General features: G+C 38.2%; 2 protein-coding genes across 2 annotated transcripts; one reads left to right on the top strand and one right to left on the bottom strand.

Moving 5' to 3' along the window:
• Positions 1-9,865: 9,865 nt before the first annotated feature.
• On the top strand, positions 9,866-12,209 carry LOC129767507 (leucine-rich repeat-containing protein 49-like). The gene is made up of 2 exons (XM_055768487.1): positions 9,866-10,114; positions 10,190-12,209. Exons 1-2 carry the CDS (start codon positions 10,101-10,103, stop codon positions 11,583-11,585), a joined length of 1,410 nt encoding a protein of 469 aa, XP_055624462.1. The 5' UTR covers positions 9,866-10,100; the 3' UTR covers positions 11,586-12,209.
• Positions 12,210-36,997: 24,788 nt separating this feature from the next.
• On the bottom strand, positions 36,998-64,266 carry LOC129769563 (phospholipid scramblase 1-like). Its single transcript, XM_055771913.1, has 3 exons — positions 64,103-64,266; positions 37,323-38,060; positions 36,998-37,261 (listed from the first exon to the last, which is right to left on the bottom strand). Exons 1-3 carry the CDS (start codon positions 64,139-64,141, stop codon positions 37,169-37,171), a joined length of 870 nt encoding a protein of 289 aa, XP_055627888.1. The 5' UTR covers positions 64,142-64,266; the 3' UTR covers positions 36,998-37,168.
• Positions 64,267-72,089: the final 7,823 nt, after the last annotated feature.

The raw sequence follows: 72,089 nt of genomic DNA, 5'->3' as shown, positions 1-72,089 counted from the left end.
CATTCTTTTTCAAACCGTAAATCAGTGTGGTTGTAGTGTGGCATCGTTTCACATCACAATATACCTAATAGCGGTTATAGAAATTCGGCCGCCGGAGTGCTCGAGTTGGCTTGCAAAGCTGCTCACGACAATAAGAAAACCCGCCTACAGAACAGAGCACATTCGGTTCGGTGGCAACAACTAGTTTCAGCGAGTGGCAAACGCAATCGCAAAACGGCAGCAGGTAGAAGAAGGAAAAAGTTTGTTTATACAGACTGCTTTGGTGGCAAAACCAAACCAGCTAAAATTACATCCTCACGCGGACTCATGTATGATTTTCGGTTTTTGTTTCCCTTTTCCACTTCTGATCAGTATTCATTGCCATAGGGTGGCTTAAATATTGTAGAATAACATGTAGAAGGTGTTCTCATTAACAGCAATCGGAAATTCAAAATGTAACTATACAATTCAACCTATACAATCCATCCATACTACCCCCACTGTCCATATTACCCGCGGTTCCCCTACACATGAAACTATACGCAATAAATTCGAATAACTAAACTAAAGATAACTAAACCATAGTGTATATCCAATAAGAATTTTTTCATTTCATCCATGTGAAAAACACGAACAGATTATAAAAACGAACATTACAATTTACTGTGGTATGAAACTGTAACATTCACTCCTTCTTCTTTTTCGGTTGTATTTAAGAAGCTTGAAGATTTGCAAATAAGGTCATCAATATCAATCGTTTCGCGCAAATCCAGTAACAGGTAAAACCCCTCCGTTGATGAATGCCTTCAGTGCGTGATGGATCACGAACGAATAAAGTGTATGTGTAGCGCACTGTAGCGCAACGTCCCGTCACCGTTCCGTCAACTATTCTCTTGGACTTATTTTGCCGACGTCAAAGTTGCCGTTGCTAGTGTATGTGAATGCGGCCATACGATTTCCATGGGAGAATTTTTGACATTTCATTCGTTTACGTTGAGTTCACGGTGACGGAACGTTGTATGTGTAGCACACTTAAAAATGTTCGGGAATGTTTGTCGACAGTCAGGAAGCTTGGATCGTGGAAAATCGAAGAGCGGAAACCGCAGGGACGACAAAACAGAGGCCAGCGCTTTCAAACGGAATCCAAATCCGAGATGTCGCAAACAGGGGAGTGTTGTCTTCAAAGGGACATCGAGCTAAAAACGAGTCATACTGTCGACTCATAAGAAGGTATTGACTTCAAAAAATATGGAACAAGACAGTCAAAACATGATCCCGAAGCTGTACATGAAGAATCCTACGCCAAAAAATACCGCAAACAGCTTCTTCGGCTTGATATCCATACAGCAAATAGAAGAGAGAAGGTGACATACATTTTCAATCATAGGAAACTGTCGAACTACGATATTTTCAATGCAATTGAGCCGCCAGTCAGGAAATTTACGTAAGCGAATGTCTGGAGCAACATGTAACAACAAAGACAAAAATCCTCCCAACACGCTAGAGCAACGCCTAATCGAGAAATATTGGGTCATCGTCAAGCGAAACTTTAAGAAGACTCAAAAAAATTGTTGGAAGTGAGAAGCAGTTTAATGTAAACTGGTGTTCTGTGGTGAACAAGAATCTGATGGCAGGAGCTGAACGAAAGACCCATCAATTCGGATTCGGTCAGCTAAAGCTTAGCTGAATATTTTTCTGCATTTAATACTAATTAAAATTCGAAAAGGAAAATAGCTGGATTTTTGGAACATTTTATGTATTTTACCAGTTTACACGCATTTTTCTTTGGTCGAATTCTGATTGTAGCACTCTTTAGGGCTATACCCATAAGGGAAGGTGTAATACTTATCAAACTTTTCATTTATTATATTTCTCGGTCGATTAAATTGTGACGAAACGGAAAACAATCATTCATCTGGTGATTTACCATACCAATGTGAATAACAATGATGGGAAAACCAGAGTGCATAAAATACAACGACATATCATTGATCCGGTCCAAATTGTTACGGATGTCTAGCAAACGGAAGGCTTCGACTTTATCAGGAAACCAAAGATACGCTGATAGATAAAGATTGCAAGTGCATTGGGTGTGTGTAATATCTTTGACTCTGTCTCTTGAAATCCGCGAGAAATGACAATCATCCGAATGCTTATCAGACCAGTCGTTATTATATTTGAGGTAAGTATTGTTTATGAATGAGAAATACGTGTAGATCCATTCCATTGACGAAGGCGATAGCGTAACAACATTAATATTATCGGTAATTAAAAGTACACTGATTGCCAGATCAATTTTTCTCTGTATTTCTCGCAATGTGATTTGCAATACGATTTTGTATTTTATCAAATGAAACCATCTCAATAGTTTGCATTTGTCAAACGCTCGATTTCTCAACACGAAATGCTTGTATCAAATACAGTGGTACTAACTAGTTCAAGATCGACACAACTGAAAACAGCTGGTTAACAACGAACGAAAATCCCATTCAATAAAGATCAGTCTACTGGTGCTAATCGACGCTCAGCTGCTTCGTTGATAACTAATGAATCGGTTTTAAAATGTTTAATATCTTCTGCTTCGACATGTTGGGGCAAGTTTGTATTTTTGTTTCAACGTTGAGTATTGGCGAGAGCTGTTGAGAACCGGGATTATTATTATTTGATAATTTTGTCAAGAATTTATATTATTTCTGAATAAAATGACACTGGTTGTAAATTCAATAGTTTACCAGCCACAGTTTACCAGGATGGATAACTCCTTGCATGATATCACGCGCCCTGTGGATGCTTTTATTTCGGCGACACAGTGAGTTTTTTTCATCATGTTTTTTTTTTTTGAATGTACACAGTAAGATGGCCAGGCAAGCTGGCGCGCTAATCAAATTATATGGTATGTATTAAAAGTCATGCATTGGAATCAAGAGGCTCACGAGTTCGTTCTTGCTACTGAACTAATTTATCCAGGTTATTTTAAACGATGACCAGATCCTAATAGTTTTGTTCAAAATGTATTTTATTAGGATATAATCTTTATCATACAAAAAATACTGAATAAATAATTTAGCGGAAGAAATTTTGGAATACATGCGACTCATCGCAATCACTCTTACTTGATTGAATAATACTAAAACCGAATGTACATTTAGGAAACGAGGATAGTAACATGCGGTATAAACCATAGAACATGACTATTTATTAGGGTGCCAATGAAAATGGTCATCTCTAATTTCAAAAAGTTACCTCTAAAAAAATTTTCACCACCTCGAAAAAACACCCTATGCCAAATATTAGCTCAATCGGACTTAAGGGAGAGTGGCGCAAAGCGGTCAAAGTTTGAGTTTTTTGAAAATCAAAAAAAATCGAAAGCCGAATCGTTTTTTGAAATTAGGATTTTCGAAAGAATAATTTTGATGCCAAGTGTTTTAAAATGCATGAAACGTCGTAATCTAGTGTCATCTCGAAATATTTTTTTTTTTTAAATCGACACTCTGGGACTTAGTTTTTTTTTCGGAATGCGAAACGAAACGTATGATTTTGGGTACCAATAAAAATATTGTTGAAATGTTGATTTGTCCGATAATATACTATTTGCAAAATATTAGTTCATTCGAACTTCATTTATTAGTGTCGCAGACGTTCAAATTTGAGTTTTTTTGAAAAACGAAAAATCACCGAAAATCGGGGTTTTCAAAAAAAAAATGTTGGTGCCAAATGTTCTAAAATTTCATTACTCGTCGAGATTTACTGTTATCTCGAAAAAAAAATTGTAAAAAAATTTTTTTTTGGCGCTTGGTCGTTTTTCCGTCTAATAAATGAAGTTCGAATGAGCTAATATTTTGCATAGGGTATACTATCGTGCAAATCAACATTTCGCAACAAGTTCCGAATGAATCATATGTTTCGTCTCGTACTCCGAAAAAAAAGGAAAAAGTCTCAGAGTGTCGATTTTCTTTGGGTGATTTTTCGATTTTCAAAAAACTCAAACTTTGACCGCTTTGCGCCACTCTCCCTTAAGTCAGATTGAGCTGATATTTGGTATAAGGTGTTTTTTCGAGGTGGTAAACATTTTGTATAGGGTAACTTTTTGAAATTTTAGGGTCGATTTTTCCCATACATTCATTGGCACCCTACTATCTATGCTAGTTGATACACAAACATATAACGTGGATCTGTCCTGAATGTAGACTCGATAGCAGGGGATAGGGGTAGGAGAATGGTTTTAGATTACTATAGAGAAGGTAATATATCTCTAGAGTTCTAACGCCGAGGTAACATTGGCTCGGAGTACACATTAAAATTTGATTGTACGATAACTGACGAAGAGAAACAAACAATTTTGTTCGATAAAAGCTGACGAATTCGAACGGGGGGGAAGCAATGAAATCACACCAATATCTACAATTCAATGTGGTTGCTTACTTTCACTATTGCATACAATTCGTACGACCACATTTCCGCATCCAATGTCATCTCCGCCTAAGAGTCCAAAAACATTTCGGGAATATCTATACATATAAAAATTGATTTCTGTCTATCTGTCTGTCAGTCTGATTCTTTTGGACTCGGAAATTACTGGACCGATCGACATGAAAATTGGTATGTAGGGGTTTTTGGGGCCGGGGAAGGTTTCTATGATAGTTCGAGACTCCTCCCCCTCTCTAAGGGGAGCTGCCATACAAATGACAAATGAAATATAAATTTCTGCATTACTCGAGAATTAATCAAGCGAACGAAACCAAATTTGGCATGTGGGAGTTTTAGAATGCAACAAATGTTTCTATGGCATTGATTGATCAACTAATCTAGTCTTTAAAATTATTTTTTACTGTAAAAGTTCAGTACTTCTACCAAAACTCGACATTATAATATCAGATTATTTTCAGACACAATTCTCGTGCAAGATTTTTCATCCACTTGCAAATAACATGTTTTTCCGTTACATGGAATAAATGTTTGATACAAAAAATATGATAAAATGAAGATAGCCCTTAATCGGACAATTCCTTCCTCGAGTTTTGCTCTTATCAACCCATTCGACGATCCATTTTCATTTATATAGATATAAGAAGCTATAGTAGTACGTTTTATCACATTGAAACCCATTTCCACTTTCGAACGAAGATTAATTTCGTTACCGCAACCATCAAATGGACTAACAAACATGTCAATATGTAATTGTAGAACACATGCGAATTGAATTTTTCGAATTTTCCACTTTTCATTCAGAGTTTTCCGAAAATTTTCAATTGTCATGTTCGGAATACGATTGGTTGAAATATGTGCATTATTTTTATGGGACCTCCTCTCCTTTCCAGAGGAGGAAGGGGTGTCATACCATTATACAAACATTTCTCGTACCCAAAAACCCTCACATCTCAAATTTCGTTTCATTTGCTCGATTAATTCTCGAGTAATGCAGAAATTTGTGTTTCATTTGTATGGCAGCTCCGAGAGGGGGTGGAGTATCTAACCACCATAGAATCATTTATTGCACCCATAAACCTCCACATGCCAAATTTAGTTTCATTTGTTTGATTAATTCTCGAGTAATGCAGAAATTTGTGTTTCATTTGTATGGCAGGGATGGATCTCGAACTATCATAAGAACCTTCCCCGACCCCAAAAACCCCGGCATACAGATTTTCATGTCGATCGGCTCAGTAGTTTCAGAGTCCATAAGAATCAGACAGACAGACAGCCAGAAATTCATTTTTATATTAGGCTGTCAAAAAAGTCCTGCGGTATTTCCGCGAGGTGTCGTTGTAAGCGCGTAGTTCTAGTTGTATTCATTGTATCGAGTCATACACAAACATATAACAAACATTGTTGGAAAGCTATTTTTGCGCGCTATAATATAGTTCTTGACAGTGTTTTGTTTGGTTAAGTCGTTCGTGAGTTATAGTGTCGCAAATATGGAGCAAAATAAACAGAAAATCCGACATATTTTACAGTACTACTATGACAAAGGCAAAAATGCATCTCAAGCTGCCAATAAAATTTGTGCAGTTTATGGACCCGATACAGTTTCCATTTCCACCGCACAACGATGGTTTCTACGTTTTCGTTCTGGTGTAGAGGTCGTCGAAGATGCGCCACGCTCCGGAAGGCCTGTCGTCGAAAATTGCGACAAAATCGCTGAATTAGCCGAGAAAGACCTGCATAGTAGCAGCCGTAGCATCGGCCAAGAGCTGGGGATAAGTCATCAAACCGTTATTAACCATTTGAAGAAGCTTGGATTCACAAAGAAGCTCGATGTATGGGTGCCACACACGTTGACGCAAAAAAACATCTTTGACCGTATCGACGCATGTGAATCGCTGCTGAATCGCAACAGAATCGACCCGTTTCTGAAGCGGATGGTGACTGGCGATGAAAAGTGGGTCACTTACGACAACGTGAAGCGCAAACGGTCGTGGTCGAAGCCCGCTGAAGCGGCTCAGACGGTGGCCAAGCCCTCATTAACGGCCAGGAAGGTTCTGCTGTGTGTTTGGTGGGATTGTCAAGGAATAATCTATTATGAGCTGCTTCCCTATGGCCAAACGCTCAATTCGGACCTGTACTGCCAACAACTGGACCGCTTGAAGGTAGCACTCATGAAGAACAGGCCATCTTTGATAAACAAAGGCCGCATTGTCTTCCATCAGGACAACGCCAGGCCACATACTTCTTTGGTGACGCGCCAGAAGCTCCGGGTGCTCGGATGGGAGGTTCTTTTGCATCCACCGTATAGTCCGGACCATGCACCAAGTGACTACCATCTGTTTTTGTCCATGGCGAACGAGCTAGGTAGTCAGAAGTTAGCCACAAAAGAGGCCTGTGAAAATTGGCTATCCGAGTTTTTTGCCAATAAGGAAGCGAGCTTCTATCGGATCGGGTCATACTATACGGCTATTTAAAGACGACAATCTGTGCTACAAGTGTCGTTTTGACAGCGTTGTGATTGTCCTTTTTAGTCTCAAGTTATTGCGCGTCAAAGATGGAGTCCACCAAGCAAGAAAATCGCCATATTTAACGTTTTTACTACCTGCGAGGTAAAACTGCAACGAAGGCGGCCGAAAAAAATCGTGTAGTTTATGGATACTGTAACGATTCGCACAGCACAGCGTTGGTTTGATCGATTTCGTTCTGGTGTAGTGGCTGTCGAAAATACGCCCCGTACTGGTAGGCCAATCGTCGTGGAAACCGATAAAATCGTTGAAATCATTCCAGTAGACCGGCATGTGAGCACTCGCTCGATTGGCCAGGAACTGGGTATAGACCATAAAACCGTTTGGAACCATTTGCAGAAGATTGGATTCCAAAAAAAAGCTGGATGTATGGGTGCCACACGAGTTGACGCAAAAAAATCTTTTAGACCGAATCAACATCTGCGATGCACTGCTGAAACGGAACGAACTCGACCCATTTTTGAAGAAGATGGTGACTGGTGATGAAAAGTGGATCACGTACGACAACCTAAAGTGATAAAGTCGTGGTCGAAGCGCGGTGAGCCGGCCTAAACCATCGCCAAGCCCGGATTGCCGGCCAGGAAGGTTTTGCTGTGTGTTTGGTGGGATTGGAAGGGAATCATCCACTATGAGCTGCTCAGCTATGGCCAGACTCTCAACTCGGTTCTCTACTGTGAGCAGCTTGACCGTTTGAAGCAGGCGATTGACCAAAAGGGGCCAGAAATGATCAGTAGGAATGGTGTTGTTTTCCACCAGGACAACGCTCGGCCTCACACATCTTTGATGACCCGCTAGAAGCTACGGGAGCTCGGATGGGATGTCCTATTGCACCCACCGTATAGTCCGGACCTGGCTCCAAGTGATTATCATCTCTTCCGGTCCATGCAAACGCTCTTGGTGATACGAAGTTGGCCTCAAAAGAGGCTTGCGAAAACTGGCTGTCTGAGTTTTTTGAAAATAGGGGGGAGGGGATAATGAAGTTGCCTTCTGAATGGCAACAAGTTTGCGAACAAAACGGCGCATATTTGACTTAAATTGGATAATTTAGAGTATGTTAAATAAAGCGTCAAATTTCGATCAGAAATACGACATTTCTTTTTCCCTATATATAGATTAGTTTTTGTGGAAGAAAATTTGCATACTGTATGTGTCCAGCATCTTTGGAAAAAATGCGAATGTGTCGAGAAAGCCGGACACTTGAAGGGGAAGATGGACACCTGGGGTGGGAATGATGGACACTAACTGAAAAGTTATATTCTGCAATTCATGTTGATGTACTCAATAAGTGAAGAACTTCGAATAGGCCTTATAAATGATTGAACAAAAAGGCTCGACTAAAATCACTTGCCTTGTATTTTTTTTTTTCATTTTTTCAAGTCTTAAATAGTTTCCGGCTTCCGGAATGATAGATCCAGATTACGTTTCAAAAACCGCTAAGCCAGCCATCTGAGTTGGTTTATTTCAACCACCTGAGCCATCTGAGATGGTGCATTGAACGAATGCTTCAGTCCGTTTTTTCGCCAGTTCGAAAGCCAATTTTCTGACTTGCGTCATGGACTTCCCATAGAATCCAGGTCGAGGAGATGTCGCATTAGCTCTTGTTCCCACTGCTGACTGAAAACTGTGGAAAGTGGTGCAAGTGCTGAGGTGAAAAATTTGAATTTTTGAGGTGCCGTATGAGTATTGTTCTTGGAATGTAGGAATTCAACACAGCCGTGTTCACGGAAGACCATTCCTTAACAGCTTTTCCAGCTTCTTCCATTCGATGATTCGTCCATAACTTCCGGTTGCTCTTGCAAACACAGTTGGCGGCCATCTGTTAAGATAAAGAAGAAGGAGATAATCAATTTGTTTTCAAAACAAAATGTTCGTCTTTCTCTTCGATGGAGTGTCCATCCTACCCGACGTGATGAGTATTTTTTTCATCAATATTTCTAGAGTAAAAAGAAGAAAAGAAAAACAAAAATTAAATAGAAAACTCACTGTTGATTCGACAAACTGAAAGAAAAGTGATGGTAAACATTCACATAAGGGAAAATTATTCGATCATAGTGAGAACAATTTAAACAGAGGTTGAATAATGTTTTTCTTAAAGATATCGTTGCTACATCAACTGGCGATGTAGTTGTTACTACCCACCACAGGCACTGTTCCAGACAAGGATAATACCGACGAGGCAAGGAAGAAATATTTTATTTTTTTTTATTTTGCACTGTAGTTTTAGCTAATTAGACTTAAGTTAATGATTATGTAGTTATAATATATTCAAATAGTTTTAAAATGTATTGATTGATCTCTTTATCCTCTTGAGCCTAATTAAATAAATAAAGGAAAAAAATAATGTTTTGTTAACAATAGAAAATTATTTAATGAAATGTATTTGTAAAGATCCCATGACTCATAATTTTGTTCATTCGATTTCTCTTAGGTATACAATGGCCATACGAAAGATGGTTAATTAACATGTTAACCGATGATCACCCACCTCGGAAAGTCGTGAATTTCACAATTTCGGTGTATATCGCACCTCTCCAGCGTCGAACATCATCCATTTTCGTTATGTTGCCGAGTGCACCAAAAACCCTATCCGTTCCATCCGGTTCTTACCCCCATACGACGATCCAAAACACCCACTCCGCACGACATGATGCTCAACAATCGAAGCTGCTCGCGAATAGCCTATCGCCGCATGATGCATGCCTTCGAGGGCAACGTCATCGATGTTTCCAGGCCTAGTTCAATGTCCATCTGTGCTCATCTCGGGCGCGCGGTTGCAATCCCAAGCATCATCCTCCCCAACACACAAAAACGCCGAAGCATCTCAGAGAATAAGCCCTCGCCCGGAGAGTGAGAAAGCAACGAGCATCCATCGTGTCCTGGTTCGAGCAAAACATTGCTCTGTTTTCCATTGATAACAGTTCTATAAAACATTAGAAGCGCCGCAGCAGCCAGTCAGTATAATCGCGAATCTTCAGCCGGTCTGAAAGAGTTCGTTAATTGGATCGAAATTCGTGCCTCGCTAAAAGTTAATAATTTCGGGGGCAAAAAAAATCTAAACATCTGATCAGCGCGTGTCATGTTATCCCGGGCTCTGGATTAGTCAGTAGGTGTTAATACATTTGTTCGTGGTGAAGAATTTAAGGGCAAACCAAATTTTGTTATTCTTTTAAAATGAACCGTAAAATGTAAGTTTGTTTTTGTTCATAAGGTGCCGAATTCCTGAAGACACTAATGAATTATTATTGTTTCGTGCGTTGCAGTGTTCTTGCTGGTGTTGGTCTTGTTAACTTGTTAGTCGCATGCGGAGGAGTGAATTACAACTGCACGTTAAATCCGGAGGGATTCTGTGTTTTCCAAGGAATTCGAATTGGCAGTGCCGATGAAGCAAATGCAGTGGATTTCTCGGCTCCGGGCTATGATATGAAAAAGATTAAATTCAGAGAATCTACCGTGATAGTACTACCGGACAAATTCTATTCAACGTTCCCGCAGATGCAGGAGCTACGCGTCTGGTGGCAGGGTCTTCACAGTATTTACATTCCATCGAATCTACTTCATTTGGACGCCGAAAAAAACCGCATCAACACAATCAGCTTCAATATGAGCGCGGTTCCGTTGCTCAAAAAACTCGAGCTGGGTCACAATAGGCTGAAAACTATCGAGAATATTTCGCACTTTGAAAATCTAGAAATTCTGGACCTGTCCCACAACGATCTGCGATCGATTGATCTGTGTCTTTTTCAACGAATGAGAAAACTTCGCACTTTAGACCTGTCTGTGAATAACATGGCGATCCTGAAAAATTCTATGGAGGAAAAATTGGAATCTTTAACAGTATTATATTTGAACGACAATCGCCTTTCGTATCTGGATATCAACGTGTTGAAGCTTTTCCCAAACCTGGAGACACTGCATCTTTTCAACAATGGACTTATGTATATGGAATTTGAAAACATGCGTTCGATGTTCCATAAGATCAATATCGTACATATCTACGGGAATGATTGGAACTGTGAGAACCTTGCCGAGATGATACTTTACTTCAACAAAACCAACATCAAGGACTACAAACTGTACAATGCACTGAAGTGCAAAGAGCGCGTGATAAACGGAATCTGTTGCTCCGAGGGGAAGGCCCTCACCATTCTCAAGAAATCCAACCTCTACTTCTCCAGTTACGTTAACGAGCTGAACCTTCACTCGCAGCACATTATGCAGGAGATGAAGCAGTCCAAGCGGGAAATCCAGAAATTAATCGAACACGAAAACATGACGCAAGCTTCGCTGCGTGCATTCAGCGATGATATGAGTGCCATCCGAAGTCGGATCGAGAACATCACCCTACAAGGGATGGACAACCCGACGCCGACGTCTCGACAGAGGAAACATGAGAAGGTGGACAAACTGGTGCAGGAGATCTACAAGATAAAACAGGATTATCAGAGCCTCACCCGTGAGAACCAGATCTTCAAACAGCAGATTGAAGGCTACGAGAAGATGAAATCCGAAATGGATTCTATACGGGCGTATTCGGAGGAAATGAAGATTTTCATAAAGCAGCTCAAAGAAGAAAATTCTCTGCTCAAGGGTGAACTGTATCAACTGCATCATGACTTCAACGAGCTCAAAATTAGTAAAAGCGAAAAAGAAGTGTGACCATAGGGTTCAGGTCTCCAAACTAGTTGGAGGTTTTGGACTTTCCTTTGAACTGATTTCAACGTTTCAGTAACCGTGTTGAGAACTGCACGTTACAAAACGAATCGGTTCGTGTGTTTATTTCTTGGGTTAGATTTCAGTTAGATTGCTTTATTAGAAAGACAATTTCTGTCGGGCCCATAGATTGGGCAGAATTGTTTTAGTGTATCATTATTTGCTGGACAAAATATGGTTTATATCTGTTGAATTTTAGATAGTGACAAAGTCGACCTTCGTCACTGTAAGGGCGTTATACTGTAGCTCTAGTAAACATCGTCTGGGACGATAGGTTTTTTTGGTTCGGACTAAAGTGTTGAATACAGCTGAAAGCTGCTCTCCCAAGGGAACAAAATTTATCTCAAGAGAAAACAATGTCAGGAAGATTGATGCGACAAGATATGGCGGATGCCGCGTCCGGTTAGGTAGGCAAATGCACATTGCCAGGCATGTCAAAGACATAGACGAAAGATGAAAAGAAAACTGTAGAACAGCAGCTAGATGGCAGTCCAAAGAGTTTAATTGTAGCACCCAGTGTTCGATTTATTTGTAACTGGAAGTATACTTTACGTCATTGACGAAACGGGACTACAGTTGTTTGATTTTCAACCCAATCACAGTGCCTCTGATAGATGGTAGGTATGTCCGCCAGAGTATGTAAACACCGACGACTTATCATTTGCACGTGAATATCGCATGAAAGCTGATAACAGGGCAATGAGTTTGCATGATTGAAAATATTGAATGCAAATGAGATTTATTAATAATTCAGCGTTGGCGGAAGTTGTGCAATAACTGTCTGTTTTGGTAAGATTTTTGTTTCTGTTATACATGATTATACCTTATTTTATATATCACTCCCCATTCTGAGTCACAGTATAGGCTTAGCACTGACAGCGCTGGTGTCCACATCATTTCGAACCGTTGGAAGCTGATCCTGTGCTAACCGTGTCATTCCTTCTTTCCAGTGTGGAGCCGGCGACAACAAATCGTTTCACGATTTTGTGCCGTACATTCCAGCCTAACTTCAATTAAATTGTAACCAATGTAACACAACGCCTGGTTCGCTATTTATAATTCTTTCAGTTGTAAGCAGTACTTCATGGAATTCAACGACTTTAGAAAGGTGCTCATAATACAGAATTCCTTTTCAATCCCACACAGAGCAGATTCGTGCGAAGCGAAAAGAAATTCTTCTGGTTTCTTCGGGGCAAGACCAGCTAACACTGTTGTAAATGTTCCATTTATAATCCGTTACGATTTCCCTAAGAAGGAGTGTTTTCGTTGAGTTTGGGAAGCAAGTCGCAGATGGATCCATTAAATTTGCTGCGAATACACAAAACCAATTGCGAAGCAGTATTTTTTTATGATCAGCTCAAACTAGAAATTTTATTTTATTTAGATAAATTTTCAACAATTTTTATTTTAAGTATGCTTACAATGTTGATTACTTCTCAGTTCTCGTATTCATATCAATTTTTTGACGTAGAACTTTGACGAACGTCTTTCAGGAAGGGTGCCAAATCAGAAACAGGTCCCGTTTTTATGAAATAAAGTTAACGTTAAGAACTATTTTCACTGTGAACGAATTCTCATGTTTTGCATACCAATCGAATCGGAAATTTTCTAAGATTTGTTTGATATGCAATACATTACAATTCGCCAATCTCTAAATGGTTTAAATTCATGAAAACTGGAAGAACTTCCTTTTTCCCATATATTTGTTCTGCTGATTTGTGTGCTAACCCTACCCGTATTTCGAATGCCTATAACTCGAACATTTCTTAACAGATCGGAAAGATGTTTGCATCAATTGATAGGAAATATTTCTACGCGTCTATCACAATCAATAAAATGTTATTTTTCATGAGATGAACAATTGAATAACTCTAAAATGTCAAACGTTTTCTAAACACCCTAACTGCCAAGTTTTGATTGGTCCGATTTACGGTTTCCCCAACACAGACTTCAAAATCGATGTACCTATGGGAATCCGCTTTGCAAATATACATGCAAGTGGGGGGTATTTTTGTTCACACCGAGCTGTGTTTCCCTAACACGGACTTCAAAATCAATGTGCCTGGGGAAATCCGCTTTGTCAAAACATGTAAGTCGGGGGTATTTTTTGACGTAGAACTACGTCTTTCATTAATGGCAGAAAACAGGTAACGTTTTTATGAAATAAAGTTAACGTTAATAACTATTTTTGTCACGAACGAAATTTTGGTGATTTACATACCAAACGAATCGGGAATTCCCTAAGATTTGTTTGATATGCTATACATTACAAACCCATAGTTTGTATACGGTTTAATTTGATGGAAATTGAAAGCATTTCCATTTTCTCATACATTTGTTCGGTCCATTTGTGTGCTTTCCCGAACAGAGCTGTTAATAACGAGCAACTTATCGACGAGCAACGAAGGGGAAATCGTTATATGTAAAGTCTCCGTGAACAAAGGAAAAGAAGAAGAACGAAGTGGAATATTTGCCTAGAGTATAAACAGTGGATCTCGCTGAGGCAAATAGAGGCGAATGAACTGAAAAGTTTACACCCTCTCAAAAACAAAAACCAACCAACCAATCGCTGAGGCAAACTTTCATTCTTCGTGAGGAAATCGACTGAACAACATCGTTGCTGGGCGAGCTGGACGGCGAGGGATCGAATGCATTTCTCCAACCAATGGGGGTGGACGAATAATATGATGGATAAAGTAAAATTTTCCAAGGGCCTTTTTGGAGGTTAGAGACGAATGAACTGAAGCAGTTTGCAAGGAAGGCAAACTATCAGTCAAAATAGTGCATCTTCGCTACGCTGGAACCCCATTTGTATCTGCCCCCGTGTGCATTGGCCCTGTAACGGTGCAACAATCGCCCAATTTATTATGCTATGATTAACGATTGTTTGGTGTTGCGAATTATGCTGTCGTAATGATAAATATAAACAAGGAGGGAAGATAGCGGGAGGAAAATATTTACGCTAGGGTTTTAGTAATGAATCTCTGCTGAGGCAAACATTCAGCCTTTTTCCAAGCAGTTAACATTCACCAAATTGTTTTTTGGGTAATACCAAGTTATTCAATAAGTTATATTAAGTTATTAATTTATTTGGGCTCGCGTGCCAGTCGCAAAATTGCTTTCAACTAGGATTGTATTTGCGCTAATCTTGATCATAATGAAGCAGTGCTACTCTTTTCGAGGTTATGAAAACTAACAGATAGAGTTTATTTCGTTCATTTAGTCACCAAGAAAGTAAATGTCGTTTTGGAATTTTGTATGTGATTTGGTTTCGCTTGCCAGTGGCAAAACTTTCTCAACTGTGGAGGCGATCTGGCGTAGTGGTACCATCCATGCCTCTCACGCTCAAGGTCACGAGTTCAATTCTCACTCCCGACATTCTTCCAAAAATGGAAGTAAAAGTGACGAACCAGCCAAATGAGTTGAAAGTCACTATAATACAGATAAAAAAAAAAAACTTTCTCAACTAAGGATGACAGCTTATCTCGAACATACATTGTTCTGCGAGCACAAGAATGAATCATCAAACAATTATCGTCAAATGATTCTACAATAAAAAAAACATTTCAGGGCGATCAAACTGGTAGCATGGTTATTTCAAAACTTTCGCAGCATTATAAAATAATATCTGCAGTTGTAAACAAGCGACTTGAATTAAACCACAGCGTAAAGGGTGTGTCACATCAAATTGCATCACGGAAAAAACGCTGTAGAAATTCGCCCAGTAGACCGATCCTTTTGAAAATTTTAGACAGTAAAATAAAATTTATTAAACTATTAAACAACTTTTGGCATTTTCTTTTTATTCATACTTCGAGCCCAGGCCCGTATGCTCGCACCTTCCTCTTTACCCCGTCCATAAGGTTCTGTACAACGTCAGGTTGTAGTTTTTTTTGAACAGAAATCCATTTTCTCTTGAAGTCCGCCTCCGATTTGACAACTTTTGGGTTCTTCCGGAGGGCCTGCTTCATAATCGCCCAATATTTCTCTATTGGGCGAAGCTCCGGCGCGTTGGGCGGGTTCATTTCCTTTGGCACGAAGGTGACCCCGTTGGCTTCGTTCCACTCCAACACGTCCTTTGAATAGTGGCACGAAGCGAGATCCGGCCAGAAGATGGTCGGGCCCTCGTGCTGCTTCAATAGTGGTAGTAAGCGCTTCTGTAGGCTCTCCTTAAGGTAAACCTGCCCGTTTACCGTGCCGGTCACCACGAAGGGGGCGCTCCGCTTTCCGCAAGAGCAGATCGCTTGCCACACCATGTACTTTTTGGCAAACTTGGATAGTTTCTGCTTGCGAATCTCCTCCGGAACGCTGAATTTGTCCTCTGCGGAGAAGAACAACAGGCCCGGCAGCTGACGAAAGTCCGCTTTGACGTAGGTTTCGTCGTCCATTACCAGGCAATGCGGCTTCGTCAGCATTTCGGTGTACAGCTTCCGAGCTCGCGTCTTCCCCACCATGTTTTGCCTTTCGTCGCGGTTAGGAGCCTTCTGAACCTTGTATGTGCCCAGGCCCTTCCGCTGCTTGGTCCGCTGGACAAATGAAATTGACAATTTCAGCTTATTGGCGACATCCCGGACCGAACTTCTCGGATCACGTCTAAACTGCTTAACTACGCGCTTGTGATCTTTTTCACTGACGGAGCATCCATTTTTGCCGTTCTTCACCTTCCGGTCGATGGTTAGGTTCTCGAAGTATCGTTTTAGTACTCTGCTGACCGTGGATTGGACGATTACCAGCATCTTACCGATGTTCCGATGTGACAACTCCGGATTCACGAAATGAGTGCACAGGATTAATTCACGACGCTCTTTTTCGTTCGACGACATTTTTCCAAATTTACGAAAAATTGACAGTGAAGCATGGCCAACGTGATCTATACACTCTTATCTGATTATAAGCGAATGCTGAAGATATAATTCCTAAAAATTAAATTTCTACAGCGTTTTTTCCGTGATGCAATTTGATGTGACACACCCTTTAGTTCTACGTCAATAATGCGGTCGTGTCTTGAACGCAACCTCCTATAATTTTGCTTATTTTCTCTTCACTTCACGCTTCTATTATCTTGTTTTGCTCCACATAACCCTTTCACTAAAAAATACAGTCTCACTCGTGGTGCACTTCATAGAACACTAGAGTGCTCAGCAGAGTGGTGGGATTACTCGATGCGTCATCCATTGAAGTGTTTGCACGACATTTCCACACACACACACACACACACACATCAAAGCCGCTGTGCAAGCGTACCCGGACATATTCAAAGCAACGATGCAGAAATGCCTCGATGATGGATATTTTCCAGATATCTGGAAGAGACAGAGACTGGTATTGCTACCAAAACCAGGGAAACCATCAGGGAATGCATCTTCGTACCGGCCCATCTGCCTTCTCGACACACTCGGGAAACTGCTGGAGAAAATCATTCTCAACAGGCTGTTAAAGTGCACAGAAAATGAATATACGGACTATCGAAGATGCAGTTCGGGTTCCGGAAAAAAATATCCACAATTGATGCTATTCAGTCAGTCATCGAGACAGCCGGCAAAGCACTGAGGCAAAAAAGGCGCGGAAATCGATTTTGCGCGGTAATTACTATCGATGTGAAAAACGCATTCAACAGTGCCAGCTGGGAAGCTATCGCGGTAGCGTTACATAGAATGCTAGTCCCGGATTACGTGTGTAAAATTCTTAAAAGCTACTTCCAGAACCGAGTCCTGATTTATGATACAGCGACAGGACAGAAGTCGTATAACATAACAGCGGGGGTTCCACAGGGCTCCATTCTGGGCCCAACGCTATGGAACGCAATGTATGATGGTGTACTGTTATTGAAGCTTCCCAGGGGCGTGAAAATCACTGGTTTTGCAGATGATATTTCATTGACGGCGATCGGAGAATCTCGAGAGGAAGTCCAAATGTTGGCTACAGAGGCAATCAAAACTGTCGAAGACTGGATGAGCAACTCCAAACTACAGATAGCACACCAGAAAACTGAGATGGTGCTGATCAGTAACTGCAAAGTTTTGGAGCAATCGAAAATTACCGTTGGTGAACACAGTATCCTGTCCAAACGAGAACTGAAATATCTGGGTGTTATTATAGATGATCGACTAAACTTCAAGAGTCACGTGAAATATGCATGTGAGAAAGCAGCGAAGGTCGCGACTGGAATGGCTGGAATTATGCCAAATAACGCGGGACCATGTAGTAGCAAGAGGCGCCTTCTGGCTAGTGTATCCAATTCGATACTACGTTACGGTGGTCCGGTCTGGGTCGCAGCGCTCGAAGTTAAACAAAATCGGACACTGCTAATCAGAACCTTTAGAATTATGGCGATGAGAGTAGCGAGTGCATACCGAACGATATCTGCAGAAGCAGTATTCGTCATAGCGGGAATGATCCCCATCGACATCATCCTCGCTGAAGACAACGTACGCTATATGCAAAAAACAACGAACGCGCAGAGCAACAGAGAATTGCAGAAAAGAGCAAGATTAGATTCAATACGAAAGTGGCAACAGGTATGGAACAACACGTCTAACGGTCGATGGACCCACCAGCTAATTCCAAGTATCACAAATTGGATTGGGCGAGAGCATGGAGAAGTAAATTTTTATTTGACGCAATTTCTGTCAGGTCATGGATGTTTTAGGCGGTACTTGAACAGGTTCGGACATGCGAACTCACCGTTCTGTCCTGAGTGTGGTCAAGTAGACGAAACAGCGGAACACGTGGTCTTCGAATGTCCTCGATTTGTCCAGCAGAGAAGAGAATTGATCGTTGCGTGTGGGCCCAATTTGAATGCCGATAACATCGTACACGAAATGTGTAAAAGCGAGAACTCGTGGAATGCAGTGAATAGTGTCATAGTCGCAATAATGACGGAACTCCAACGAAGATGGAGAGTAGACCAAAGAATGAGCGCAAGAAACACAGAGCAGTGAGTGCATAAGCACAGCCACCTCCCGAAGTAATACCAAACGGTGGTTCCGGGAGGGAAATGGCATGAAGAAGGAGGTGGTTTTTGGTGAGTAGGAATCTCACACTATCCAGTCAACACGGCGACTGGGTGTCTATGCAAGATTTCCACCTTCTACAAAAAAAAAAAACACACACACACACACACACTTTCACTACACTTCACTTCACTCCGCTTAATCTATTTGTGCCTATTATCGTTGCCACGGACATTTGCATGTAAAAATTACCTCCGTGAAGTGAAAGTGCTCATTCCCGTTTATAAGAGAAATGTCAATTGCATGAGTTTGTATTTGACGTTATGTTGGTAAAATAATCCAATGTAAGAGGTAACATTCAATTTAATTGAACGATCATACCTCGATGATCCAGTATTTCGATGTCCACCATCCGGGGTCATCACACGATTCATTTGTTTGGAGCGTTAGTTTGGCGGATCAAATGCTGATTCAAAGATGAAGCGGAATTAGTTGCTCGTAAATAATGTAGTTTTTAAACATATGGGGATGCAATAATTTTTTCCTCTCTCTATAAAAAAGTTAATTCTTAACAAAAACCAAAGCCTGACTGTTTTGATTAAAATTCGGCATCTGGCATTGTTTTGTTTTCAGCTCTATTTCACTCGCTTGAATACATTTTGTCGAATAATAATGCTTTTCACAACTCATGGAAAACCCAAATTTATCCACTTCTGTTCAATATGAGCATTTTAAATTTCCAGCAACTCCCATATGGGAATCTAAATTTACTCCTTTCATCTTTCTGTATTTTGTGTAATTTGAAATAGACGAATTTCATGCCAACTCGACTGGCCGTTGGCAGCACCATCTCAGATAGTAGTGAAACGTTGTGGGTGTAAAGACATGGTTCATTTAAGCAACTTTGCATACTTGAAATATTCGAAAAATAATTAGACAACTTTTTGGAAAAGCCAAATTTTTTTCATTAAATTTTTAACTTTAACTTTTTTCCTTTTTTTCTAAATTTATAACTTAAAAACTATGATACTTGAAAATTTCATGTCAAAGGATGAAAAATCATTTTAATTTTCACAAAAAAACCAAAAAATTTTTGGAAAAAAATTTTGCTGAAAAAAAAGTCATTTCAAAAATTGAAATTCCTTTTCTCAAAAACGTATTTTTTTTAAATTCCCAAAAATATATATATGAATAGCCCTTAAAATTTCCAACAAGTCGTCCATACATCGGAAGATGGGTACTTTTACAGGAAAAAAAAAATTCTAACGACAACTTTTTTATATTTTCTTTGAAAAAAATACAACTAATCCTAACTTTGTTTAAAGTCAAGATAGCGATATAGTGTATTCGACAATGTTTTGGATCTTAGAAAAATGTGAACTTTTGTCGAAGACGTTAAGTTTCTATCTATTACGGTTTTTGGAATATAAGTCCTGAAAAAACTAATGTTTTGCTCGTAACATTTTTGTGTGTAAATTCTCACGTTTGACATGTTCTTGTCATGTTTCCAAATGGAGGAAAGTTAGCAGAGCATTTAAAATGCGATAATTTATACAAAAAATGTTACGAATTGAAATAAAAAAATTGGAAAAAAAATTCGTTGAAAAAAAAAATTTTTTAATTTAAATTCATTTTTCTCGAAAACATATGCTTTTAAAATTCTGATTTCTTTCTATATAGCCCTTAAAATTTCCAACAAATTTTCCAAAAACTGTAACAGATAGAAAGTTGACGTCTTCGACAAAAGTTAACATTTTCCTAAGATCCAAAACATTGATACACTATATCGCTATCTTGACTTTGAACAAAATTAGGATTAGTTGTATTTTTTCCAAAGAAAACATGAAAAAGTTGTTGTTCGAAAAACTTTTTCCCTGTAAAAGTGCCCATCTTCCAATGTAAGGACGACTTGTTTGGAAATTATAAGGTCTATTCATATACATACATATATATATATATATATATATATATATATATATATATATATATATATATATATATATATATATAAATATATATATACATAATAATTATATACGTTATAATTTTTTGTAAAGAATTAAGAAAAAAAATTGGCTTTTTGCAAAAAGTAGTCTAATTGCTTTTCGAATATTTCAAGTATGCAAAGTTGCTTAAATGACCCATGTCCTTACACCCGCAACGTTTCACTACTATCTGAGATGTTGCTTCCAACGGCCAGTCGAGTTGGCATGAAATGCGTCTATAAGGGATTTAATTATTCGAACAGAAACTGGTTAGCAGCGACGCGCAAAAACTGGTATCTTTGTAATCCAATGTAATCCTGGACACCGAATTCATGTGTGATTCGAAGTATATTTCATATACAAGTCGGACTCGATTATATACGGACTCGATTATATGTCATTTGATTATATACCATTTTGGACTCGATTATATACAGTTTGGAAAAAATAAATTTTTTTTCATTTCAAATATGACTTATTTTAAGAAGAAATGTAACCTTTCAACGTTAAGGTGTAATTTAAGTGGCTATTATATGTACAATGGATTTAGATGTTCCACTACTATATTCTGTTTTCTCATCTTTCAAATGAAAGCAACAGAATCGTCTTCCGTAGTGTACTTTTTAATGTAGAGCCAGTTTGAGGCAACAGAGTCCGAAACAAAAAAAAAGTTCTGTAACTCTGTCATTGTTCAAATTCGAACATATACGCAGAAGAATTTTTTTCATCAAATATGATCGTCTATCACTTCCTGAGAGAATCTGGATAGATATATTTTTTCCCATATATCCATTGGCACTCTACTGTGCTTCCTAGCGGTAATATTATGAACTAAGCTTCGGTCGTCCCGTTTTGATCGCAGATTTTCTAAATAGTATTCCTGAGGAATTATCAATTTCATCAACATTTGATTATTTTTTCACCACTGTGTACCCTATCAATAAAATTGTGAATTAAACTATTGTCATCCCGATATGAGCTGGGATCATTGGATCAAGTTTGGATAAGATACAATGTTTCTAAAAACATTCCTGAGAAGTTATGACTTTTTCCATTTTGTTTTTTGTGACCACTGTGCGCTGTGTAAACCATGATCGTCAGAAATCCTAAGATCAATTTTGCTGAAGGCACCATGCTTCTAGAAAGATCTCCGAATGCATCTGTGCGGCGGCTTGAACTAGTCGTCTCAAGCACGCGTTATTATTATGAGTAACAAGAAAGTCGAAAAAGAATGTATTGTTGATGTTATTGATGTGCATCAAAGTCTTCCGGTTCGGCTCGGCTCGGATGACCAATATCTCAAAGGTATTTTCGACCACACGACGAGTACGACTCAATTGATAGTTGAAAATTGCTCCTCACATTTAATGGTGCTTGGGGGTAGGGTTTCATAACATTTTCTGTTATCATCATTAGAGGGACTGTTTGCACAATGTGGTGGTACGTCTGTGCTCGCGATTGTGCAACCTTTTGTACAACCTTCAATATCGCCTCCATACGGTACATAAGGACCATAAGAACCAATGCTGAGGTTTCAGAACTACACTCATACCTCGCTATACGGCCGCTCTCTATACGGCATTTCGCTATAACGGCCCTCTTCAATTAAGGCTTGTTTTCGATTTACGGTCTAAAATGTTTCGCCATAACGGCAAAAAAAAACTATTTTCGACGTCGATATACAACTGATTCTTTATACAGCTTTTCGCTTTGCGGCCAAGTTTCGTGGAACGTATCTAGGCCATAAAACGAGGTATGGGTGTACTCGGAATCGGAATTGGTCGAAGTCTTTATTTCAAGTGGCTTTATTCTCTTCTCAATAATACATTGGCAAAATTAGGACAAGTTAATCGGTTTTTGGGATGCTCAAAAAGAAATTTAAAAAATCTTGAATCGCTTCAACTTTATGTTGATGGTGTAGAATATTGAGTATAATGCATAACATTATTACAAGACTATTCCTAATTGATTTTAGTCCTATTTGTCACCGGGTTCAACGGAGAAAGATTCACGTTTTTAAATTCATACGTGCAAAAGCATAATACAAATGTTTAACACGCATACACACTTATGAAAAAATTTTATTCCTGGAAGGATTGTAAATTATAACCGCGCTAGAGAAACTAATCGGTGATGATCTTTTTCATTTTAGTTTCGGGGATTTTTTTTATAATGTATAAGCTGAACAATATCGAAAAGGAAAAAAAACGCAGAAAGTTTCTTGATATCCTTTTCATATAATCTTATTAAGGTAAATGATTTTGGTTTGTCCAGTCGAAAATATGATTATGGTTTGCCCACTTTTTTGAATGCTCTAATTCAGCGCTCCTGTGTCAAATAAGGTATTCAAATGTTTCAAAACATATAAAAAAATTGTCTTTTTCATGATCCACATTAGTTTCATGGTATATTTTTAAGGAATCACATGTTTTAAAATGCGCCCCTCATTCGAGACAACTTTTAATCGATCACCAGATAATTATTTGGCACATATTCAGACCTTTTCTGGATTATAACACTTACAAATATTGTAAACATCATACTTGCACAACGTTTCCATCAGATCTACATAGCTAAACCATGAAATTAACGCATTTTGATGAACTCAATTTTGATCATGAGTTGTCCAATTCAATAATGTTATTTTGTCCACATGATTAGCTTAGCTTAGCTTAGCGCGCTGCAGTTTGTTTATTGTGTCCTTCACGCATAGCAGAAATAAAGTTTCTCTGCGTTGAGTGTGTTGAGGTGAACACTTTTAAAATATCCAATAAAAGGCAATATTCTGAAGAAAGCCTAAATTATGAATGGATCAATATGATGACAGTAAACTCAAGCAATGATAAATGCAACATCTACTTGAGAATTCGAATGTTTTCATTCAAAAATGGAGATTTCTAAAACCGGACAAACCATGATCATTTTTTGGACAAACCATGATCAGAGGTGGTTAAAGCACGATCATAATTCCTCTTTAAGGAAAATCGTTAAAAAAAATAAAGATTTGAATAATTTCAACACCTTTTAGCAGTATTAGCAACTAGAGAAAAAAAGACCCAAAAAACACGCTACAACTGCATGAACTGTAAAAAATTTGTTTGTCCCGAGCATGTAGGTATGGTATGTTCTTATTCTTACCCCAATGGCACATCAATCAATTAATACGTTTTTATGTTTTTTTCGTAGCCCTTTATATTTTCATGAATAATATACATTTGCTTATTTTAAGTTAATAGAAGAAAACTATACTATAAAAATGATGAAAGACCGGCAAATGTTTTTCGAGCATTACGGACGGATTTTGGTCGTCATGGACGGCCTACAGAGCACACAATCGCTAATGTAGTGCGTAAATTCGAACAAACTGGATCCGTAGCGGATATTGTGAAACCTGTGCATCATCGTAATGTGCGTTCGGCCGAAAATATTGCTGCTGTTGCCGCCAGTGTGGAGGATGACCCGAATGTTTCGATTCCACGTCCAACTGGTACAAAAATTAGAGCGTGGTGACCATGGAATGCGTCGGGCATACGTCGATTGGGTGAACGAACAACAGCAGCAAAATGCTGAATTTTCGCATCAAATTTTCTTCAGCGATGAGGAACATTTCGAGCTCGGTGGCTATGTGAACACCCAAAATTTCCGTATATGGGGCTCAGAAAATCCACACGTGATTGTTGAGAGGCCATTGCATCCGCCAAAAGTCACTGTTTGGTGCGCATTATGGTCTGGTGGAGTCATCGGGCCGTATTTCTTTGAAAATGAGGACAGCGAGACGGTAACTGTAAATGGTGAGCGCTATGGCCGCATGTTAATCGATTTTTTGCCACAAATTGAAGATATGGATACGGATGACATGTGGTTTCAGCAGGACGACGCCACGTGCCACACAACACGACCGAGCATGGCCATATTGCGAACGAAATTTGAGGAACGCATAATTTCGCGTTTTGGTGATGCCAATTGGCCGTCCAGATCATGCGATTTGAACCCGCTAGACTTTTTTTTTTGGGGGTTATGCGAAAGACCGTGCCAACTCTCCGCAAACTCTTGAACACTTGAAAGACAACATTCGTGAAGTTATGACCGAGATACCGCCCCATATGTGCCGAAAAGTCATCGAAAATTACTTGTTCCGGATCAAGTGTGCGAGGAAGCCCTAGGTGGACATTTGAATGATGTTGTATTTCACACATAATGGTATAAACCAAACTTTAGTTTGAAATAAAAGTTTCATCGAAATTCGAATTCTGAGTGTGTTTTATTTCAATTTACTTTCGGAATTTAAAGTTGGAAAACCCTGTATATTTTGGAACAAATTTTACATTTACTACAATGCTATATATACAAACAAGTCACAAACAAAACTATACTATGGTGACATTTAATTGTTCAATATTTCGACGGTAACAACGCCAACGCCAACGCCAACTTTCAGTCTGTGATACAGTGAGCGAGAATACGAATTATACTTTTGCGCGCAAGTGGAGCGCGCTCCTCGAGTTTATACCCAATTACAGTTTATCCACAATTACCGTATAATTAAAACAATTACGCTCTATCACCCTGTCAATACCCAATCACAATCCGATCTTGAGTCAAAGTAAAGCCTCACCGCAGCCCTGTTACTTCTGAAAATGTTAACCCTTCTTTCCAATACTCCGGCAACTGTTTCGATCCTGACTATCAGACGGGGCATACACTTTGTATGTTCTTCCGTACTAAAATTTGTAATTCTGAAAGCTCCTGACGACATCCGTTCCACATCAGATTTAATTTTATTTATTATATTTCCATATTATACTAAACCAATCCTTAGAAATCAATCCTACAGTACCAATCCTGCAAATAACGCAACACGACGAGATAAGGTATTGTATAACATCCCGTAAAGTCCCGTTTTACTATCAGGAGAACTGTGTATTGAAATTCTACCAGGAGCTTTCATCATTCCGCTAGCAGTAAAAAGCGGCATAGTCACTTTACTAACGGTCACACTTCCACCCTCAAACTCACTTTTCACTTGAACAACTGATAATAGACACACTTTGCCGTACTGCATTGGCGCTCATTAATTGTAATTTCATCAGCCATCCAAGCGCCACTTGATAGCAATCAAATCGATTAATAGTAAAAATACACAAAGTTGTATAGAAATGTAATTTCACAGATGTTCAATTACGTAGCTAGAGTTAAAAATAAACAACACGACTTAACCCAGGTTAATCTGATTGGAGATCGCAACAGGATAGAGGGTGTCAATTCGTTCGGGAATACCTATTGTTGAATGATGAACGATTTTACGATCGTCGCTGAATTTATATTGTCATAACTTGTGAAATTTCACAAACGATAAACACACATAGACACAGACCTTGCAAACAACTGATGCATCTCTCATGTGTTTTAATCAGAGCAACAAAGAATGAGAAGTAAAAATAAAGAGGCTCAACATGCTCCAGATAAGCATAACATCGTTGGAACATCAAAGTAAAAAATTTCAAAATTAGCACACATATTTGGCCGCTATCCCCTAAGCAAAAAAAAATCCAAGTCATTATTCACACACTCTCGGTTCATGGGGCACGCGTGAACGAAAACAAACCGATTGAACTGTGAGGGAATACGTATCAATCGAGATTCTGCTAAAAATGAACTTTGGACGTTACGTCGCCGCATATAATGGATCGCGAGCGATCCGTGATACTCGGGCAACTTCTTTTCGATGCGTTCGATCACGTCACCGTAGGCGCCATAGGATCAGTTTGTTCTCTTGTCGTCGAGTATGCAAGGAAAAAATGGGTGAGTTATATCTATAATATAACCGCAAGGTTGACGTGGGACTACCGTTGCCTTAATAATCATTTGTTTGTATTGATTAAATTATTGATTGAATGAAACAATTTTTGAATTCAATTGAATTCAGCATAATTGCTTTGTAAGTAAAGATTTTGAACATATGCCATGTAACACCAATTCATGCATTGTAATAGATTATGTTCTTCGTTACAAGTAAATTTGATGACACCATTTTGTTTAATCATCAAACGGTTTGCGTAGAAATTCAGTGAGCAGAAGATATGAAAGCATATCTTCCAATGTAGTTTTGAATAACCGAACCAAAGCGTTATGTTCGTGTAGTTATGTTCCCGCGCATGGAGTTCATGTTAGACACACATTCCGGAGTGCAATAACATGTGGGTACGGACGTACCCTCGGCATACACGAATCAACAACTTGAACTTCTACTTTTTAACTTGAAAGCTGATTCACCTCTAGTATCAGAAATGTTGATTTTCCCGTGCTCCTCAGTTTAGAAGTAAGTGTTCCGGTGGCAGGGTCACCGTGGATAACGAAAATCGTGGATAACACAATGTTCAATGTTAAACGGTTCCGTGATGGCGTTTGGGATGATTCAAGGCAGTCAACGAGGCCTTTGACCAGAGAATAACGATGTTTAGACTCCAGTATGACTAGAATTCTTCATCCTTGGTTACGCCTTTTACAGGATTGGCTATCTCCCATTTAAAACAAACGCGGGGATATTACAGAAACGTGTCTCAAGTAATTCTGGAGAAAAACGAGCGTGAAAACTTACTGTCCAGTTTGGTAACCAATGGTGCGTCGAAAATTTCGACCGATGTCCCAGAGTAGAGAAGCCGCTCGAGCCTTTTCTTCCGCCAAGGAACGTTTCTAGACGACGAAACTCTCTTTAGTGGACTATTACTGTTATAGACAGAAACTATCGTATCGTTTAATTCTTTTGAACTTGACTAAAGCTGTTTTTTTTTCATCCCATTTGTTTATTTATTAGGCTCATTAGAATTTTAGTTGTAACAAAGCCGAGTTTTTTGTATCGTGTACATGCACATATGTTTATGGTTCTATAAATTGTAAATGACACAGTAGTAGTAGCCATTTAGGCGTAAGAGTATTCTTTCTGTTCTTCCATTATTCAGTTAGTCCGGACAGCGGAGACAGTTGATATTGATCATTGTTGGGTTATTAATAGAACAGCAGTCCAATGTTTCTTGCAGAGCAGAGCAGTTGTATGGATGAATCGATCTTTATTCCACCGTGGATCGATTTCCATCGCTGATGATGGTTGCGTGGACGTAGTTATTCTATAACAACACAAAGATGGTCAATTGAGGGCCCTGAGTTTGAACGACTAAAGCTGTTGAATCGACCTAATACTTCTATTGAGGATTTTTGACTTGAGTTCAAGTGAATATCGTTCCCAGTTGTTTTTTTTTATCATGATGTTCTCTCTGTACTGTCAAGCCACCATCCCATTCAAAAATAATGTGTCTGTAATCAGTCAAAGACACCTCTTCCGAAGCGTGCCTGTTGTGTTTTCTCTCAGAAATTAGCGAACTACACAGGACTTCTTGTCTGACAACGTATTAAAACGTTGGCTCATTGCCTATGTTGGCAATGTCAATATTATTTGAAGAGAGAATTCCTAAAAGACATTCACCTAGACTGTTTTCGTCAGAACTTTCCCACAAAGTATGATGAACGTTGGCATCACATCCGATGCTGAAGTCTTTGGGGAGGAACTTCAGGTACGTGGAAAATAGGAAAATAGCCCTACGCAATTATTATGACGGATCTTCCCTTGGTGGTTGGTATCTCAACTTGCGACGGTGTCCCGTTTGATGAACTCTAATGAACTAGGAAAGAAGTTCTTGGAGAGTCATGCTTGTCATCGTAGAATAACTTACATGCACTTGTTTGAATACCAGGTATTCTTCCTTTGTGGACCCAAGACTCTTGCATTAGAGCTAAATACATAACGTTTTTGATAAACCTCCTAGACAGCACACTCAACGCTGCTTCAGCGTGAAGGAGGTTTATTTGCAGAACCTTACTGCTGTTCTACGCATAGTTGTCCCATGTTCCAAAATCAGCAACTGAGGAAACGCAATCAAAGTTTTCTCGCATATTTGCGACATATGTTTTGCCCAAGAACAACAGATTGAATCGTTTGTTCCACGCTGAAAAACCTGAATTCACGATGCTACATGGAGAGCTGAAAGATTTTCATTTCATCATTCTCACTAATATCTGCAAGGAATCTTACGTTGTTTCAATATCCAATGCTATTAAATATGAAAATCATTTTAGAAGCGACAAGAATTTTAGGTTGAAATAGCAGCAGAAGAAATTATCAGAACAATGAACATCGAAAGGCAGATCATTTCAAAGGATCTTGTCGGTGTCGGAGCTGATAAAAATAAATGAGAAAAAAATTCGATTTTGATGATTCGATGCTCAAGTCTACGGCGATGTTAAATCCCAGAAAGTTTTCCAATTTGACTAGCATTAACGTTGTGTTAGAAGCGTTTCCAGGATTCTACAATTGGAAAGTACAAGATGTGGAGAATTGATTCTGTAGCCTAAAGATAAAATTACTCCGTAAGGAAATCACAATTTCAGAAAACGAGCCCCTGCACATGGTTGGTGGACAAAAATTGGATGCCTAAAAAGAATTGACGGTTCACTCGCCTTTTCGGCGCTTCGATGCCTTGTTTGAAACGTTCTGACTATGCCTCACTCCTCGGCAACAGTCGAGCGATTTTCTTCTGAATATAATCAGAACAAAAATAAGCTTTGAAATCGTCTCAGCAACGATACGATGAACGCTATTTCGAGATCAAAGGATTTGGTCAAACATCGTGGTGGCAGCTCGAAATTTTTTAAAAATGATGGTATGCAATCTAGATTAAAAAAAACTATGTATAAGCATCATCAAACACACGAATGACTTGCAGATGTAAATGAAGTATTTGTAGTGAATAAATGAGTTTTTTTAATGTTCATAAATTAATTCTACAATGAATATTTTCGATGGTACAGATTTTTGGAGAAAAAAGTACAGATGAGAAAAATTTTTGACCCCTCTGGTACAGATTTAAATGTGGTAACACTGCTTGTTACCTTTTGATCCAAAAGCTTGTTCCAATAGCCTCAAAACTATTTTCAAAAACGGGCTGTTTGAATCATACTTATCGATATATAAGCGAGTGCCACTCGGAATTCCACTCAGTTATAATTGTAAAGCGTTTGGAGCAGGTTATTGCTGATGTGGCGAAACTAGCTTCGTTCATCATGATATCGTTGATGAACGGTGTCACCAAGAGCCTGTTTGTGCAAACAAACGGTATTGTTACGTCGGAATCGTTTAAAAATTTTCCCTTAGGCCAAACGGGAATCCATCGGGACGAGAGTGGTTCGACTGAAAAGGCGACCAAGGCGACCAGCATCAAAAATTGTTTCCGCTTGAAGCATCGGCGGAGCCGCCAAACACACATACACGCGCGCAACTCTTTTCGTTTGGTGGTAATCGAGTTAGCATTAACCACTGATGGGCATCGAGCGTCGAGAAGAAACCGAAAAGATGTCATTGTTGCTGAAAAATGATCCGTCAGTTTTGCTTGGGACTGTAAATTATATCCAAGCGAAAGAGTTTATTTTATTGTTTTCTATTCATATAATACTGCGACCAAATACATTTTGTTTTTTGACAATCAAGTGCAATCCACAGGAATGCTTCTGAAGATTATTCTTCCCCATCAGTAGAATATTTTATTCAATATTGGATGTATAAAATGGAAAACGGAAAATGTTTCGAAAACCATATAATTCTCCAGCGATTAAAGGGTGTGTCACATCAAATTGCATCACGGAAAAAACGCTGTAGAAATTCGCCCAGTAGACCGATCCTTTTGAAAATTTTAGACAGTAAAATAAAAACTATTAAACAACTTTTGGCATTTTCTTTTTATTCATACTTCGAGCCCAAGCCCGTATGCTCGCACCTTCCTCTTTACCCCGTCCATAAGGTTCTGTACAACGTCAGGTTGTAGTTTTTTTTGAACAGAAATCCATTTTCTCTTGAAGTCCGCCTCCGATTTGACAACTTTTGGGTTCTTCCGGAGGGCCTGCTTCATAATCGCCCAATATTTCTCTATTGGACGAAGCTCCGGCGCGTTGGGCGGGTTCATTTCCTTTGGCACGAAGGTGACCCCGTTGGCTTCGTACCACTCCAACACGTCCTTTGAATAGTGGCACGAAGCGAGATCCGGCCAGAAGATGGTCGGGCCCTCGTGCTGCTTCAATAGTGGTAGTAAGCGCTTCTGTAGGCACTCCTTAAGGTAACCCTGCCCGTTTACCGTGCCGGTCATCACGAAGGGGGCGCTCCGCTTTCCGCAAGAGCAGATCGCTTGCCACACCATGTACTTTTTGGCAAACTTGGATAGTTTCTGCTTGCGAATCTCCTCCGGAACGCTGAATTTGTCCTCTGCGGAGAAGAACAACAGGCCCGGCAGCTGACGAAAGTCCGCTTTGACGTAGGTTTCGTCGTCCATTACCAGGCAATGCGGCTTCGTCAACATTTCGGTGTACAGCTTCCGGGCTCGCGTCTTCCCCATCATGTTTTGCCTTTCGTCGCGGTTAGGAGCCTTCTGAACCTTGTATGTACGCAGGCCCTCCCGCTGCTTGGTCCGCTAGACGAATGAACTTCACAAATTCAGCTTATTGGCGACATCCCGGACCGAACTTCTCGGATCACGTCTAAACTGCTTAACTACGCGCTTGTGATCTTTTCCACTGACGGAGCATCCATTTTTGCCGTTCTTCACCTTCCGGTCGATGGTTAGGTTCTCGAAGTATCGTTTTAGTACTCTGCTGACCGTGGATTGGACGATTCCCAGCATCTTACCCATGTCCCGATGTGACAACTCCGGATTCTCGAAATGAGTGTACAAGATTAATTCACGACGCTCTTTTTCGTTCGACGACATTTTTCCAAATTTACAAAAAATTGACAGTGAAGCATGGCCAACGTTATCTATACACTCTTATCTGATTATAAAACCAAAGCTGAAGATATAATTCCTAAAAATTAAATTTCTACAGCGTTTTTTCCGTGATGCAATTTGATGTGACACACCCTTTATTACTCAGTCGCTGAAAGTTTCAAACTCAGAGTTGTTCATTCGCCTCTAGTTTGTCTTCCAAATTCCCATAGTCAACCACACCTTCTCTCGATTCATCAACCAACGAAAGCATATTCAAGCGATATTCTAGTGGCGAAACGCATTCAGTATGTTTCAAGCGCAGAAGGGGTGATTCACGTTCCACCAGCAGACGAGAAGATAGTGATCCCAGAGTAAGCTGACCAAATAGTTCAGGAATAAAAGCGGGACAAGTAAACCCAAACACATGATGTTTTCTAAAAATAAAAAATAACTAAAAATAATGTATAATACATTATTTTTTAGTTATTTTAATTATTTATTATTCAATATTTTTTGAAGAATTTTATTGAAGTAATTAAACCAAGAATAAATCCAATAAATCAAACATTCTTAGATGTACCCAATTACCTCCCTATAACGAGGTAATATTTAGATGCTTAATAGACTTTGCGAAGAAGATTATGATTATTGCAAATTTTATCATAAAAATTGTCAATTTCAATCAAGCAAAATCAAATTTAAAATTCAAAAAGTTCTGTTTGACAATTATCACAGCATTCATACCATGTCTTTTCTGTTTTTCGAATCCAAATATCCAAATAAATCAAGTAAGTTAATCAGTAAGCTTCACGAATTACATACAGTCTAGAAATTTGTTTTCCTGTTCTGAAAATATTTGCCCAAAATGATTAGCAACTGGTACGGATTGTTTTTTTTTCCACCTTTTTATCTTACTAATTATAATTCCTGTAAGCTATATAAACAGTAATTGGTTATGCTAATGCCACTTTGAATCTCCGGAATGGACTTTGAAATGGAACTTGAAATTAAAATGTTCTTCAACTCCCATGCCGTCCAATTGTGTCCCTTAAAATTGTACTTTCTGTGGCAGTCTCACAGTACAACCACATTCGAATTGCTCTATGCATAGGGAACTGATTCCGAGCGGAGAATATCAAAATGTCGAATGATTTGATTTGGAATCACTGACCGAATGTTTTTAATAAAATGCGCGGATGACGAAGCCTCTATGTTCACCCGAACCAACTGTTACAGTAATAGTAAATGGTATCTCCAAACACAGCGGCATGGCACCGATCTTCCAGTCAAAGTGGTAAACAAGCGAATTGATTATTATAATTTCGTAGTCCTGCGTCAAAAACGCTGTCTTCAACACAATATATTTTTTTCGAGAATACTTTACGCCTCACTAATCAAAAATCATTATTTCTTATTATGTTGGAGAATTCTAATAGAATCATAAAAATAACAGCAATCTTGGTTGCAGACACAATATCTCTTCAAGGGCGGACCCCGGTCTGGAAGGTCGAAAAAATCGAATGCTTTACTTCTGCCTTTTTAGAAAACTTATGCACTCAGAAATGTTTTTTTTTATCCCATTTATTTTATTTAAGGCTCATTAGCATTTTAGCTGTAACAGAGCCGAATTTTAATCGTGTACATGTCACATGGTTATCATATCTATAATTAGCACATTACACAGTGGCCGTTCGCCAGTATTCCTTCTATACCATTACATATGGTACATTCACACAGTAGCCATTTAGGCGTAAGAGTATTCTTTCTGTTCTTCCATTATCCAGTTGGACCACCGGACAGCGGAGACAGTTGATTGATCATTGTTGAGTTATTTATAGAACAGCAGCCCGATGTGTCTTGCAGAGCAGAGCAGTGGTATGGATGAATCGATATTATTTCGACCATGGATCGATCTCCGTCGCTGATGATTGTTGCGTGGACGTAGCTATTCTGTAACAACACAAAGATGGTCAATGAGGGTCCTTAGTTTTGAACTCACGATCGATCGCTTTCTAAGCGAACGCGCAACCAATGTGGCTACGGAGACCCCCACTCAGAAATGTTGTCCTAAAAGGATTTTTCGATATATGATTTCGTTGGAGAGTTACAGCCAAAAGTATGAGGTCACCTCAAGGGGTATAGTATTGCTGTTCGAATTTTTAAACGCTTTTTTCTAGGAACCATTTTTTTCAGCTGGTGGTATCGATATCTCAGGATCTATTCGACCTCACGATTCGAATTGGCTGAAGTTTTTTATCAGCATGTAAAACTAAAATTATCTAAAGCGTTATATGGCCGTTTTTTGATATCTCATTTTTTCATTTTTTTTTGTGCTTCTAAACAGCGGTGTTTCATGAAAAATAACAAATTTTGAACAAAAAAGGCCGCCATTTTGGCAATTTTTCAAATTTTCAAAAACCCCTATGTAACGCTTTAGGTATTGTCCTAAAATTTCAAAATACGCATTGGAATTCGTTCTAGGACACCCCGTTGCCTCAAAACCGATACCACCAGCAAGGTATCGAATTTACAGACAGCATATACGCATCCAGCTGTCAACAGCGTAATAATAATTATTCGTGCTTTCAAAAAATTTAAAATACATCTTTAAGTATACACCAAACAATAACCAAAATACCGGGATATTTCACTTCATTCCTGACATTCGAAAAAATTAAGAAAATTCATTATTATCAGACAGGGGTCCCCCTTTAAACAAGGGCAATAAATGGTCGCTGCTCAGTCAGACCAGTCTATGTAACATAATTATGATTTCGAGTAAATTGAACTCAAAGTTTGAAGCTGTGCAGTTTTTGTTTTTCAATCATTCTCCCCAAATGTTTCTCTACAGCTCTTAGTTACTCTTCAACAAGGTCGTGTTATTCATAGGAGTACACCCATGCTTCGCTATACGGCCGCTTTTTATACGGCATTTCGTTGAACAAGCTTGGAATCGATCCGATAGAATTTGTATGAATTTGTGTTGGAATAATTGATTCGTTATACGGCTTTTTTCTTAGCGGCCCAGGAACGTATCTAGGCCGTAAAGCGAGGTATGGGTGTACCAGTAAGTTTCTTCGTTTTTTTAAATTAATACTTTATTCTGCAAAAATGGTTACAAATCAAATATTCAAAGTATTGTCCATCGCTAGTCACAACTTTTTCCCAACTTGCTGGCAATTCACGGATCCCTTTGCGGAAATAATCGGCCGGTTTGTCGGCTAACAACGAATCGATCCAATTTTTGACTTCATTAAAATTGGAAAAGTGCTGGTCAACCAGGCCATGTTGCATCGATCGAAAAAGGTAGTAATCAGACGGGGCAATGTTTGGAGAATACGGCGGTTAAGATGGAACTTCCCATTTCAGCGTTTCCAAGTATGTTTTGACTAGATTCGCGACATGCGGCCGAGCATTGTCGTGCTGCAAAATAACTTTATCGTGTCTTTGCTCGTATTGTGGTCGTTTTTCCTTCAGTGCACGGCTCAAACGCATCAATTTTCTTCAGTAGAGGTAATGGTTTCATTCGGTTTTAGCAGCTCATAGTACACCACACCCAGCTGGTTCCACCAAATAGACAGCATAACCTTATGGCCGGGAATATTCTGCGCGGCTGTCGATGTTGATGCATGGCCGGGGTATCCATACGTTGCCCGACGTTTAGGATTCGGATATGATTTGTTGAGCTACTCCAAGTGTATCTGCAAGTTCGTGTTGCGTTTGTGACGGATCTTGATCGAGTAAAGTCGTCAATTCTTGATCTTCAATGTTTTTTGACGGTCCGGAACGTTCTTTGTCTTCCAAGTCAAAATTACCATTTTTAAACCGTGCAAACCACGTCTGACACGTTCGCTCAGTTGGAGCATGGTCATCATTAACTTCCACCAAAATGCAATGACTTTCCACAGCTTTTTTCTTCATGTTGAAGTAATGAAGTAACATTCCCCGCAAAAACACTCTCGTTGGTACGAAATTCGACATATTCCATGTGACAAAAAACTATGTTGTTTACGCTTCATCTTTTAGACATATACTGAAAAAGACGCGCAATGACAGTAGCTTTCCAACGAATGTCTGGAAATTTGATTCACTGGAATAATAATCAAGTTACACCATCTGTTGTGAAACCGAAGAAACTTAGCGGTACATCTAATATATTATTATAAAAAAACCTATTCAAGGTCAACCAAGAGCGTTTTACGACTGGCTATGTGTACTTGCTGCACTCTGAATCATGAATATTGTTTACTCTCCGACACTTGGTGCACTCTGTCTGACCAAGAGATGATAATATATTCGATCAACTTTCCAATAGCTATGAATTGTCTGAAAAGCATATACATTGTGTTTTAATATGAGTTACTATTCCGTGTTCATTGAAGGACGAACGGATGAATCTTTTGATGCGGAGAAATCAAACACTTCATTTGAAATTCCTTCCATTTTCTGGTCGTCAGAAAAACGTGGCTGCTCTCTAGTCGCTATGTTCGCATGCACTTGGTCCACTCTGACTGCATACTATCAACAATTTTTACTGATCAGGCAGAATAAATTTATGGCATAAAACTATCTAGTTGGAACATTAATGATGTCTGATAAAAGTAGAATGTAGGCTGAGGAATTCGTGATTGTTCGCTGCTATTAACTTTTTTTCTTATTTTGTTGCTTAGTCCGGTTTGACTTAACTTCATTTGTGCATTTTCACCAAATGTTCAATAAATTATTAATAGTTGTACCCCAGAACAGCATTACAAATCCTTTTTCCTTTATACTCAAAATACGATACAAATTGATAAAAAGACGGGACAATAAAAATGTCAGAAATGTCATTAATATTAAATTATTATCAACTCATAACAATACAATACATTTTCTGCAGTTGATGGCGATAACCGATTACGCTTTTGTTTCGTACACCAGGCCAGCTTCAAAGAACAGTCTTCGACTGTAAACATTACTGCAAAAAGCTGAAAGATAAACTCTAGCATATCTTTCAGTTGGGGGTATAACCAGGTTTTGTTTTACGCAGAGGATACGTGCCTCGTAAAAAAACCGCGTATTTTCGCGATCGATTCAGAATGTTTTCACATCACAGTCGATTCCGTTAACAAATGGGTTTTTTGCCTGATCACGATGCTGACTATTATTTTCTTTTGACGCTCCGTTAAAGCAGTCCCAAAAGGTGTCGTGGCACACAGCGCTTATCCGCGAAGGACGCAATGAAATACCTCAACTGGGATACGTTATCGCACCCGCAGTATTCTCAAGACCTGAACCCGTTAGGTTACCACTTTTTTGCTTCAATGGGACATGCACTTGCAGAGAAGCACTTCACCCCAAATATTTCATTGTTTCAATAGTTTCATTGGAAAGAAATTCACAGTTTACCTGAGAACTGGAAATGGAAATGTGTAGAATCAAACGAGGATTACTTGAAATAGAAATATTTTTGTGGTACTCCTGAAAATTATATTTTATCTTCATCGAATAAAACCCGGACATCGGCTTCGAGAATTGATTTACGACAAATTATAATCATACAATAACACTCTTTATACTGCGTCCTTCGATTCAGAAAATTTTTATCGTTCATGCGGATTAACAAAATTTTAAACTTATTGGAATAAATCGTACCCGAAATAACGATGTTTTATTACAGAAAATTATAATACGGTAAGCAACATAGCATAATAACTGTTGCTATGTAATACATGCACCATGAGGTATGTAAACCATTATACATATAAATCATCGTTAATAAGAACGAAATGTTTCGTCCCCAGAACTTAGTGTGGTTGTACTCTAACCATCGCGTTCAGAGAACCACAAGTGGTGCCGCAGATAAGTCTTCGTAACGATCCTTGGAAGAAGAGGAAGTTCTGGAAATGAAAACCATAAATATTATCAAAGTCTGAGATTTGGGATATGACATGTGCATACAATCAATTTAACAGCTCCAATGAGGGTGGCTTTCATGGTAATGTCCAAATCACGTGGAAAGGTGATAGTGAAATCATCGAAGTCCGCTACCACCTCACACAGTAATCCGTTCCAACGCTTAACGATGCTTCCAATCTCTACGCCACCCGGAGTAACAATTTTGTATTCTAGATCGCCAAAGAAGCCAAAATTGCATCCCGGACCTTCAATCTTCATCACTACGCTATCTTGATTATTCAGAACGCTAAAACGCGATCTCCAAGCAGACCAGTCGTGCTGGACAGTCCCGTACACCGTTCCTGTTCCGCTGGACACGGTCATCCGCTCTCTACTGAATGGCAAAGGATAACAGCAGCAGGGCAAACAGCAATTCATCACACATCGTGTCTCTCTACTAAACTGAAGCGCCAGTAATCCATTTGTCTTAACCATACTGGACTCGGTTCGAAATCCCTGAGGGATGCAGTTTCTTGCGCAGAAATTCTCCTGCTCCTGTATCTTGTAGATAATCTGATCATTCTCGTTGATCAAGTCAAAATTAATAGGCATATCGCAGCCACAGATCAACTGTACTATTTGCACCTCCTGTTTGAACCTGATCATTTCCGTTTCGGCCAGGTGCTCCAATCCAGATGGATAGGTGACGACCTGCTGCTGTACCTGCTGCATTGGTGCGGCATATTGGCCAGGTTGACTGCTGATTGTTTCTTCCAGTACGGAGTACGGCGGTGGTGGAGGCTGAAATGAGAAAATAGAATTTTTTTATTTATTTCCATTTTATAATGTCATAATAAAGGCTACTGCTAAGTTTAGAGCGCTTTGAAAACAAAAAAACAGAATAGAACATTATAATGTAAGTTACACGCAGATACACATGGAACCAAAAATAATATTGCTGACCCGATTAACTCATCGCACGAGTGCACCAAAGTACACATTTAGTGCTGAGTTAGGCAAGCGCAATCGATCGTCCGATCGACTTGTCGCCAGGTGTAGGTTTTTGTAGAATAAGCATTTTATTGTAAATTCATTTCGAGCAACAAATAAAGTCAGTTCTGATTTAGACTCCCTTGACAGCAGGTGTGATTCCCTTTTTTAAAAAGAAACTCCACCAGCTGAAATTGTAACTGGCGCCCTCACACGGGACCTTTATATTTGGTAAAAGTATAAGTTCGAGCTGAACGAAGCCACGCTGAGCATCCTGAGTAAGGAACCTTTCATTCCGGACCAAGAGCCGTCCACTGTCAACCAGAGGATTTGAGGGTGAAGGCGCGAAGCAGTGCACCAATTTAAGGAACCTACCCGGAGCAACAAAATAGGACCAAGGACCAAGGCGTTGTCCCGCGACGTTCAATGAGACGTTTCCTGATATTATTGTGAGTACAATAAAAAGAACAGAAAGAAATTAATTTTAAGAAGTGTGAAATCCCAATCATTTAAAAACTAAACTTTAAACGCGACTCGCTTTACTAATTACGAGCGTCTAGACCGGAGCACCTGGGTGCACCCGTAATCGAAACGCTGAATATCACAAAAGTGCTCAACTAACACTAATTAAACAAACTTTAAAAATAGACGAATTGATTAATTCATTAAATTCCCTCCATTTAACAACCACAATGGCAAACCCGATCCCGGATCCCGAACCAATTCCCTCAACCTCAAATTTTTCTCCACGGTTCGTGGTCGATACCTCCTTGTCATTCAACGAGAGAGGCAAAATTCCTGCTATCGTGTCCGATCTGCCAGATTTTGTGGGAAACCCCAGAAATCTATCCCAGTTCATTCTTGATGTGGAAGAAATCTTGGAACTTTTCCAAGACAAACAAGATTCCTTCCAATATTATCTCATTTTAAAAACTATTCGACGAAAAATTAAAGGTGAAGCTAGTGATATTTTGATCACGAACAACACCCCAAATGATTGGAGGAGTATAAAGGAAGTTCTTCGCCTTTATTACTCTGATAAACGTGATCTGATGACATTAGATCACCAACTAAAATCTACTTCCAGATCTCGAGGTGAATCAATCGAATCTTACTACAGCAAGATCACCGAAATTGTAACGCTGATCAGTTCAGCAATTGTCATGGACGAAGCATGGAAAGGCCACGAGTCAACTCTAATAAAACTGTACAATATGATCGCCCTAGACACGTTTATAAGAGGTCTAGGGGAACCTCTTTCGATGTTCTGCAAAAATTTTAAACCAGAAAGCCTCGCAAGAGCATATCACTATTGTATAGACTATCAAAATTTAGACGCAAGAAATGTTCCTTTCAAAGGACATAATTACGCACCGGCTCCTGCTCCCAGATCTAATATTCCGCAACCGCTTCCACCACCACGGCCTTCAAAGCCATTCCAAATAATAAACCAAAGAAACTTTCAACAACCTATGAACCAAAGGAATTTCCAACATCTCACTAATCAAGGAAACTTTCAACAAAAGCCAAATCTTCCTCCCAAGTTAAACTTTCCCAACAAATACAACACCCAACAGCAGAAAGTAGAACCGATGGACGTTGATCAGTCCATACGCTCTAGAATGGTTGATTACGGTAATCGGCAAAAATTTTCTAGGCCCTCATCGGCCTCGATGCAATATCAGTTACCGGAACCAAAACGAGTAGCGCATCAATTAGAAGAATTACCAACAGAAGAAGAATATCTTCTTCAAACTGAAGATGTGAAAACTGATTATGATCAAGAAGAAGTTTCCAACGAATCAGAAGATGAAAACACTGTCAATTTTTTAGAAAGAGACATGAAATGGATGAGCAAATGGTGCGATTAAGAACACAAGTTTCTCCGCTACCTTACATAAAAGTGCCCACGACAAGAGGTGAAATTAAACTTCTCGTCGATAGTGGCGCTAACATAAATTTAATCTCTAGAAAATGGGCTTACAATTCTGGAAAAATCGTACATAAAATTCCAAATGAACCAGTAAAGGGTGTAACAGGTAAAGATTACGTTTCCGAAGTAGTTAAATTAGACATTTTTCAACCTATCGTAGACAACAAATTTGAATTTCTAGTCTTCGATTTTCATCCCTTCTTCGATGGTTTAATCGGAACCGAAATAATCTTCAATGAGAGTTTTAACCTTCATGGTTCATGGTTCATGGCCGTGTTTCCAGCCGTGTCGCTTTCGAGCTCCTTATTTTTTCCGTTTTTGAATGTGTTTTATAACTACAATTTTTAATATTTATTGACCATAAACTTTTATTTTGTTGACTGAATGTGAATATAGTGTAGTTCTTATCGTTAAACGTAATATTACTGTGGAATTTGTCGCTAAAACTTTTCCAATTGCTGTGCAGCTTCATTGATTTTCTGTTCAACTCTACGGGTCTATTGTTGATCAATAAGTACAATCACTCGTCCCTTTGTGCCACTGTTTCTGCTGCTTGCCGTGTGTGTTGTTATTTGAAGGCTAACTGAATCAACTGCGAAGATGAGCATGGAGAAAAATTGTGCAAAATGCAGTCAAGTAATTACTGGCATAGAATTTGTGGCTTGCCGTGGATACTGTGGTTGTATTTTCCATATGACATGCTCTGGTCGCTCCGGTGTTTCTCGTGCCCTTATGAGCTACTTCACATCGCATCGGAAAAACCTATTCTGGATGTGCGATGATTGTGCGGATTTATTTGAAAATTCCCATCTTCGTTCTATCACGAAGATAGCGGATGAACAGTCTCCGCTCGCATCTCTCACGGCAGCGATTAACAACTTGCAGATAGAAATAAAACAATTGTCGTCAAAGCCTACCACTTCTATTCTGTCACCGGCAGTTAAGCAATGGCCTACAATGGAACCTATTCGACCCGCCAAACGACTTCGTGAACCTGATTTTTCGCAAAACTCGTCTGAATGCCAGTCCGGCTCTAAGCCAATAGGGAATAACGTGGTATCCGTTCCTGTTATTGACAAACCAGCAAACAAATTCTGGCTCTACCTGTCCCACATAAGACCCGATGTAACCAACGAACAATTATCTGCAATGGTACGAGCGAATCTTGAGCTGAAAAAGGATCCAGATGTCATAAAACTATTGGCTAAAGGTGCTGACATCAGCAAGATGACCTTCATCTCGTTTAAAGTTGGGTTGGACCCGGCTTTAAAATCAAACGCTCTTAAGCCATCCACTTGGCCAGAAGGCATATTGTTCCGCGAATTCGAAGAGCTTTCCACCAAAAAATTTCGGCAATCTCCCGTCATAAACCTGACACCGACATCCGTCACACCGCCGGAAATTGCAGTGCAACATTGAAAAATCATTCAACGCGTATTTCTATGGATGGTGGGAACCCTCGGGTTCCCATCACAGGCGAGTATTGTTGCTCAATTCCCTTTACCCCTACACTCACTCATACTGTGTTGCAGCACGCTTCTACTACTGCCGTTTGCACCAGTTTGATATATTATCAAAACGTGAGAGGATTGAGGACAAAATTGGACGACATCTATCTGGCTTCCATCGATTGTAATTACGATGTAATCATGCTTACGGAAACAGGACTGGACGATAGCATCAACTCCTTGCAGATTTTTGGTACATCATTTAATGTTTTTCGATGTGACCGAAGCTCATTGAATAGCGACAAGCGTAGCTTTGGTGGTGTGCTAATTGCCGTGGCTGAACGACACGGATGTTCACGCATCGACACACGTAGCGGTAGGAGGCTGGAGCAGGTGTGTGTCTCAGCCAATATACGAGGGCGTCGGGTTTTATTGTGCAACGTTTACATTGCCCCTGATAAAAGCCGCATGATCGACATTATCGAAGAGCACATCGCTACCGTTCGTGAGCTCTGTAACATCGCTTCTCGAGACGACACTGTACTCATATGTGGAGACTACAATCAACCGCGCATTAGGTGGTCAGAAAATGAAGATGGCATACGTCCAGAAAACGCGTCTTTTTTAAACCCAGCTGCTTCGGCGTTAATCGACGGAATGGATTTCCTGAACCTGAACCAAGTTAATGCACAACTGAACAACTTGGATCGAATTCTCGATCTGGTTTTCACGTCTGAGGGTAGTTATACGGTAGTTTACACGGATGAAGAACCCTTGCTCCATGTGGATACACACCATCCTCCACTTAACATACACATCAAGGATCCCTATGCACGCCCTTGCCCACCTTTAGAGACGATTAACGACTACAGAGCACTCAATTACCGTAAAATCGACTTTGACGAACTTTTTCATCACTTATCTAGTCTAGACTGGAATTGTGTTTATGAAGAATTTGATGTTCACAGCATGGCGTTGAACTTCTCTAATGTCATATTGCAATGGTTAACTTTGAACGTTCCTGTGAAAAGAAAACCTCTCTCACCCCCTTGGAGCACGCCGCTCCTTCGCAAACTAAAACGCGAACGCAGTCGGTGCCAGCGCATCCTGCGTACTCAAAAATCGCCTTCCTCAAAGAATAACTTTAAATGGGCGAGTGACGTTTACAAAAAACTAAATGCCGACCTTTATAAGTCACACGTATTAAGGGTGCAGTTTGGACTTCGCCGGAATCCAAAATATTTCTGGGGCTTCGTAAACAGCAAGCGGAAAAACAAGTCAGTTCCGATTAATGTGGTTTTTGGTGGAAAAGAATCTGAAAACGAAGCAGAAGCGTGTGATTTTTTTGCGAAGCACTTCGCCTCAGTTTTTCAAACAGTGCCAACGTCCGATAGAGAGGCAGAAAATGCTGCATCAAATGTTCCACAAAATGCAGTAGCTATTGACACGTTCGAAATATCCCCCGCAATAATTATCGAGGCGTCCAAAAAGCTGAAGAGTTCCTATGCTCCTGGTCCAGATGGCATACCCGCTGTTGTTCTTCGTTACTGCGCAAGAGCAATAGCCGAAGTTCTAGCGTTCATATTCAATCGTTCATTCGAGAGAGGAGAGTTTCCTGTGTGTTGGAAAACGTCTTATATGTTTCCTGTGCACAAAAGTGGCGATCGACGTGATGTTAAAAATTATCGTGGGATAACCAGCCTCTCTGCAGCATCTAAACTTTTTGAAATAATAGTCAGCGATCAAATTCTACGAGCCACGAAGACGCATATTTCATCTGATCAACATGGATTCATCCCTGGCAGGTCCGTAACTACCAATTTGCTGGATTTAACTACCACCTGTTTGGTGGCGATGGAAAGGAAAGCCCAGGTTGATGTTATTTACACGGATCTAAAAGCAGCATTTGATCTCATAGATCACAAAATTTTACTCTGCAAACTATGTCGATTGGGAGCCTCTCACAGACTAGTATCATGGCTTTCATCATACTTAATTGGCAGAACGCTGCACGTTAAGCACGGAACATGCATGTCATCACCGTTCACTAATACGACCGGTGTCCCTCAAGGAAGCAACCTGGGACCGCTACTGTTCGTGATATTTTTCAATGATGCTGCGTCTTCACTTGGTCATAGATGTAAACTTGTATATGCCGATGACCTAAAGATCTATGTTGTGGTGAGCTGTGTCCAAGATTGTCTTCATCTACAAAATTTGCTGAATACGTTTGTTCATTGGTGTCGTAAGAATAAACTTGTCATCAGCATCGCGAAATGTCATGTTATGACCTTCCATCGTTCTTTGGACCCGATCATTTTCAATTACCAGATTGATAATACGATTCTTAACAGAATGCATCAGGTGACGGATCTTGGTGTTGTATTGGACTCGAAGTTTTCTTTCAACTCACATTATGCATCAATAATTTTGAAAGCGAATCGTCAACTCGGCTTCATCTCGAAAATTGCAAAGGATTTTACAGACCCACACTGCATGAAGGTGTTATATTGCTCCATCGTACGACCAATTCTGGAAAATGCTTCAGTTGTATGGGCACCAAACGATGTAACGTGGAATCTAAGGATCGAGCGAGTCCAAAAAAGGTTCATACGTATGGCGCTGCGAAATCTACCATGGCGCGATCCTTTGAACCTTCCAGCGTATCCAGATCGATGTCAACTGCTTGGTCTTGAAACGCTCGAACGGAGACGCAAGACACAACAGGCTCTTTATGTTTGCAAACTACTCGTCGGAGAAGTTGATTGCCCTCATCTTCTATCGCTGCTTAACTTTCGTGCATCAAGCAGGATGCTGAGACAGCGGTCCCTGATGCAACCGAGTTTCCATCGTACTCATTACGGATATAATCAACCTATAAGTGCAATGGTTCGTGTGTTTGCATCTATCGAATCCGCGTTCGATTTTAATATCTCCACAAATGAATTTCTACGTAGAATAAGAAGATTAAACTTTAGTTGAGTGACGGGTGTTTATTAAGACAATTTATGTCAGATAAACTTAATTTGTAAACAATAAACAATAAACAATAAACCTCATGACAAATAAAAAAAATTTATATGTTTCAGGAGAAAAACAAAATTTGAAAATTTCTCTATACTTTTATTCCCCAACTCCTTCACAAAGAAGATTAAACAATGTCAACAATTTGAGTACAGTTGTTAGAACATCACATCTAACACCGACTGAAAAACAATCATTGTTTTCCATCATTAATTCATGTCCAGAGGTATTTCACTGCCCTGATAATTCTCTAACATGTACTACGAATGTCGAATGCACTATAAGAACACAAGATGATATACCCGTATATCAGTTATCCTATCTCTATCCAGCAGCTTATAGAGAAGAGGTTGATAAACAGATTTCAAAATTATTAGCTGATGGAATAATAAGACCTTCGAGATCCCCTTGGAACTCTCCTGTATGGATTGTGCCGAAAAAAATGGACGCATCTGGACAGAAGAAATTTCGACTGGTAATCGATTATCGCAATTTGAACCAGAAAACAATTTCAGATCGTTACCCCATGCCGGAAATTTCGAATATTTTAGATCAGCTAGGTGGAAATGGTTATTTTACCACTTTAGATCTAGCTTCTGGCTTTCATCAAATAAAGATGAAACGCTCTGACATAGAAAAAACCGCATTTTCGGTTAACAATGGCAAGTATGAATTTGTGCGTATGCCATTCGGGCTCAAAAATGCACCGGCTATTTTTCAAAGAGCTATGGACGATGTACTTCGTGAGCACATCGGAAAAAGGTGTTATGTTTATATTGACGATTGTGTCATCTTTGGTAAGACGCTAGATGAACACAACAACAACTTGAAAATTGTTTTGAAAGCTCTTTACGAGGCAAATCTCAAGGTTCAACTAGATAAATCTGAGTTCCTCAGGAAATCAGTTGAATTCTTAGGCTATGTTATCACAGAAAATGGGATCCAACCGAATAATAAGAAAATTGAAGTAATTCAGAAATGGCCAGAACCAAAAAGTATTAAAGAAATTAGAAGCTTTTTAGGCTTAATTGGCTATTATAGGAGATTTGTAAAAGATTTTGCCAAAATAGCAAAACCTCTTACAAACCTTTTGAGAGGGGAGAGGAATATAGATTCGAAAAAGGCAATCAAACTTGATATCAATGCCAAAGAAAGTTTTGAAAATTTGAAGTCGATTCTTACTGGTGCCGACATTTTAATTTACCCCGATTTCAAAAAACCATTCCTAATTACTACAGATGCATCGAATTACGCGATTGGCGCTGTTCTAAGCCAAGGTGAGATGGGTAAAGACAAACCTATTCACTTTGCATCTCGCACTCTTAATCGTACGGAAGAGAACTTTTCCGCTACGGAAAAAGAGATGCTTGCAATTCACTGGGCACTGAAAGTTTTCAGGAATTATATTTACGGCCAAAAATTTGTCATACTGACTGACCACCAACCGTTAACTTTCTCGTTATCCGCGAAAAATTTTAATGCAAAGCTCAAACGCTGGAAATCTTACCTGGAAGAGCACGACTATGAAATAGTTTACAAGCCCGGTAAATCCAATGTTGTTGCTGATGCATTGAGTCGTTTGCAGGTCAACTCATTAACACCGACGCAACACTCTGCCGATGATGATGATAATAATTATATCATCTCAACAGAAGCCCCTTTGAATGCCTTTCGCCTACAAATAATTTTAGAAACAACAGACACAGCACCCGACGTAATAACCACTAACCCCTTTCCCGGTTTCACAAGAATAACGATAAAAAGGACTAGATACGACGAACCAATTTTAACAGCTTTAATGAAAGAATTTCTTGCACCTTCAAAACTGATTGGTTTACACACAACCGAAGCAATCTTAGGCCAACTACAAGAAATTTACAAAAAGTTTTTCAGCCGATCCGGCCTTTTGAAAATTCGATTCAAGCAAAACATTCTTCAAGACATAACCGACCCGGACGTACAACAGAGAATAATACAGGAGACACATGAGAGAGCACACCGTGGTATCGACGAAAATAAACAACAAATTTTGAGGAAATATTATTTTCCGAAATTAACTGATAAAATTCGTCAGTATGTGCGTGTTTGCGATCTCTGCAATGAAACCAAATATGACAGACAGCCTCTTGTGATTCCACTTCAAGAAACACCAACACCTAATCTTCCATATGAAATTCTTCACATAGACGTTTTCCAAATCGAATCCAACTACTTTTTATCAAGCCTTGATAAATTTAGTAAGTTTGGACGAATGATCCCCATCAAATCCCGACACGCTGTCCATATTGGTCAAGCAATATGGGAAACAGTAACAACCTTCATAGTCCCAAATGCAATCGTTGTTGACAACGAACGTGCTTTTCAATCACCCGATATTCGTGGAAAATTGATAGATTTAAATGTAAGGGTATACCTAACTCCCAATAGTAAATCCGAAGTAAACGGACCGGTAGAAAGATTTCATTCTACCATCATCGAACTTTACAGAATCCAAAAACAACTAACCCCCCGTCTACCTCCCCGTAACATAATTCACATAGTTGTGGAAAAGTATAATAACACGATCCACTCAGTTACTTTAAAGAAACCTAAAGAAATTCTATTTGGAAAAGACAAGACTCAGACGTACCAATCGACCCAGATCGACTAGAACAAATTAGACAGAAAATGTACGACGAAACTATAGTAAAAATCAAAGAAGCCCAAACAAAACAATTAGAAAAGTTCAATAAAAATAGAAAATCCGCCCCACAGTTAGAAGTAGGTCAAATGGTTTACACTAAGGATAAAATTATAAAGCCGAAACATAAAAAATTGTTTAAAAAAACCCATGTGCAAGAAAATAACGAAGTCACCTTCAAAAATGAGAGAAACTCCAAATTACACAAAACGAATGTAAAAAATATTAGTTTGAAATCTTAATCTTTCAGGGTTCAAGCTGCGCTTGGAAATATTATTATCAGGAATGTAAATCAAGACCATGTAGCTGTTGTCCATCTAGAATATTGCAAGATTATAGAGGGCTATAAGAAGATAGTTCATGAGATAAATACCACTTTCATACAACAAACACTACTGGACATAAAAGACCAAGTACTTATTCGACAAGACAATGATAACGAGATAACAACCATACTAAGACGAAAAATCCTCGAACTCGAGAACAACCTGAAACAAATCAAACCCGGACGAATGAAACGCTGGGATGCACTTGGCAGAGCCTGGAAATGGATGTCCGGCTCCCCAGACGCTGACGACCTCAAAATTATAAATAAAGATTTAAATGATATCTCGGACAACAACAACAAACAAATCAATATAAATGACGAACTGTACCAAGGGGTAGATAATATAACGGATAGCATCAACAAATTGATTATTTCTAACGAAAAAACGAATACAGCAATAGATCTTTTGAACATTATAATGAATTTAGACATTCTAAATGAAGAAATCAGTAACATTCACGATGCAATACTACTAGCAAGACTAGAAATAATAAACAGAAAACTGCTCAACTCTAAAGAGATCGATTTGATAGGTCAGATTCTCCCCAGTACTTTTGGATGAGGCACTCGGCTTTGCGACCACCACCATTGGAACCAACGGAGAGATCATCTTGTACATCATCAACATCCCCCACTTTGGAAACCTAACGTACCAACATCTTAAAATTGAACCCGTAATATCCAACTCGAAACGCATAAAACTGGATGGCAACGAATACCTCTACGGTGACGATAAACTCTACATTAAAACTGATATTTGTCGTAAATTAGGCAATTGGAGCCTATGTAATCTGTCTGATCTTGAAGACGTCCCAGAAAACAGTTGCATTTTTAACATAATATCTGGCAAAAACAGCAGATGCAATTACGAACAAATTTTACATCATCCAATAGTAACCGAAATGAGTCAAACAACTCTGTTATTGAATGAGGTGAATGACACATTACGAAACACTTGTGGAATATCGAACAGAAACCTAACAGGATCATTTTTGATCACTTATCAGAATTGTTCGGTATCAATAAGAAACTATTCGTTCACAAACCAAGTGATCGAAACAATAAACCAACCGATCTACCTACCCTCTATAGGTTTAGAAATCTCTCAGCACCACATCGATTATCCCATGGATATTCATACATTGAACAAGTTGCACCACAAGAATTTGGAACGTTTGGGAAAGTTGCAATTGACATCGGAGACACATCATTGGACACTCATTGGAGGATTAACCTCCCCATCAACAATAATGCTTCTGTTTACTTTTTATGTCTTATTCAGGATCAGACGTCAGTCAGCTACAGTTATCATAACAGAAACCAGAGCAGACGAACCGGAGATGGCTAGCAACAATAAACCTACTTTTTTATTCCAACCCCAGTCGTTAGGAGTCTGACCATTGACCCTTCGGACCGTTGAACCAGGAGGATCAACACTTAGGAGGAGGGCAGTTACACGCAGATACACATGGAACCAAAAATAATATTGCTGACCCGATTAACTCATCGCACGAGTGCACCAAAGTACACATTTAGTGCTGAGTTGGGCAAGCGCAATCGATCGTCCGATCGACTTGTCGCCAGGTGTAGGTTTTTGTAGAATAAGCATTTTATTGTAAATTCATTTCGAGCAACAAATAAAGTCAGTTCTGATTTAGACTCCCTTGACAGCTGGTGTGATTCCCTTTTTTAAAAAGAAACTCCACCAGCTGAAATTGTAACTTGTATAGTGACCGGTGCGGAGAAAGAAATAGTTTCAATATAAATCAAAATTTGAACAAAGGTTTTGATCTATTCCTGATTCCAAATAATTTTATAGAGAAAAATACTAAACCGAAAAATCACCCTCCCCCCTCGGAAATCGGGGTTTTCGAAATTTTTGTTTGATGCCTTGATGTCTTTAAGTTGCATGAAACGCCGAGATCTAGTGTCATATCGAAAAAAAGTTTTTTGTCAAAAATCGACATTCTGGGAATTTTTTTCGGAATACAAGACGAAACGTATGGTTTTGGGTACCGATAAAAATAGTTATCTCGATTTTTCAATCGGAACTTGCTACGAAATGTTGATTTGCACGATAACATACGCTATGCAAAATATTAGCTCATTCGAACTTCATTTATTAGTGTCACAGTCGTTAAAATTTGAGTATTTTTGAAAAACGAAAGATCACCGAAAATCGGGGTATTCAAAAAAATTGTTGATGCCAAGTGTGCTAAATTGCATTACTCGTCGACATTTACTGTTATCTCGAAAAAAAAAATTTATCAAAAGTCGTTTTTCAGTCTGAAAAGTCGATTTTTGACCAGGGCCCGAAATCTTCGATGGTGAAAAATGAGGACCGACTCTACTCTCAGCAGCTTCGCTTCGACTAGAACTGCTTCGGCAGTTGCCGCCAACAAAAAGTGACTTGACTAGAAAATGAATTGACTAGCGTTGACTAGCGAGGATGACTGGTGAACTAGTCCAGTCAGTGGTTATTTTCAGGGGTTAGACATCAATTGAATATAGGCTACCCAAAATCAAAATCAATATGGCGTCATTCGTTTATCAACATATCATTTACGAGGATTGAAATCGAAAAATGCGCTGCTTTATTCTAACTGCATGAGCGATTTTCATATTTCGGTTTCACATGGAGGTGTTCACATTTAACATGAAGTTTAAAGTTAGCCACTATTCGACTATATAACCGGACCGAGTTGTAAACAACAGTAATTGATAGAACCAAAATGTCAGTGAACCGCAGCAATATTGGGTACACTGGCAATATGAGAGATTTGACGTTTTAGTCGTACCCCTGGTTATTTTAACTGACTCGACTAATGAATACAAATCTGAATTTTCATTCAACTGACTTCAATCCACACATCCATTTCCCCCTGACACTAATTCACACACGCGTACACAACCTTATTTTTACGTCCATATAAAGAGGAACGAAAACATGATTTCTGATGCAAAAAAGAAGTTACCCCATCAATGGACGGTTTACTGTTTACCCATCGTGAACTCAAACCAACGAACTTAGACATTTATCAAGTATGCTATAAAGGGATAACTGTAAATCTCGACGTGTCATACAATTTCAAGACATTTGGCATCGAATTTTTGTTTTTGGAAACCCCGATTTCCAGTGATTTAGCGGTTTTCAAAAAACTCAAATTTTAACCCTCAACACTAATAAATGAAGTTCGAATGAGCTAATATTTAGCATAGGGTATATTATCGTGCAAATCAACATTTCGCAACAAGTTCGAATGAAAAATCGAGATAACTACCGTTCTGAATCATATTTCGGACACTTTGTAATAATATCTTGAGATGCTTAATGCCCTGATGATATAACTATGAAATTAATATCACAATTGATTCTTCAGAATATCCCCTTGGTTTCACTATCATTTTATATTAGATTTACTTTTGAATTATAACATAGTAGGCAAAAATCTAACAGCACTACTCATTATTGTTTGTTTTTGATTGGCGCTTAGCGTGAGCAGGTAGAATATACCGTTTGTAAATAGTTAAATTTCTCTCATAATTCATCACTGATCATCATCGTTATCAGTTAACTGTTATTGCGTGGTAAGTGTTTCACAGTTGATTATAAAACATAATGAAGTATATTGTAATTTTTCTTCAAAAAATTATAAAATAAAATGTCCGAAATTTGAATCGATTTTTTTTCCTACGATTCATATTTCGGACAGTTAAAATTGGTGATACTACAATGTATGTTTTCAGGTTTATTATGGATGCGAAGCGTAAATATAATAACGTTAAAGTTGAAGACACTTTGGATGCCATTCGAGCAGGATCATCTATCCGTACTGCTGCACCCCAAAATCTTAAATCCTCAGGAAATCAATGTGGAATTAGAATCCTTAGAATCAATGTGGGCCAACATGCAAAGAGGATGTGGGCGGATGGATGCGGATGGATGAGAGCGCATTTAAAATATATAAATATACACTAGTAATATTGTAACTAATAACAATAAACATCATGTTAATTAAGAGCAATAGAATATATTTTTGAAGGACGAACGAAACAGATGAAATCAAAACAGGCTATTCTGTGGATAAGAGGGGACCCCGGTCAGGAAGGTCGAAAAATCGAATTTTCTTTTTTTACATTTTTTGGGAAGCTTATGCCTCAGAAATTTTGTTCTGAAACGATTTTTCGATATTCGATTTCGTTTGAATGTTACAGCCAAAAGTATGAGATCACCGTAAGGGATATAGTATTGTTATACGTATTTTCAAACGCGTTTTTCTCGAAACCATGTTTTTTCAACTGGTGGTATCGATATCTTAGGAGCTAATCGACCGATTTACCCATTTTGGATTTTTTTTTATAATTTTCAAAAACCCGTATGTAACGCTTTAGATGTTGTCCTAAGTTTCAAAATATTCATTGGACATCGTTCTGCGACACGCCATTGCTTCAGAACCGATACCACCATCAAGGTACCGATTTTCATACAACTTCTACGCTTCCAGCTGCCAACAGTGTAATAATCATCATTCAAAATTCAAAAATTTACTCAAAAATGGAAAATACATCTTCAAATATACTTTAATCAATAACCAAAATACTCGAACACCTAATTTTTGTCATGTTTGATCATTTTATTGCATTAGTAATTGTACAGGAATATAAGTTGAGCTTAAAACCAGAAGAAATCGTTATGCAAACAAAGTGTCCGAAATTTGAATTCACTCTGTCCGAAATTCGATTTTTTTCATAAATATTGTCCGAAATTTGATTCTCATCCGCTTCAATTGAAAAACATTTTTATTCGATAATTGATAGTGGTTCTCAGATTTTCGTGAAAAATGATAGTTTTGTTCTTTATCCCGTATGTTTTTATTTTTTCAGTAGGGTGATCAATTCCATTTCAGGGTTGTCCGAAAAAATCAACTTTTTCCACTTTTTCCCAAAAATGACTTTTATCAAAAATTCATAACTTTTGAACCACTGAACCGATATAGATGATCGATATATCAAATTGAGTTGATCTATGGAAAAATATTGAACTTGAAATGAAATGGATTTTATTTTCGTAATTATTGATTGTATTCGTTTTTCATTGTTTTAATGGCTTTGGACTAGAGGGCGCTATATGTTTATATATTTTTTCTTGAAAGCTGAGGATCTACATAACATATCTCAATATCAGAGATGCTATTTTTTCGTTTTTGAGATATGATTTTTCAAAGTTCGAAAAAAACAATTTTTCCCCTTTTATCTAAAAATGACTTTTTGGAAATGGAAATGGTCACACTAACGAAAAAATAAAAGAATACGGGTCTAATATTTCATTTTCACTTTCTGAGAACCACTATATTGGTTTGGCATGGAATTGCTGATACAATAGATTGACCTAGATCTCCCCAACAACCATATAACAAATCGAAAGTTTTCCGGTTACACACCGTTTCAATTATTAGTTTTATGGATATGATTTGGGTTACAACCAAAACATCAAAGCTGAAATGAACAAATTGAGTTATCACAGTTTCATGTTTGTGCAAGAACCGGGGTGATATTCACTCATTCAACGGTATATCAAGCCAATTATCATTTCTAAACACATAAAATTTAGCTCGCAGTTGGGCAATATATTCTTTGTTCGTCATTATTGAAATAAACTTCAAAACCTCAAGTTATGAATTTTGGTTTTTTTCGATATGATTGTGAAAACATTTGAACACATTTTTTCGTTCCATTTGAAAAAAATTATCTGGCATCCCCGATACCGACAAACCTAGAAGATTCAATGATGAAAACAGGATTGGAAGATGAGCGTCTGTAATTGGTAATTGAGGCCAAAATAGGTCATATTGTCTACTGTATATTTGTTTTTATTCGTTCTGAATCATGTTTTACTTGAAAACATGAAGTGAATTCAACGATGTTTTATGGCCAAATGTGCTTTGGGTTATTTAGGATTTAGGATTATAGATAATTTGTTGGTTTTTGTATGGGCTAATCATATATATTTTTTCAAAACTAAAAAAATGTATTTAAGAATAATGAATTTTAATTTTGAATTTTTTTTTGTTTTTTTTAATTTGTGTTACAATTTTTGATAAGAATATAAATAATTTCCTATATTTAATTCAAATATATGAAAACATCGAATGAAAGTCACTATTACAGGGAAAGAGTTTTTCTAGCAAAAACTTTTTCATGTTTTCTTTGAAAAAAGTAGTACAGGTCGGACTCGATTATCCGGAGTATTGAGTTTTTTTCACTCCGGATAATCGAGTCATGAAAAAAACGAATTTTCTCTCCGTAAACGTAATATAATTATGATTTGCACTTATTTATTAAACGGTTTTATCTAGGTTGACCCGTTTGTATGTTTGCGACTTTGTAACTTTGTATGTAGCGCTGTACCACATTAATAGAAATTTCACCCTTTTCCTGTTGACCGATTGATCTGAAATTTGGCAGACACCTTTAATTCTACTGTCACTAAAACTAACCAAAACTACGTATTACATGATCTTGAAAAAAATTATTTGGCCGTCGCTAAAAAATGGCTGAATGGCTTGACTTGGAGAACACGAAACATAATAAACAACATAAATTCAAAAAGGTCGCAGCCACAAAATGGTAGACTATGTATTTTCTGCAATCCCTCAATATCGGTATCAAATGAAATGATTTGATCAATAGAATACACTACATCATGAAAATATTCCAAAAAAAATTAGGTAAGAAATAAACGTTGGATTTTCACTATCCACAGTTAGTTGTTTCATCATATACCCCACGATTTTATTTTAGTCTCATTATAGTCCTAAATTAATGATGGAACGGATATGATAAGTACTAACTGTTACTTGTCTAATTATTTTCTAGCTTTTAGTACATTAAACCGTTTAACTTAAAAAGTTTTTTTTATTTATTATATTTTCTAGTTTTTAGTAAATTATCTGTATCATCAGTATACTTCTCTATTGAGGGGATTGCAAAAAATACATAGTCTACCATTTTGTGGCGGCCAAATTGAATTTCTCAAGATCATGGAATACACGAATAATGACAGTAGAATTAAAGGTATGATCCAAATTTCAGATCAATCAGTCAACAGGAACGGAGTCAATTTTCTATTAATGTGGGACAACCCTACAAACACACAAACATACATACAAACAAGGCGAGCTGAATGGAACCAACAAAAAGTAATTGTTTATTTGGGAACTGCGGTCATCTTGGATTTGAATTTTTCATGATCTACTGTGTTCTACCAGTCGAGCACTTTCATTTGATACCCATATTGATGGGGTTCTGAGAAAATAGAAAATCCGCCATTTTGCAGTGGTCGCCATCTTCAATTTGCATTTTTCACAAATAACTGTATTCTACTAATCAAGCCCTTTCGTTTGATACCCATATTGATGAGTTTCAAAGAGAATATGAAATCCGTCATATTGTAGTGACCGCCATTTTGGATTTGCATTTTTCATGAATAACTGCATTCTACTAGTTAAGCCCTTTCATTTGATACCCATATTAGCTATTCAATACGGAATTATTATACAAAAATTTCAAAATTTCCGAAAATCAAAAATAAAATACGCCGGATAATCGAGTCTTAAATTCCAGATAATCAAGTCTCCGGATAATCGAGTCCGACCTGTACTAATATAATTTTTTTAAAGTCAAGATAGTCCTATAAAGTGTTCGGTAAAGTTTAAAAAAAACGGGTGGGTAATGTCGGGGACATAACCGGAGAGACGTAGGACTACACCAAGGGGTGTACATTATTTGAATATCATGGAGCACAGATCCCAGAACTTTTCATGTACAAAATTAGATAAAAAAATCAAAGGATAAAAAAAACCTCAGCACTCAGCAAACACTCAAATGTTTAGATTCAAATACGAAAAAATCAAAATTAGTCGTGCAAATGTTGCAGGGGTTATTGTTCAGCCGGCAACGAACACATACTTGATGGCAAGCATATCGTAATGGGAATTTACTGTCTGGTATCGTGATATAATTGGGCTTTGCACTTCTCATGAATAACTGTGTTTTACTAGTCAAGTCCTTCATTTGACACCCATATATAATATGTAATCCGCCATTTTGTGGTGGTGGCCATTTTGGATTTGCATTTTCATAAATAACTGTGATCTACTATGGGGCTTTGAGAAAATATGTAATTCGCCATTTTGTAGCGGTTGCCATCTTGGATTTTCAATATCATGAAATATGCAGTTTTATAATGGCTGCAGAGAAAAAGGTGTGTTCCAAATTTCAGATCAACCAGTCAACAGGAAAGAGGTCAAATTTCAATGAATATGGTACAGCGCCATAGACAAACATGTTACATACAAACATACAAATATATCACAGCTGAATAAAACCGTTTAAAAACTCCACCATTGCTCACATTATATAGCCATATAGTTAACGTTGTAGCGACCGCCTATATTTATTTATAATCTCTTTTCTGTCTCCCTCCTTCGCATTGTCCATACGGTTCGCCCGTACCCGTGGTTGCTTGTAATGAATAGCTGTTTGCTGCGAGAGCGCAGACAAAATATATGGGAAAGAAGTGAATTCTTTCTTCCGATTTTTCATCAATTTGAACTTTATATGAGCTGAATACCCGTAATGTGTAGCATATAAACAATTGCTGAGGATATTTCCTATCAATATGTGTATTTGGAACCAAAACCCATTCATTAATTGAGGAGGTATTAGCGTTCAAAAACTGAACACTATTTAACACCGAAATATTGAAATGGGCCCCTATATTGAAAGGTTAGACGTAGTCCTACGTCAATAATAATCAAATATGGGCTTTTGTTAATGACGTCAACTTTCTGCCTCTTATAGCTTCTGAAATATATTGCATTCTTGCATGGAGTGTAAATTCTTGCGATTGACATTTATCTAAATAGGAAAAAGTTTTCAGAACATGTCAATCGTGAAAATTTACACACAAAAAGTGAAATATTGTTAGTAATTTTTCAAAGAAAACATGAGAAAGTTGTCTTAGAGAAACTATTTTCCTGTTAAAGTACTCTTCTTCCGATGTATGGATGACTTGTTGGTGATTGTATGAACTATTGACAAATTGACAATTGACAAAATATTTTTCACAATAAAGTAAAAATAAAGTAAATGAATTTCAATTTTTTTAAAATAATTTTCGGTGCATTTTTGAAATTATTTGATATTTTTTATGGAATTTTATAATGAATGTTGTAATAATTTCCAACACTCCATTTTTCGACCAAAATGTTCAAGGCCTTATAGTTTTTGAATTAGAGTTTTCTAGAAAAAAAAGACATTTTCGACGTGTATAGACAAGGTCTACAGCACGGAAACGGTTTGTAAAGTTAGACTTTGACGTTGATGACACACCCCTTCTGAATTCGATGAAGAACGTCTCAAATCACTTTTGAAACTTTTTTTATATTATTGTTTTTTATTTAAATAAAAACTACGCTACGAACTGATTCCCCAACCCAATAAATAATTTATTACATTCCATTCTTCTACCAAAATTTTGTGGGTCTTATAGATTTTGAGTCAATTATAAGACTAGTTTCATTCTGAATGGCTTCAACCAAGTTTTAATTTCTCGTTCCATGCAGATAAAACTGCTCTTTGGGTCCTTCAACACTTCCATTCTGTATATCGTCTGCACACACTTTCTTGACGGCCTATCCAAGCAAGCTCTGAATTGGGTCAGGAGCTGTTCAATGAACTGATGCGTTATCCTGCTGGAATACCAAATTATCACGATGGATTTGGTACAAAAATGGCAGCGAACCATTTTTCATACTTGAGCAATCTACAGACCAGTCCGCTTCGAGAAAATCCTACCCAAATATTTAATATGAAATCTGGTGAATGCTCACTTCCAAACATGCGAGTCGAAAGTCCAAAGTCCCGTTTCATAAGTAAGTTTCAGAGCCCCGTTTCATAAGTTCCTTCACTGTAAAGCAATAACATCAGGTCCACCCACTTTGAATTTTCCTTCCTATTTTATAACTGCTTATCAGAGAAAATACCCTGAAAAAGAAAACCAGCTTATGGTAAATAAAGAACCATGTTATGTTACGGTTAGAGTTCAATTTCAGATAAAATGAGTTGAAAAAAGAATCATCAACAGTCATTGCTAATGTACCTCGATCATGTTTCGAACTAATGAATGAAATTATTCAGGAATTATCAATGAATGCAAATATCTTTTGACTTATCATTGTACTACATAATATAATCACATTACAGTCGAACAGAGAGCAAACTGTGTTCAGCACAGAATAATATTTTGTGTTATACACGTTCTATACATTCTTTCTTCCGATGGGATTCCCCAAAATGGGGTTTCCATCACACAAGCGGCGGTAGATATTTTTTCATGCATACAGCAGAATTGCGACGTAAAAAGTTTTGGTTTTGCCCCGTTCAAACGTGAGAGCGAATTGAGTATTGATAGAAGGTCACTCAAGTGTGTAGACATTTTGGGTATGCAATGTTCTTGATAAACTGGGAACAAAAACAAAAATAAACATCACGAGTGGATCTCGCTTGGAGATAAACGATTTTATTATTATTATGAGAGACGTTTTCTATGTTTTCAAAGAATGTACAAAAAAACTATTAATGAATGCATCTTCTCGAAATCGATTATCATTCCACGGGTATTTATTGAAATTAAGTGCTCCTCTAATTTATTCAATACTTCGATCGATCGGCAATGAAACGACTGAACGTGTGAGTATAATATTTTACAGGAATTTTGAGAATACATTAGATTAAAAGATCACTTGCTGACATCTCCGTCTCCGATTTTGTTGAAACATGGTACTTATGATGGAAGCTACCCAAAATCAAAATGTTGTTTATCATAAACTGACCAGTCGTCCCGCGTTACGCGGGACAGTCCCACATTTGAACAAAATGTCCCGCGTAAGATTACGTCCCGCATTTGGCAAAAGAAACGAAAATGTCCCGCGATATCAATATAATTTAATATTACAATTTGATCATGTTTATTTTATTAAATGCATGAACCTCAAAAAAAAACTCTTTTTTGGCAGATTGTTCAAGAGAGCTTCCAATGCATCCAAAGATTAATACGTTGAGCTGGTTTCATCGCACCGACAGTGGATTTTTTGTTTAGAGAGTGTCAAATGGAAACGACAGTAACAAACTTAGACAATGATTTTTATAAAAGTCCCCTATTGATCCGAAAGGAACCAACGTGAGTCAGACGAAAAGTTCATCTATGGTGTCCTACCTCGGTCAGGGCTTAACGTGTTAAATAAGCTGGAAGAACTAGTGTGTACAGGACAGGAAGGGGCAGGGTTGTTTGATGAAGTATCGTAAATGAAGCGCTTGGCGGCCTTACGGAAGTTGGCCGGAACCTCAACCATGGCCGATGAAAAGATGTATGTCGTGTGTTCTTATACCTTTTCGTGGCTTTGATGGTCGTCTATCTCTCCATTTTGGCCATTCGCTCAAAAGTTTTCTATCGGTCGCAGCTTGGGGATGTTGGGAAGGTTGGCGGTCTTCGCGACAATGTTTATCTCCAGCCGATCCATCCTCCAGTGATCGTTTGGCATAAAGGGCAGATCCCAGGTTCGGCATGAAGACCACATCACCTTCACAACTTCCGGCAAGCACTTCGTACTGTATATCTCCCAGTTCACCATATGACTCGAAAGAAGAGCGGCTTGCACATTCCCTTCTCGTTTGTTAGAGAATAACTTTCTTCGAGAACTCGATGTGGGTGATATATTCGTCGCCATCGCTTACCTGGGGAACGTAAAGTATTCGATCCCCTGCCATTCGTTGTAGACAAGTACGACAAGTACGTCTTGTCTTTTTTATGAGCACGAAAAGTTTTTAAGTTTTTCACCAGTAAAAAAGAAGTTTTTCACTTCTTTCATTATCTTTTGTAGTTTTTTTTCATCGGAAATTAGTCCATTTTTTTATTGCTTTTTATTGATAATTGTAAGAAAATTGTAGAATTTGAATCGTGCTTGCCAGACTTAAATGCTCTGACTGAGTGAGTGATTTTCAGGCGTAAACAAAATCCAAACCACCGAAAAATCACAACTGAGTGCAGATACCTGTAAGAAATAATACAGATCAGGTTTAATTGCGAGGATACATGTTAAGAGTTTCACGTATAAATGAGACTCTCCAAACTATGGTTTATGTTCGCATAACGTTTTGTTTTTTTGTATCCCGCGTTAGACCTCTGACCATCTGGTCACTTTAGTTTATCATATGACCAATTTCAATTACGAATAGTTCTTTCCAAGAGCGTATTCAAAATCAAATCTGATTGGAATAAGATGTTTGACAAAATTATTGGAAATTAACTATTTAGGAAAAATGACATTTTGACTCTTTGCGGTCGTTTGCCTGCTCTCCGCCACCACTGAAAGAAATCATACTAGATACTTCATTCAACGATAAAATAGTATAATTTTTTTTCAAACGAATTTCAATGTCTAGTGAACTTTTTCACGGATGTATACAGAGTTTTTATAAACAATAGGTAACAGTACTCTTGGGGTAATTTGTATTTTTGAATCCAAATTTAAGAAAAAATACAAAAAAAAAATAAAAAACTATAGGAGGTTATGTCCAAGACACGTAGAACTGCGCTGTTATTTTACTCAAGTTGCTTGTTTATAACATCTTAAAATGACGCGACATTTTCATTTTGCGCTATTCTCAAAAGAAACGTTTCTGTTAACATTACTAGCCTAGAGAAAAGTTGCGTTACTTTTTCATTATCGAGATCAGCGCAGCTGTCATCCTTAATGGGAATGTTTTGCTACTGGCAAGTGAAAGTAAATCACATACAAAATTCCAGAACGACATTTACTTTGTTGGGAACTAAATAATCGAAATAAATTCTTATTGTTAATCTCAACAAATTCGAAATTAGTAGCATTGCTTAATTAGACGAAGATTAGCGCAAATGCCATACTTGTTGAAGGCAGTTTTGCGACCGGCACGCGAACCCAAATAACCCATAACATTCTAGCACGACATTCACAATGATCTAGCTTGATATTCCCCAAACAATTATTTGGCGCACAACCTTCACGCCTGCTTCACCAAAGCGTCAGTTAATGTTAACTGCTTCGAATAAAGAAAAAGTCGTAATATAAGCCTCAGCAGATATCCATTATTCATATCCTAGCACAAATATTCCCCTTCCGCTATCCATCCTCCTTGTTTATATTTATTATCACGGCTTCATAATTGGCACCACCAAACAATCGCCCATCATAGCATCAAAATATAAGATGATTGTTGCTCCGCAACAGGGCCAATGCACACGGGAGTAGATACTTGGAATTTCCAAAAAAGTTTAACAACACAGTGAGCCTAATAAATGTTCAATAAAATAAATTTGCCACAAGAACGTTTAAAAAAACAAAGGAAGGACGACAAAGAAGAAAATTTGGCCCAATATCATTTACAAGAAAAGACAAGGATGATTTTTTAAATGACAGGCGGGGATTTTGCTAGAAGAACAGCTTGAAATTGCGATGTAATGTACACGATATATATAAAAAAATATAAAAATCGTTGAAGGAGAACTTACTGAAGAATAAACCAAATTTATAATTCAATATTACACAGAAAAATTACTCAATATCTATACTGAAAAAAATAACTATTTCCACCGAAAAACCAAAAACCTGGAAAAATTGATATTTGGTTGAGGAAAAAGTAATCCATTATTTTTGGGTGAAATTCAAAACTATTTTTAATTTTTTAATTAGGCTGTTGTGAAATTTGTTGCCATCCTAAAGGAAGATTCATAATGTCTCTATCATCGAGGTCTTGGTCCTCATTGGTGAAAAACTCTAGCAATAGATTTTTACAATGTTGTCTTCATCCCAATTTCTTATCACTCAGGAAATTTTGCAATGCGAGGAAAAAGTGCTAATCGTTTGGTTCCAGGTCCGAACTATACGGTGGATGTATTGAAACATCCCAATCAAGCTCTCGGAAACGGGTAGCCTTGCGTTGTCCTGATGGAACAAAAAACTTCTTCTGTTGGCCAATTTTGAACATTTCTGGTCAATTGCAAGCTTAAAACGGTCCATTTGTTAACAATAGAGGTCTTAATTTAGTATATTGCACTAAAATAAAAAAAATAAAAAAAACTTAATAAAAATGTTTAATAAAACTTCAAACCGAGTATTTTTCCAAGTGTGGTGGAGAGCGTCTCACATTATCATGCCGGGTGTTCGGGTTCGATTCCCGTTCTGGCCGGGGAATTTTTCGTCAAAGAAATTTCCTTCGACTTGCACTGTGGTCACACGTATTAAAGAGTTTTCCCCTCGGAATACATTCAAGGAGTGTTATTTGACTTAAGATATCTCAACTAAGTATTAGCAAATGACGCTAGTTAATGAATACGTTGAGACGGCAAAAGTACCAAAGGAAACATAGTTTTGCTACTGTCATACGAAACCAAATCACACACAAAATTTCTGAACAACTATTTTCATGGTGAGCCAATGATAGCCTAGTTTGTTGATTACCCACTTAATTGTGTAGTTCAGAACCTTAATGGAATGGCGTCAGTTTGATGTAATGATTGCAATGCCAGAGACATCACCGAGGAAGTATAACGAATACATGTGATAATGCAAAACAAAGAAGAAGAAGCGATTTTCATTACTTCGTATCTATAACGATACTGAAAGTTTGCCTCAACGAAATCCAATATTTATGCTCTAGGAAAATATTCCCCTTCGTTCTTAATCTTCTTCTTTTCTTTGTTCACGAATACTTTAAATCATTCCCCTTCGTTGTTCGCCGTTAAATTGCTCGTTATTGACAGCAAGGGTAGGGAAGCTCACGAATGAGCAGAACAAATGTATGGAAAAATGGAATTGCTTCTAGTTTTCATCAATCTCAAACGGTTACACACCAGGGGATTGTAATATATAGCATATTAAACAAATCTTAGGGAATTTCCGATTCGTATATAAATCGCCAAAATCCGTTCGCGGTTGAAAAATAAAGTTTTGGTGAATGTTTTTGTCTCGATTTTTGAGGCACAAACGCAATTTTCTTATAAAAAATGTCGTCATTTCGTCAAAAATCAAAACTTTAAAAAAATCCAACGTGCGATGACAGGAAATATATCCAAGATTACGAAAAAAAAAATCATTGGTTGAAATCGGCTCTCTACAAATACAAGTAGAACTCCCACGAGTTTACAAGGTTTTGGCTGCAAGGGTTCAATAAACCGATTGCGGTTATTCAGGGGACAGTCCAATAGACACCAATATATTTTTTATCTGTGAAGTAATATATACCTAATAAAACTGTGATATCCGATTAATCATAGTAATTTGTTTTCTAGTTGACTAAAATCGAGAAAATCACATACTTTTTATAATGTTTATAGTGTACTACCCCCTTAATGCATGTCACGATTCAATTTTTCCTTTAATTTTTCTAACATAGCAAAACAATGCAGTGCAACAATAATGAACAAAAAATTACCACTGGAGAATGATAGTTTGACAGCTTCATAGGACGAAATAACATGTGAAAACATTCCACAATAGCGCATCAAACACGCAAAAAAAAACTTATTCTAAAGCTTCAGCGAATGCCAAAGTTCCATTCCATTACTTATAATCAGACTTACAATAACATGTTGTTTCATGTCCTCTGAATAGTTTACTCTTTCCAGCGCGATCCTCGTAAGCAGCCCGATCCTTGAACTTGCACAGAACCCTTATCAAAGTCTCGTTTCCATTATCATTGACATAGACTTTCGTCTTTTAATTACCACTCTTTACTTGTCTAGCCTAGATGAAATCAAATTTTGATACTAAGACGCGATCCAACGCACATTTGATGTGGGAGCTTTCTCATTTTTAATTCACATTTATAAATTTGAAAACCAAAACAAACCCAACTAAAACCTGTTTCGAATCGAATCAGTAGGTACCGAAACAAATTCAAGTATGTTTGATGGTATTCTCTTGTATAATTCGCATTTTTTTTTCTATTTGTCAGTTAGCTTAGTAACTTCAGAAACATAATCGAACACCAAAATATAAATCATTTCGAGTACTTCAAAAATCCAAAGTGGAAGTGAATGAAATATGCGCATTACTTCCAATACTGGGAAATCACCCGTGGGAATTCCACGAACCAGAGGGATATTTACGCTTGACGCAGTCTTATCCACCAAAGTGTTTCCTGGAATAAATGGCAACACATATCCAAAGCTGTCTAACGTTTCTTGGCTCGTTCTTTATTTACACTTGTGTTGAAATGAAATGAGAACAATCCCGCATTCAATGGCACAAACTCATACGCGATCATACACAGCATAATTTTATACCGATATCTCGCCGGCATTGGAAAGCGGCTCATGTTGAAAACAGTCACAATGCTTACCATTTTTTGATTGCTGATGACTTCATTGAGTTTATCCATCTCGAACTGACTGCGCTGCAACCGAAGAGGCGAACTGATTGTGAAATTGGCGGATGTGTTCTGTAGCTTGCAGATATTCAGATATTACTTTCACGTTTGACGGTCCGACACTGACTGATCCAAGCGTCGACACGAATACGCGATCGCACTCCGATCGCATGAAAAAATGCGTAATTCCCGCCGGAGAGATTATGGAACACAGATTCTAACACAGAGCAAGCGTTGGGAAAGTGGTGGTAAAGTAGTCACCCTAAGGAATATACCCATTTCCTGCCGTCCACATACCGCAAAAAATTCCGTTTTCCGAAGAACATTCTAGCTTAACTAATTGTTGTTCAAGAGAACAAACGGGTTTTACTATGGAAATAGTACAGTACGTATACGTATCATAACAGTACGTACGTATCATAAGAAAAAAAAAGTTGAAATATCGAACATTTTTTAGTACAAAAACCTAGTAAAAAACACATGATTTTAGTAGGGATGGTCTCTTTCCCCATGGTCAACAAAAGTTGCCTCTTGAAGAGCAGCTTGTGGTAAGGATCTATCAGCTTTAGTAAACAAAACATTGTAAGTTGTTATTCACCAGTGACAATTTTGCCCCCAAACAAGAAAGCTGTTTATATGCGAATGAATCACTTAAATGAAACAACATATCTATTCATCTCTCCTGGAGTATGTTAACAGTCGTCCAAACTGGTGATTTGTCGATAAATATCAGGCATCAAAAGTCGTGAAACTCATAAAGTTACTATCAATACAACATCTATAGTCAAAAGTTATACTCCCAAACCAGGTACTCACCCATTCTGACCACTTTACCACCAGTTCCCCTATATAACATCAAGTATGCAAATAATCATACTCCTATCTGGGAGTGTGTTTGATATACCGGGTCTGTAAACAGATGCAAATATTTGGTTTTTAAAACAAAATTATGTGCACATCTTTTCGTTGTCACTACACTTGAATTCGCTTGTCGATGCGATATCCAAAAACTGTTGAAATATCGGAAGAGTACGTTTCGCGCAAACTTTGGCGGGATTTCATTTAACTCAAAGATCCGGAGCTCTTGACACATTTTCCTACTTAGCTTTCTGGTTTTCGTGAGCATGGTGAATCTGCAAGCTAACTACAGAATACAAGTCCAGTCCGCCAATTTCAGAATCAGTCCTCTCGAGTTGTCGCAGTCCGTGCGAGAGGGAAAACCCGAATGAAGTCATCAGCGATCAAAATATGTTTTCAATGTGAACTGTATTATGATGCTGGTAGATGGTCGCATTAAAATTATACTCTGTATAATCGAATTTGCTGACGAGTTTGAGCATTTCACTGTAATATTCGATCAATGAAATTCATTTCATCATGAAGAGTTTGTCATCACAGTTGAACCACGATTATTCGCGGAACTAAACCAACGAACTAAACGAACGAAGGCTGAATAACAAATGAAAATAGATCTTGAGAGAGGAAATTCGTTTAAACGCATTATAGTTTTCATACGGTTTTATTTAACTTCATCCGTTTGTATGTACCTTTGTAACTTAGGCCTCGTGCATAAATTACGTAGCGTTAAAAATGCGATTTATGGACCCTCCCACCCTATGTAACAAAATATAACGCAAGACAAACCTCCCCCCCCTCCACCTTATGTTACGTAACGCTAATCTTTACACGAAGTCAAAGTCGTTTCTTCAACATAAAAAAAATTAGATATATGCCCAGGTCGGAATCAAATGTTCTTACGGAGGTTCCTTATATGCAAGTAGTGACATCGGAAGAACTTTCGACAAGTTCATAGAATTTTGAACAAAATTAGACGGAAAATTAATACTGACATCAGTAAGCTGAGAGGAACATGAACTGATATAAATTGATGTTGATTTACAATACTATTTGATTGAAGCAGCAGTTTCTGTCGTTACAACTTGCAAAAGGCCCTGGGATGTCCTTACGTGACGAGCAAACCACTCGGCTTAATATCTTAATAATTCCGCTTCATCGATTTCGGAGTTTGTGAACTCTAAATATTCTGCTTTAAAAGAATATCCGTCGATCGCTAGATTATTTCACATATCAGCTAATATAACTCCCGGGGAAGATGAGCCATCCGACGTTCAACGATTAAAAGCACTGCGTCCTGGATCATTTGTAGTAACGCGTATCGGATCAAGATTCAATTGATTAAAATGATAAATCGAAAATATCTATCACCTTTTTAAAACGGGTGCTAGTCTGGTCCTCCATCCACATTATTTATGATTACTGGCTTGATTATTCCTTGAAGCTGAATAATCTCGACTTCAAGCAGCTCGCTCGCCCTTTTAAAATCGAGACTATGAGAAAATGCGTTCAAAGAACAGTGCCTTCTTGAATGAACTGCAACGTACATTGGACTCTGTATTAAACTGCTTCAGCATGACCAAGGTGCCCTAGGATCCGGAATAAACTTTTTTTAGCAGCCATGACAAAATCCAGATCTGTGTTTTTGGTCTGAATTTTTTTTATTTTTGTTTATTCTCAAAAAATCTGTATTGAATTCTGTATTAGTATTATAAGTCCAATTTTTAAGCATTATTTTAGCTTTAGTATCATTGATTGTCATAGAAATTATTGATAAGACGATGTTGATGGTATCCACGTAATGTCAGGAAACATATGCACTGTAGTGAAAATACATTAGCTTTATTGAGATGCAATGGGAATTTATTCAATTACCAGGGGATGCTTGTTTACATTAGGCAACGTGAATACCTTCATTAGAATATATTTCAGGTACACACAAAAATGCAAAGGTAGTAATGAATTAAAAGGTAGCATAATAAGGCTAAACTGGAGAACTGTCGACGCTTGAGAAGGGTGCATAAAGTTACTTTATAGCAAATGCTTAGTATATGGACAGGACAGAAATTTTTCATTCTAAACAAATTAATCGGGTATGTTTTTATTTAAATTTTTATTTTTTATTCAAACCTTATTCGTCCAACCATTTGTTGGTTCAGTAGATGGTTCTAAACGCTATTGTTTTGTTCTCGTCCAGTAGCTTCTATTTCTACATTTTCAACACCTACGTAGAAATCTTCAAATGCCTTTCTAAATCTCCAAAGTCTGGTCCTGGAACATCAGATTTGATGCATTATTCTTGGCATATATTACTCATGAAAGTAATATGAAGTGTTCTGGTGTCCGAATTAATCTGAGTGAATTCAGGTGTTTCAGTTTGTTTTGTTCAATTCAACAATCAATAGCAAAACGTAGTTCAAAAAACAGTAAAATAGAATTTCGGTCGTAGTTGAATCGCTCTATGTTATGTTTAACGACGGATTCCAGTGAGAGCGGGCGAATTCTGTATTTCCAATGGTTGGAGCTTCAATATTTTCTGAACTGATTAATCCCTTCTTTTCGCTTTGAGCTTTGAGCATTTTCAATTCATTTGAAAAATAAACTTTCAAAGGAAATTAATTTTCACGACAGTATGAGTGCACTTTTGGAATTCAAATTCTCTATGCTTTAGTAAGAAAAAGATAAAGGATAGGTGAGATGAGAAAAATATTATTGAAAAAATATTATTAAATTAGCCATCATTTCAACGTTGTTTTTTAAAATCTATAAATTCTATATGAAGCACAAAAAAATGTAATCTGCATCCACAGATTCTTGGTTTGAAATACTTAAAAAAAACTGTACAAATACAGTTTATTATGTAGATATGGTAATCCTGTTTGAGATGCATCTATCGGTGCTTGCATACTGGCTGCTGTTATTAAACCCATCAAAACACGTACTCTATCATCTTGGCTCAGGAAACACACCTCATTTGGTCCCAAAATCGAAGATAACTGCTCAAACATATAGGCCCGTGAATTCATTTAGGAATAAAAATAGAATTTTGTTACGTAAAGATCACGGTGACCCCCCACCCTCTCCCATATGTCACAATAAGTGAAGCAACCTAGAGCCCTCCCCCCTCCCTACTCGCGTTACGTAATTTGTGCACGACGCCTTATTAACATGTTTGTCTGTAGCGCTGTCCTACATTAATAGAAATTTAACTCCCTTCCTGTTGATCAATTGATCTGAAATTTGGAACACATTTTTATCTCTGCTGTTATTATATAACTGCGTATTCCACGATCCTGAAAATCCAAGATGGCGGCCGCAACAAAATGGCGGATTAGATAGTTTCTCAAAACCCCATCAATATGGGTATCACATGAAAGGTCTTGACAAGTAGAATATGGTTATTTATGAAAAATGTATTTTATTTTCTTTTAGTCTAATCAATGCCCTAGATTATTATTAACCCTTTGACGTCCGCACGTTTCTTACAAAAATATTCACTTGGCGCCGGCAGCGCTATTTCGGATTACTTGGCTTGTCGCCGCCCGTTCTTGACATTATCGGGAAATTATAAATTGTTAAGTTTTATCAATCTCATCGTTAGTTTTCATAAGCTCTCAACCCTGTTCCCCTACTTTCATTAAATTTAGAAGATATACATATGTAAATATTACAAACCTGTCCATATTCGCCCCACTATATGTCCATGCGGGTAATCATCGAAAAAATGTTCTGCTTTTCGGTCTGTTTTAATTTTAGTAAAAACATTGAAAAACATTCGGCCGATTAATTCGAAAAACAATATATTGAAATGCAAGAAACTGCATTTAAGTTTGGAGAAACGTGAGTTTCGAAAGATATGATTAAAGTTCTTCTTAATATGTCCGTATTTCCCCACCTTCCCTACTTATAAAAACAAAAAACATGTTGACGTGTTTAAGTTATTATTACCTAAACAAAACCCCAACAGAATTGTTGCGACGGTTACGAGCACATACGTTAGACCCCTCGTTGCCACATTTGACCCCAACGATACCGTTGCTGGCGAGATAGATAGGACCTGATCGGCCATCATTCATAAACCAAATTGAACACAAGGTACACCAGTTTCCAGTTTCTATTATATTTATGCGCAATTGTTGAAGTTTATAGTTTCGTAACAATTTCTTGAAGTCGTAAGTGGCACTGAATTTAAAAATGAATTCGATTACATTATGCCTTACTGAATTGATAGGTTCTAGTAACATCTACAATTACACATTTGTTGGATAGGAGAAAAATTGGAGGTTAAACTAGATGTAAGTAATCATTAATGGTAGTTGAATTTCGGCTGAATAAATGCTTTCAGCTTTTAGCATTTTCCATCTCGAACAAAGGTGGATTCGCTCAGGAGAAATCCGAAATTTACTCTTCCAACAAGAATGTAAACGATACTAAAGTGCTATCGCCGGCCACAGAGATACTATGCACACGTAACCACAGTGGTGTCGCCGGCAGTCAGCTGCTAGTTTTCGTGCGTAACCACTGTGGTGTCCCCGGACGCCAAAGTGTTAATGAAAACAATGATTTAGATAACATTTTGAAGAACAACAATAGTCGATATTTAGTTTGCTTTCCGTTCTTGCGAATCGTTTCGAAAATTCTGTTCGGAATGTTATTGACGAGACTTTCAGGCGTAGCAACAGCGATGGTTCTCAAGCGTGTTGGCCACTAAAAGACCTTGATGCCTCGCTCCGAAAATCATTGCATACCCCTCTGACTAACATGGATGGCTGCGGATTTCCTTGGAATGCCACAAGAGCCCTAACCTTGCTCTTCCAGGGCGGGCGAGACGCCGCCTCAAGCGTCTAGCCTACACCGCTGCGTCAGTAGGGGAAAAGGGGGGGAATTTGGACCACCTAAGCAAATCGCCTAACATAACAAACCAATACGGTCTAAATAAAAAATGTCACATTGTATACTGAGCTACACTTGTTTTCTCTCAATAAATAATGTTTAACCACTATATAAAGCTTCAATCTACCAAATATACCATAAAATAAAAAAGATGATTTTTGGACATTAAAATTCGATGCGGGGTGATTGGACCATCTGTGGGGTGATTTGGTCCAGTGTCTGTTTCATCGAAAAAAACATACTTATGTTTATGTAAAGTATTTTGGGATAATGCTACAATCAGTAACAATGTTTTGGGTGTCTTGGTCAGATTACAGATCAGAAAAGTTGGATTGACACCTTCTCGAATTCTGCATGATTCTTTTCACTGTTGGTCGAGCATTTTCAAACACTTTTGATGCTTGGTCAAAGAAAATCCGTTCTCGATGGCCTGCGTTGCTCTTTCAAGCTCCTCCTTCTTCCAACGTTGTCTGTCCATCCTCTTTTTGTAATTCAGCGGCATCTTGAATCAATTAGACCAAAGAAAAGTCTCAAACCTGTGGGACCAATTCACCCCACAGAAACCACACGCAAAAATTAAAATACAATTCATTTCATTTATTGTTATTAAACTTGCAGTTTCGCTACATCAAATTGTTCCTCTTCTGTAGGCGAACAGAGCTTTACTGCACAATACACGAAAAGTTTGTTTAATTAGCGGGAAAAACCTTAAAACCACTATCGGAAAACTCACATTTTTTGATGATCAAAGTGCTTGCTGTGTTTATGCTACCGTTTCCCTCTACTTGTGAAGTTTTACCAAAGTTTTTTTTTACTTTTGGTTCATATGGTTCAACAATAGAAGGAAATGACATTATAAAAAATCCATGTTGAGCCGTAACTTTTGAGATAAAGGGGTGGTCCAAATCACCCCATATGACCAAATCACCCCGTGTTACCCTACTCCAGGAGAACAAACAGCGTCTGCCGGCATCCAGCAGCTGAACAAGATATGCTGCTCCCGCCAGCTAAACTTGAAATGGCAATCCGCGGGAAAGGGACCTTAGGCTAACAACCTACTACACCCAGGTTTTTTTACGCGGGGGATGCGTACCTCGTAAAAAAAACCGCGTAAAAAACCGCGTTAATTGGAAAATCCACGTAAAAAACCGCGTTAATTGGAAAATCCACATAAAAAACGCAAAAAAACGCGCTCTGTGCGAATAAACAGTCTCCACGAAGCGTTGTCACGTCACACAATTAATAAGTTGTATTAAATCCGAATTTCACCGTATTGTAGCAAGCGATATACTATTTTTTTATATTTTTTATTACTCTGAATACTTCTTACTTTCCTCTGAGATGTACCCTTCCCCTTCCAAAAGTCCATCCTATAGGGTAAGGTGGACCTAACGCAACCGGTGATCGTGAATCTACCTTCTTTCGTTTCTCAGGAACGGTGCTTCCTACTGAATTTTCAATAGTGTCAAATGAAAGGTGTCATAACGCTGACAATTTGATAATATGGTGACTTTTCTCTAGCTCTCTTCACTCTAGCGTTTTAACGCCATTTTACGGTTTCATTCCTTCAAAAACAGAGAAGAAATATATTCGTCCTGTGTGCAACATGAGTTCTATGTTCTTTTATATTGTCCTGTAATACACGGTATGTCTTTATTTTGGAAAAAAAACACCTTCAGTTTTTGTATCGTGATTGTTTAACACTCTAGTGTTTGCCATCAATGGCTAGCACAATCCTGGTTTATCGAGTGGCGCTCACTACAGGGGGAACGCATTCAATTTTGCTATCAGAAACTTTTGATAACCCCTTTGTATGCATCTACGCACATACCTGTGCAAGGGCGTTTATGTTTGCGTGTTGAAGATGGCTTTGACTTTGACGATGACTTTGATCGTTGATGTTTGCGTGTGCATTTGTATGTGCACTTTCTTTGTATAACTCCACACATGTCGCTCTAAGGCTAAGTTCTTTCCACTCAAACATTATCTCCCTCTCACGTAAATCCTATCTCTCACTATCAAACATTTTTTTTATTCCTCTTCGCGCACCCATGGATATGTGCCAACATTACCATTCAAGATCGTATTGTGGGATTTCATGCCATTCCTGGTCTTTTATATCCGGAAGTCACCATCCTCGATTCCAAAATGGCATCGAATACGATAGTCGACTTTCGCTGGAAAGCCCATATAATATTTTTCATATTTTTTA

Source organism: Toxorhynchites rutilus, chromosome 2, assembly GCF_029784135.1.
Source record: "Toxorhynchites rutilus septentrionalis strain SRP chromosome 2, ASM2978413v1, whole genome shotgun sequence".
In the NCBI taxonomy this organism is placed as follows: domain Eukaryota; kingdom Metazoa; phylum Arthropoda; class Insecta; order Diptera; family Culicidae; genus Toxorhynchites; species Toxorhynchites rutilus.
Note: the sequence above shows the minus strand (reverse complement) of the source record. Positions and strands in the feature narration are given on the sequence as shown.

Coding starts and splice junctions, on each gene's coding strand:
- LOC129769563 (XM_055771913.1), bottom strand. CDS start 64,141: ATGGATAAACTCAATGAAGTCATCAGCAATCAAAAAATG. Junction 38,061..64,102: donor TCATCAGCAATCAAAAAATG/GTAAGCATTGTG, acceptor TTCTCATTTCAG/CCTCCACCACCGCCGTACTC. Junction 37,262..37,322: donor TTGGAGCTGTTAAATTGATT/GTATGCACATGT, acceptor TTTCATTTCCAG/AACTTCCTCTTCTTCCAAGG.